Consider the following 71159-nt stretch of genomic DNA (forward strand, 5'->3'; position numbering starts at 1 on the left):
TGCTTGTAATAACGACAACCTTCACACTCCTTGTCAGGCATGTCAATTGGGGAAACAAATAAAACTTCCATTTTCTAAGTCTGAATCTTACACTTCTAAACCTTTAGAACTTGTTCATTCATACGTATAGACGTCCCCAATACCGAGCATAAGTGATCTCAAATATTATGTTTTATATCTCGACGACTACACTCACTTTCTATGAATTTTCCCATTACGCCGTAAGAGCGAGGTATTCGCAAAGTTTTTAATATTCTCAGCCTACGTTCAAAATCGATTCAGGACTCAAATTCAGGCTTTTCAGTGCGATAACGGGAGAGAATATAACAACTCTGTTTTTCTGGACCATTTTTTTATCAAAAGGGATTCAAATTCGATTTTCTTGTCCACATACTTCTCAACAAAATGGTAAATCCGAACGTATGATACAAACAGTTAATAATGCCATTTGTTTTCTTTTTTTCAAGCTCATCTCTCTGTTGGGTATTGGGTTGAGGCTCTCAATGTTGCGGTCCACATTTTAAACATTCTCCTTTCTGTCTCCATACAAAACCTCATACCTTTTACTATGCTCTTTCATAAAGCTCCTAAATATGATCATCTCAAGGTTTTTGGGTGTCTCTGCTTTCCTAATCTCAACCACTCTAACCTTCATAAGCTTTCACCTCGCTCTACGCCCTGTTATTTCTTGGATACCCATCTCTTCATCGAGGGTATAGATGTTAGGATCTTAAAACATGAAAAATAATCATCTTTCGTCCTGTTTACTTTGATGAGTCAGAGTTTCCAGCGGCTGAAAAACAATCTTCCACCACTTACTATCAGTTTCTTCAGTCGCAAGATGAGCCTTCTCCTCTCTTCAAACAGATTCTTCAAACGGCTCAGCCTTCAAACATCACTCTTCCTGCTCTTACACCAAATCCTACTTCGCCTCCAAACACTTCTTCTACAGGTACCACCTCCCACGATCTAGTCCCTGCACCTGACATACCTCGTCACACAATGCAAACTAGAAGTAAAACTGGTATGAAAAAGCCAAAGAAGCAGTTCACCTTACTTTCAACTGTTTCAACTGTTCCAACTAGCCACACACAAGCCCTATCGGATCCAAACTTTAAGCCAGCAATGGACGATGAAATGGATGCCTTTCACGAGACTCAGACTTGGGATCTTGTACCAAGACCGAGCAATACTAACATTGTGCGATGTATTTGGCTTTATAAGCACAAACTCAATGCAGATGGAACTATCAAGCGTCCCAAAGCTCGGCTTGTTGCTAACGGCAAGTCACAAGAAGAGGGTATAGACTACACTGAGACATTCAGTTTTGTTGTAAAACCTGCAACAATAAGGACGGTGTTAGATGTTAGTCTCGCGCACAATTGGCCCATACATCAACTGGACGTAAAGAATGCGTTCCTCCATGGGGTTCTTGATGAAACCATATACATGCATCAACCACCAGGATACAAAAGCAAGGAATTTCCAGACCATGTTTGCAAACTAAACAAGGCTATCTATGGCCTCAAACAGGCACCAAGAGCCTGGAATTCTGGGTTTGCATCGTTCGTCCTTAATCTTGATTTTTCCTGCAGTAAAAGTGATGCCTCTCTGTTCATTTTCAACAAAAACGGCCGCGCTGCATACCTCCTACTCTATGTCGACGACATAATATTAACAGCTTCGGACACAACCTTCTACAACAAATTGTGTCGCAACTTCAGAAGGAATTCCCTATGTCTGATTTGGGAAAGCTGCACTACTTCCTTGGCGTGAAAGCTTATTTCATCAACGGAGGTATTTTCTTAAGCCAATAGCTCAAGACATCATCAAGCGTGCTGGAATGATTTATTGTAAACCCCTTGCAACTCCTGTTGACTTGCACTCCAAGCTTTCTGTTGATGATGGTGATCCGATCGTAGACCCTACTCAATATCGTCGCCTAGCAGGAGCACTGCAGTATCTGACATTTACAAGACCCGCCATTGCGTATGCGGTTCACCAAATCTGATTATACATGCACGATCCTCGCTTGCCTCATCTTCATGCTCTAAAACGAATTGTTCGTTATCTAAAAGGTACTATCTCTTATGGCCTCCAACTTCAAAAAGGATCCATATCAGACTTGGTGGCTTACTCGGATGCTGATTGGGCTGGATGTCCGGATACTCGAAGATCGACATCTGGTTACTGCGTGTATCTCAGACCTAATCTCATCTCCTGGTCATCTAAACGGCAACCTACAATCTCGCGATCGAGTTCAGAAGCAGAGTATAAAGGTGTAGCCAACACAGTGGCAAATCTTACGTGGATTAGAAACCTATTACTTGAGCTAGGGGTTCCTATAACGAAGGCCTCCATAGTCTACTGTGACAACATCATCTCAATATATATGTCTCGCAATCCAGGTCGACATCAGAGAACTAAGCATGTGGAAATTGATATCCACTTTGTACTTGAAAAGGTGAAACTTGGTGAAGTCAAAGTTCTCTTCGTCCCTTCTTCACTGCAATTCGCTGATATTTTTACCAAAGGGCTTCTGACAGCGCTGTTCCAACAATTCAGGACCAGTCTTACCATTCGACCACCCGATGATGTGACTGCGGGAGGGTGATAGAATAAGAATATTCTTGTAACAACTTAGTTAAGATATTCCTGTACATATGAGATTGTGTAGATAAGATCTCTCCTGGTTTTGTTTAACTGATCTGGCTATTTAAAAGCCTATGAATACAACGTAAAACTAAAACTCAGAGGAGTAGAATTAACTTTCAAAGAAGACCCCTGTCCTGCTCAAAGAAAAGAGACTTTCTTTAATTATACCCTTTTCCTTTTTTCTTCCGAATTCATGTTGGGACTCGTGCTTTTTGCTCGACCGAAATAGTACCTCCACAGCAAATTTTCGGGTGGTGTGAAGATCAGGACGTCACTTCTTAAAGGTTATACGGAGCACCCCGGCCTGGACCATTCGGGGATCCAGCAGGAAATGCTTCATTTCGAAAGCGTAGGAAGAAACCAGGATCTCTTATATTGCTTGGCACGGAGCCTTTTAATCTAGAATCTTGTTAAACATGAAATAGATACATTGACAATCCTCCTCCGTACCATATTTACGGTGATCTAGAATCCAAACTTTGTACAACCTCATAACTATTAAACGTGAAGGGCCCAAGTTTTGCAAACACTTTTCGTATAATCTTGCTCCCCTCTATTCCTGAGACTCTGAACAACCAACATATATGTCTGGCACGCATTGCGCATATTCCTGAGACCTTTAAAGTTTGTGATGGACCTGTGCAAACAGAGATAGTAAGATTAAGTCAATGTGATTATGTGAAAACTGAACATGACGCAATTTAAAACTTTGCATGCTTTTGTCTCATAAGATTTCCTTTGTTTTTAGGATGACTCCAAACCATACGGTACAAAGATAGAAGACCAGATTATAGTAACCTACTAACCTTATAAACTCTTAATAACCTTACAATCCACCAAGCCCAGTAACTAGATAGAGCTAAGTATAACATCCCTTATCGTCAACAAGATATCGGAAAACCATTTACGAGAACCCTTGTATCCGTTACTTTTGAAAGCATAAGAAAACCTGAGAAAATGCAATAACCGTGTAGCAACAGGTGGTACCAAGTTGTTATGTAACCTCAAAACTACAAGATATAGATTGACCTGTTAAGTAGTAAACCCTTTCACCGTGAGGGTCAGACAACTAGCCGCATCTGATTCAGGTTAGGAGCTCTCTACTTCCCACGAAAATTAAAAATAACCTCACCTAAATAGTTTATGCTATGAAGCCACTTAGAAATGATTCAAGGTTAGAATATTTGTAATATCATGTGCAACACTCCATATCCTCAATACCAATGACCAGAAAGAATATAGAGACAAATGACTGGAGATAAAACCTCAACATGAATTCATTATTCAGGGACCTTGTAAAGAAACAATGCAATTTGATAAACAAAGAAAAGCCAATGAACTTTATTCCTAACTAGGTTTTATCTTATTTATGAAATTAAAAAAAAAACTTTTAAGCCACTTCCACTTCTCTATTCCTGACTAGGTTTTTATCTTGGAAGTAGCCTTCTTTGGAGGTAATGGTCCCTTTTCACCATTCTTGTTTGGCTGCTTGGACATGAGTTTTTCCACCAGTCACCTTTTTCTTGTATTTCCCACCATTAAAAATTTCTTCCTAGTCACCTGGTCCTCCTGTGCTTCCTGGTTTGTGTTAATATCATCCAGCTGATCATCCTCCATATCAAAACCTCTTCTGCATCCCCAATCTAATTGAGCAGGAAGCCGAAGCATTCTTTTGCCACCAAAATATAACCTTTTGAAAATCTTGGAATACTGAAAACCCAATTTTCATTACAACGGTCTCCCAAGTAAGAGAAACTCTGATCTTACTAAATTATTCTAAAGATACAAAAAAAAATCACAATAACAATCATTTTACTGTTAAACGAAACTTTGCTCATGCCCGTATGGGAAAACCCCTTAAACGTTAAGCGAAGTCGGACAAATCACAATAAAATCAAGGAATCGGAAATTTTTGTCAGAAACAAAAAGAATAATTTAAATATCTAAAGACAAGAGAGGACTCCTGTTAGCATTGTTACCTCTTGCGGATATCCAGTAAGGTAGTTTTCTGCCTTTTGCGTATTCAATATAAGCCCAAACAAGATTTACAGCATATTCCTCCATTTACAAGGATTGAACAAATTTGTATATTAATCGAACTTTTTTCTTGATTACAAAAAAAAATAACAAGTAAAAACACTTGTAACGCAAACTTCTGAGTAAAGAATAATGAGATGAAAAAGAAAGCCCATGAAAAAAAAACTCTAAATGGAAAAAAAAAAATAGGAGGTTAAGATTTTGTGATTTAAGAATCGATGAGAAAAGAACTGAAGCTTATGTTATTTACTCAGTTTGTTGTTCGGAATCGATGTGACCAAAGATATCTGGACAGTCTTCCCATGATCTGCTCTCGCGGGCTTCCCAGTACCCTCCTTTGTATCGGTAAGCCTCGCTCCCTTCCTCTTTCGTGAACCACTTCGGCTTCCATCCTCTCTCCTGCATCTTCCTAGCCTGTGACACACACGGGCCAGATGTGAGTTTTGATGTGATTATAAAAACTGAATGAAATACGGACAAAATAGTGCAACCGTATGAACATCATTTTAAAAGTTAAGACTATAAGTATATACAAAACCCAGATTTTAATTATTACTAGGTGTTCGCCCGCGTGTGCGGGCATAGAGATTTTATAATTACTTATTAATACATGTATTACTAATTAAAAAATTACAATTTCAAATTATTATTTATGTTTTCATTGAAAATTCTTATCTATTAGAAAATTTTAAAATTCATTTGTACACTAAATTCATTATTAATAAATAATATTTAAATCTTAGATATTCTCTTTCAATTATATAGAATTAATAAGTTTACTTAATATTTAGTTATGTATTTTTTGTTTTTAAACTTTTAACCATTTTATTAAAATATATATTTTTGCATAACAACACAATATTGTTAAAAAAAAAGGATAACAACACAATATATATATGAATTATCTTTTTATTTTAAATATATTTTTAAATTATGGATAATTTATTAATAGTAAGAACTTATCTAATCAAATAAACACTAAATTTGTTTTTATTTTATCTAATTTATTTAATATATTCATTAAGGATATAAACGATATTAACCGTGATAACTTTTAACGGGAGAGCTTCGTTGTGAAAATTTACTTATCTTAGAGATCACTTGATATTCTCTTTCAATTATATATAATTAATAATTTTACTTAATATTTAGTTATGTATTTTTTGTTTTTAAACTTTTAACCATTTTATTAAAATATATATTTTTGCATAACAACACAATATTGTTCCAAAAAAAAGGATAACAACACAATATATATAGGAATTATCTTTTTATTTTAAATTATGGATAATTTTTATTTTTATTAATTGTAAGAACTTATCTAATCAAATAAACACTAAATTTGTTTTTATTTTATCTAATTTATTTAATATATTCATTAAGGATATAAACGATATTAACCGTGATAACTTTTAACGGGAGAGCTTCGTTGTGAAAATTTACTTATCTTAGAGATCACTTGATATTCTCTTTCAATTATATATAATTAATAATTTTACTTAATATTTAGTTATGTATTTTTTGTTTTTAAACTTTTAACCATTTTATTAAAATATATATTTTTGCATAACAACACAATATTGTTCCAAAAAAAAGGATAACAACACAATATATATAGGAATTATCTTTTTATTTTAAATTATGGATAATTTTTATTTTTATTAATTGTAAGAACTTATCTAATCAAATAAACACTAAATTCGTTTTTTATTTTATCTAATTTATTTAATTTATTCATTAAAAGTATAAACGATATTAACCGTGCTAACTTTTAACGTGAGAGCTTCGTTGTAAAAATTTACTTCGCAAAATATAGTATAGATCTTAAAAATATAAGATGGGCATATTTTATACGAATTAACATAATAGTATATATTATTATAAATTAACAGATAGTCTGTAAAATATAGAACTTAAATATGAAAATGGTGTATCTTATTATTATTTTTTTAAAGAACTAGCCTTTAAAAATAAACTTCAAACATTTTAGCCTTTCTTCTTAATTCTCCAAAACATACTAATTCAAATTAACGAAGAAATTAATTTTGTTTTTATTACTTTCCTTGTATTCAAAACCGAACTGAAAACCAAACCGCACTTGTTATATTTGGTATCCGTAGTGAGAGACTTGTATTACCTGACGTTGTCGCTGTTCGAGTCGCAACTTCTCTTCGTTGGCCATTTCAAACTCTCCATTCTCCAGATACCTCTGGTCCGGTCGCAGCCTTGAATCTGTTGGTGGCAGCTTCTCCTACATCCATATCTCATTCATGGTCTCAATGTCTCACTACAAGAAACAATTTATGAAAATAACAAACATAATTCTCTGCGCCATTCACCTTAAGCCCAGGCGTAAGCTCATTCAGCGTCATTGCGAAACGTGTCAGATTATACTTTGTTGGGCTTCCAGGAGGCTTGCTCCGTTTCCACAGAAGTTGAGCTCCTGACATATCTTCGCTCAATTTCCCTTTCCCAGAACAATCACCAGTGACATAGTGCATGCTCTCATCCCATTTCCCAAACATCGTTGCCACTGTCTTCCCACTCTTATCTTGAACTATACCATGAACCTGTGAAAATGAACAACCGAATGCTCACTCCTAAACATAACACGTGAATTCATTCGTCAAGTGGTAACATGTTGAAAGTAGGTAGGTACCTGGTGAGGATTCCGGTCTATGATGGACTGTTCTTTGAATTTAAGTTTACAAGAGTATTCAGCACTGCCCTCAATACGCATTGTACCGTAGTGATCACAGTACAGTTTACCAAGTATAAGATTGTATATTGATGTAGTTACCTAAAAGTTCAAATCGTTATATTAATGAACAAAGAACATATTAAAATGGATATTTGATTGGTACCTTACTCCACTGAAGGATTTCTCCATCATCAAATTGCAAAGTCAATACACCAACGGGATCAAGCTGAATTGACCGACCCCAAAATTTACTCTTCAGATTGCTGTCTGCCCAGAATTTCCATCCCGTGCCATCGCAATGGCATGCCACAACCATAGGGTGGTGACTGACCTGAAAACAAAACAAATAAGAGGTCTGAATAGCAATAGCTAATGAGTAATTACAAGTTGTGAACTGAAACCTTTTCGGAGAAAAATCGAAGGCCTTTGTCTGGATAGTCTGCCTCGTATGTTTCACCTAGCAATGGGTTAAATGGTTTGCAGATTCTTCCTTCGGTTGATGCGTACCCAGATACAGCAAAAGCAGCTACGTTAAGAATCCTCATGAGGCTATTTCCCTGTAAAGTTTTCACGTAATGAGCAATATTCAAGAAGCTACCCATAAGGGTCTTTAAATGGTACAAAGCTTTTACCCTTTTGCCCCATTCAAATGCTCGGTCAAGAAGGTATGAATATTCCAAATCCTCAAAACACTTTTGTAGAGAAGATAGCGGCTCGTTGAAGTAAACAGGTAGACAAACTTTTGTGAGATCCTTGCCTATATTGTCTTTGATCATTGACCAAAGGCTCACACTTTTCTCCTTTTCAACCGGCTCAGGTAAGCTTTTCCTCCTTTTAACGTGTGGATAGTCGCATCCAATAGACTTGATGGAAGGATCGATATCGTCTTCTGATGACCCAAAGCCATCACCATCAGAAGAAAACGACGATGTACGAAAGTCAGAACCGCTACTTTTGAAAGAACTTGAAGAGAGGAAGTCACGTGTATCAAAAAAGGTGTTGTCTTCCTCATCAGTTTCTGCATCACCTCGTTCATGATCATCATCAGATTCAGTGGCAGTCCCTTCTGAGGTAAAACGAACCAAGTCAATTGCAAACTCGAATAAAAAAAATACTAAGATAAAAGAATAGTAAACTCGGCGACTAACCACTGCACTTCTCATGTCTTAAATCAATGGAACCTCCATTTACAGCCTGCCTTTGACTCTCATCTACAAGTGTATTCTCCAGATCTACCTTTTCTGTCTAGAGAATCATGCAGGAAGAGCAATTTCTTAGCAGCATAAAGCAGGAAGAGATAACAAAGAAACATTGAAACTGAGGAGTTGAGTAGCACAAAACACAACTAAAACAATCAATCTAAATTCAAATAAACCATACCTCTAATTGCCTAAGGGTATCAATGAGAAGCCACTGCTTCTGCTTGAGAAGCACCAACTGGCTCTGAAGAGCAGAGAACTCAGACCTCATAATCTGCTCACAGTCCTGAATAGCTAACTCACAAACTCCTTCATCAGTCAAGCGTTGACGAAGCTTCTCAGTGGACATGGCCAAATTGTTGGTAGGGGCCATCAACTCACTGTTGGACATCCTTGGAAACATATCTTTAACAGCTTGCAGTGCCTCAACCCAAGTTGCTCGGTCCTCACGCGTATCTGCTCGCAAGTGGAGCCTCTTGGTGCCAGTGAAAATGGAAAACCTCTTATCATCTGATCTGCTCTCCCGCACCGAAGAAACCTGCACACATCAGACATCAAACCTTCAATTATTCCACTCCTAGATTGTATCAATTTATGATGAGGGAATCGAACCTTGAGATGGACTTCTCCGAAAGGCTTGCGATGATGGAGATGGCTGGCACCGTGCTTGTAGTGGTGGTGGCTAGAGATCATACGAGCAGACTCCTCTCCGATAACTTTTGATCCCTTTTCGGATTCAGGACTGAGGAAGATCTTATCAGGTCCATGGATTTTATAATACGAAAGAACGCCATCCTGCAATACGAACCACCTTGATCTCCATCCCCTACCGTAATTCACCCACTTATGCAATATCCCGGCGATTCCATTCCCAACGATGTCGTTAATCTTCACATCAACCGGCGGAGGTTGGCTCTGGTGGTTGAAGGAGAGACTATGGAGATGGAGGGGATGGTGGTTGGATTGATGATGATGATTATGATTATAACTCTGGGAATGGGAAGCAGATCGAGTCATGATCGGTTCGGATCGTGTCACACCGGGTTGCTCCGGCAACGGCATCGGGAGAGAGTGATCGGAGACAGTAGAGACGCAACAGAAGGAAAGCATGTGGAAGGAGGTCTTATGGTTGGAGATCGTTGGATACGATTGATGCGCGGCGGACGGCGGCGGAGACAGGAGGAGGAAATGAAGAAATTACGGTTCGTGAAGGGATTAAAAAGGAAGGGGAAAGAATCGAGAGGTGGTTGTCGGAAATGGGTCAGAGAATAAGCGGAAAGTTCGGTAGAAGAAGAAAGAAAGAGTCACCGAAGAAGAGGAGGTGATGCTTTTTTTCTTTCTTTCATTGTTTTTTTTTTTATTCCACTGACTTGCGAGGAAAATCGGAGAGGGGGACTTGCATTTTCTTTTTTCTTTACTTTGATATATTTTATTGGAATTAGAATGGAGTAAGACAAAAAACAAATATACCAAAAAAAGAAAGAAAAATCTTTTTTTTCTATTTGAAAGAGAAGGAATGGTAAATGATTCCGGACCAGCTCTATCACACTTGAGAATATGCTCAAGTGAAAACATTGTAATTTAATTGGTTCTTAAATACGATATGGTGAATGTGAGGTGTATTAATTATTCAAATGTTTTTTTTTTTGGTAAAATATTAAATACTAGGTGATAATCCGCGCCCTGCGCAGAATTATGGATTAAAAAAATTATAACTTTAAAACTACACTTCTTAATTTATCGGTGTAATTTAAATATATTTGAATTAAAAAAAAAAGAGAAAATGACTAAGATAGCACTAAAAAAAGTTTTTGTCACAAATATAACATCTAAGAATAAAAATGACCAAAATAGCATTTAATGTTTTATCAAAAGAGATAAATATACACTTATACCTCAATGGTAAATTAATTTAGACATTAGGATTTAGAGTTAAGGGTGGAGTTTAGGATTTAGGGTTTAGGTTTTAGGATTTAGAGTTTAGGGTTTAGAGTTTAGGGGTGGGGTTTAGGGTTTAGGGTTTATAGTTAAGTGGTGGGGTTTAAGATTTAGGGTTTAGGGTTTAAAGTTTAGGGTTTAGGGTTTAGAGTTTAGGTTTTAGGGTTTAGAGTTGGGGAGTGGGGTTTTGGGATAAGATTTCAAATTTTGAAAAATAAAAAAATTTAAATTTTTCAAAAGATAAAATGCTATTTTGGTCATTTTAGTTTTTGAGTACTATTTTTGTGACGTAAACATAGCAATGTGCTATTTTGGAGATTTGCCCTTAAAAAAACTGTGAAAGTAAGCAAAGACTTATATAAATTTATTATGAGTTTAAGATAAAACAAAACATAATCAATAAAATTATTGTCTTCATAATATAAATTTTGAATATAAAATAAGAAAAACATAGACAATAAAACAATAAAATACTAAAGAAACAAATTATAAAAAAGAAATTAAATTCATAATTTTGAGAAGGAGACGGTGGTGAGGACTTTGTTTTGAGAAAGAGACGGCCTAGTATTTATATATGCAATGCGCTGGTCTAGGGTATGTTTGCATAACTAATCGTCCTCATAATTTTCGAAATTCAAATTAATATTAAATTTTGAGAACTTACCTTATTCTCTGCTCGTCAAATGGAATATTAAAAGAAACAAAGAGTTAATATGGTCAACTAAATTAAATTTTAAATCAATCAATTTTGATCAAAAATACGTATTTTTATATCTTTTATTTTAGGAAAGCTTGTATATATATTGCTACCACTTTAACAAAATGAAATAGGACGGTATTGAGCCTATATGGCAATTCTCTGAATTTGATTCCTAAATTGGAATTCTATGACCAGAATCAATTATATTCAAAGACGTATATTGTGGCTAATATTAATGGCATGATTATGCTGTTATGATAATAATTATTGTGATGAGTGATTGTCAAAGTAAATATATGCCTATGGCTGGCGGATGTTTTGCAGTTTCCTGTTCGGACAATATTTATATTAATGAGTTATTGTCAATCAATATTTATGCAAATTACTGGTATCTTTTTTTAATATATATTTATTAATATATTCATCCGTTAGATCTCGTTTTGATATACATGTATTATGCGTGAGTATATCTTATGTGATTATATGATATAATATATAATAACTGGTTTTGATATAGTGTAATAAAAAGTATTCACGAAAGTAACATTAAAATAAATGTTCTTTACGTATTCTCAGAAAACGTTCTTGTTCGAACCGGTTTTAAATAACATCTTCGTTTAGATCGCTAATTACCAATTAGTATGATTAAAATATTATGTTAAGCTCTACTATTTATATCAACACAGAGCGTAGGTTTTTACTCTCCACGCCAAATTCAATCGAAGAAACCAATATTAATGTTATAAGATCCGTGTTGGTCACGCCAAAAATATATCAGAAATATTCCCCTATCGATTAAGGTAAATATTTTGATTCTTTGAATTTTGTTTCCTTTTATATGTTAACAATATTATTGTGTTTCCTTAATATTTTGACCAATTAAGCGTAGGTTATAATTTGGAATATCGAGTTTGCATCGAGTATATTGAAATTCAATTGTGTTTCCTTTTTATTTTGACCAAATAACCAAAATATATCTGATATCCGTAACGTATAATTTTTTTTTTCAACGTTGACAAAAATGTTGCCTTTTACAAAAGAGTTAATATTGCATTATAATTAACGTTGACAAAAATGTTCATAAAACGTTCGATTATAATACGTGTTCATAAAATAAGCATAAAATTATTCATAAAATTATTCCCGTTTCTTTGGTTGCATTATAAAGAAATTTGATATTAGTTTAAAATGTTCATAAAATGTTGCATAAAAATGTTCATAAAATGTTGACTCGGTTTTAAAAAGGTTCATAAAACGTTGCATTATAATATGATTTGATATTAGTTTAAAAATGTTCATAAAATGTTGTATTATAATTAACGTAAACAAAAATGTTCATAAAACGATTTGATAGATGTCCAACTTATTTTGTTGCCTTTTACAAAAAAAGTTAATATTCTGCCTGTCATAAATTCCCGTTTTTTTTTTCAAATCGGATTGTAATCATATAGTATAATGTATATGACCAATGACATTTGGTTGTAATTATTCTACTTCACAGATGGTTTTTTTTTTAAGTTAGTGAGAGTGCATGAGGTGATGACACATAGGAAATGACACTCATGTAATAAACACATGAGGCCAAGGTTTATTTCTATGAATGTTCCTCCTTTAATAAGAAAGGGTTTATTCCATTTTTTCAATTTTGACAGACGTTACAATAGACGACTAGTAACGGAAAATAAACGATAAAATGACACATAACAAACTACGGACAACAACAAAGACCGAACCTAAGAGCAATACAACATAAGCGATAAAATCGAGTGATAACGAGACAGCCTCAGACCAAACTACTCTAGAACTAAATGAAGAAACGGACCGGTTACCGTGAGCTACCGAGAGAAGGGCGCCCTCAAACCATGACTGCAACGGCTCCTACAGCTTCAAACTGATACTCCATCGCGAACTAAAGCAAAGAATCCAAGCTCGAGCCCCAAAGTAGGCCTGGTAAAAGAGACCACCGGCGGTACGAAGAGAGGCCGAAGTCCGACGATGCCGTCGTTCGATGGTTTGCGCCGAAGAATACCGCCTCCATTGCATTCCACCAAGACCGTATACACCCATCTAACCGGACTCCATATAGAAGTAATGGATCGGAAGACGGACAACCCTCCGGAAGAGACAAAACCAAAGCCATACTTGGTGCCTGTAGTCGAATCATCGCACCAAAAAACCTACTCGAGCTGATGAGGCCCTCAAGTCACAGAGACAATGATGTTGCGATTATTGGAGAAGAGAAAGCAGCAGAGCAGGCCACTTCGCCGACACCACACCATCTGAGGAGAGGAATTAGCAGCAATCGGCAGCAAGAGCCACAAAACTAGAGCGAACCAGAGCCACCAAAGACCATCCACGCACAGCCACAGAGAGTCACTGACAGAGAGCCAAAGCACCACTACCAATGAAACCATGTGTGCCACCACCACTAGAGAACGCAGCAGAGGTTCCTCAAAGAAGCAGAGGAAACCAGCAAGAAACCAGATCCCCAACACCACACGCAGATTCGCCCACCACCGGACGAACCAGAAGAAGAACGAAGCCGACTTGGTGCTTGAAGGCGCAGCACCACTACCACGCTCGGAGAAACAAGTCTACGTCACGGGAAAACTTCCGAGAACACCAAAACCAGACCAGGAGCAACAGCGATGCCGGAAAAGCCGTCCTCAAGCGAGTCCGTACACCGAGAGCCTAGATCTGAGAAGCGGAGCACCAGATCTGAGACGAGGCAAGCGACTCCCTCCACCGAAAACAACGAAGAAGACGGGAGAGAGACAGAAACAGAGAAAAACAGGAAGACGGAGATTAGTTTAAAATGTTCTAGGCGGAGTTGATTAACATTTGAATAATTACCATATTGTCAGGTCCATGTTAAATCGTTTGGTTCTCCTCATCATAATTTGCTAGATTTGTGTGCTTTCAAATTCATTTGATTTACATATCATATTATAAAGTTTGATGCATGTTCTAGTCATATACGTATAATTTGGTTCTTTTGAGTTTACTTTTTATTGAATCAAATTCAGATGGTTGCCCAGTTATATAATATGATGTTTTGAATTCATACATTAAGTCCATAACCTAATAATGGTTTATTGTTTAAGATTTTTTGCAGACATAAAAAGTATATTTTTTAGTGTGTATGGTGTAAGTTTCAAGATAAAAGTATGATACATGATTTTTTTTTTTGTGGATTGTATAATTAAGCCTTCTAGGCAAAGAATTCTAAACAACGAGAACTATCAAAACAAATATAGAAAATTGATACACCAATAGAGATCTAAGTATAAAAGCTTCATATTTGCTTCCGAAATAGTTGAATCTCAAGGGAGATAATCTTTGTATTAATCCAAAAAACACCACGATTCAAACTGAATTGGAAACGATTGCCACTCTCTTTTTAAAACTCCAGTAGGAGTCACCGAGACAAGACAACTCTTTATATCGTCCTATTGAAAATAATAGAGTCAAAGAAATTACCATTTCATAGACTTTAGAAGTAACCATAGTTTGCAGCAAGAACTCCATCACCATCAAATGAAGAACCATCAACGATTGAAGCTGGTAAGACCCGTCGCCACCATCCGCAGTAGATCTGTCAATTATCTTTTCTAAACGGTTCAATTGAACCGAAATTTTTGTCTTACCAAATCCATTGGAAAAAACATACAAAAGAACAATATTTTTTGTCATATTTAAAATAAATTGGCGATCAAACAAACCAAGTGATAGAAAATAAAGCAAATAAAAAAAAGAAGCAAAACGAATCAAACAAACCGATGCCGGAGCTAAAGAAGCCTCCGACCATCGGCTTGAAACTAAAAAAAAAAACTCTTTCTTACTTTTTTGACGGCTAGGGTTTTTTCAACCAAAGATATAGTAATGATAGTTTGATACATGATATATTATGTTGTATGATTTTTTAATAATATGATTTGATATATTCATAATCTTGCAAAACGTGATATTCAGTTTTGATATTGTTCCAAAAATATACTAATTCCACTAGTGATCATTCTAGAAACAAGAGAAACAAATAGAAAATGAACGTAAAGAAATAAAATTGCAGGAATAAAAATGGATGGTTGTTTCTTCTCAAATTTAATAAGGAATATTTTTGTTCTTTATTTCTCTAGAAAAAGGAATGATAGGGAACGAGAAAAAAAATTATTCTTTATGAATGGTGGTATTTTTTAGGAACATTAGGGAATGTATTATTCATCGCCCTTCTTTGGTCACCATTCATACCCTTGCTATATTTTTAAATCACTGAAATTCTCTCATTCTTTCTATGGTATCGCTTTGTAAAAGAGAATATGCCAAATATATACTATAATTGATCATTAATTTACACATCACATGTTATGGTAGGTAATATATTATATTTGAACCATATCTTTTAAACATGGTAATACCAATATATTTAGGAATATCTTTATGATGCTTAGGTTAGCCAGTCAAATATTTATATACATATACATATTCTTCTCACCTAGATTCCAATTGCGAAACTCTCTCCTATACGCAACAATTTCGATTGTTCCAATAAATATTCCAAACTATGTTCCGGTGAACATGCTAGAACACCCAATGAAACTAAAAAATTTAAGAAAATTTTCATGTTTACCACTTTTTTGGTACCATTATGGATGTTTACCACAACTAAATAGACATTTTCAAAAATACATTCTTAATTAAGAGGAAAAAAACTTTTATACATTTGTTCTATATATGTATATAATAACTAGTTATTTAAATACAAAATAAATAAATAAAATAAAATATTTTTTATGTTTTTGAATTATACTTTTACAAATTCGGACTTTTTATAATTTTTTTTATTATTTTTCGATTTTTTTTATAAATTTGTTTTTTCAAAATTGAAAATTATTTTTGAAACTATTTTTAATTTTTTTAAGTATTTATTTATATATTTATTAGAATCTTAATTTTTGTGAAATGTTAAATTTATATTATGAAGAAAAAAAAATTATGTACAAAAAGAATAATATGTATGTAACTAGCTACTGAGATCGTTGCTGTAAACTAGCAGCCCCTAAACTATCTTTGGAGTAGTCCCAAAAGCTTGGGTTTCTCGAAGTAGCGAGTGGAACTGATCCTATTTCTGACTGTCTTCTCAATAAGCGTTGACAGCTGAGCCACTGACTTGAGCTTTCCATTGTGTCTCCTATTGTTTCGTTCCTTCCATATGTAGTATATTGTAGTTTGAAATACCAACCTCAGCAATATAAAGGAAACCTTTTGTATATGTACTCCACAAGCCGAGAGATAGTTGCCTCCCAATCTGGATCAGCATTAACTTCCAATAGATCACCAACTACTGCTAGCCATACAGTGAAAGTGTAAGGGCAAGTGAAGAAGAGATGATCCATGGACTCGTTTGGTTCCCCACATAACGCACAACCTTGTACTACACCCCACTGTATCATTTGCGTACCTGTTGCTAGCCTGTCAACTCTAGAGAGAATAAATTAGTTACCCTAGGGTTATAAATGTTTTTTCTTGGTACTCTTAAATTTCACATTCCAAAAATCCTACTCCACCCGTCAATTCTAAACCTTAATTCTAGATTATTTAACCCTAGGGTTATAAATGTTTTTTTTCCTTCTTTAAAAGTAAGGGTAAAAATGGTTAGTATAAACATGAAAAATAGTACTATGAATATGATATTTTTGGCAATTTCCCAAAAAATTTGTGTAAAGATTATCTATACTATTATTTGAGAAGTGATTTCGCTTATTTGTCATCTTTCCATAATTTTATGATAAATCGTTAGTACAATAATACTTCAGATAATTATTTAATGAACAGATCATCAACTCATTATATCTCAAAACCCGGGGTTTTCAGAGAATCAGTAGGTCAACCGTCACAGAAAAAAAGAGATTTTGTGACCTTGCGCCAGTGGCTTTCTGAGCACCGGCGCTGAGATTTATTTTCTAATAGTCTTTTCTTCTTTGTTCTCGAGTATTATGGCTTTATCTTTTTTCCTAAATTTTCAGGGATATTTTCGTTTTCCGCCGGCTTTTGTAGTCAGAGTTATGCTCGTTTTGCTCTGTTTTATTGTTGTAATGATTATCGAAGATTTTTCGACGGGTTCAAAAGTAAATTTCTCGGAAGGGATTTCCTCTGGAACAGCTTTAACCAATGAAAAAGATCTATCTTTATCTAGAGAAATTTTCTCGTGTAGGCAACACAAGACGTTGTGATGCGGGAAAGCACTTCGATTGTTAACAAGCGCGAAACAAGATCAACTTGATATCAATGTATTATCATCATCCAACTAATCTTCGGTCTGGTTTTCATCATTGATTTCTCTTGTAATCGTAATTGTCAGATCACATTTTGTGTCGGGTTAGATTGTTTTCTCAAGAGCTTGTTTAGACTTTCTTGATGCGATGTACCATATCAATTGTTATGTTATTGTCTTTGATAGACAATATTGAATAAAAGAAGTTTTAGACGAAAAAGTTAATTAATTACTGAACAGATATTGAAAAATTCTACCGATATATATATACTATTATTTAAAATATTTTTGGAGTATATATATTTATCATGGTATTTGGAGTTATTAATTAAATAAATAAATTAACAATAGATATTAATGAATTTTACTGATAATATCATAATTTATCTTATATTTAATTTATGATTTTAACAGTTAATATTATAGTCTTGTTTTAGAGAAATTTCCTAGGATAGACCTAAAAAAGTTTGTATCACAAATATAGGCTTTAAAAATAAAAATGACCAAAATAGACTTAAATGTTTTATCAAAATAAGTAAATATACACTTATACTCCTAGGGTTAATTAATCTAGACATTAGGGTTTAGAGTTAAGGGGTAGGGTTTAGAGTTAAGGGGTGGGGTTTAGGGTTTAAGGTTTAGGGTTTAGGGTTTAGGGTTTAGAGTTTAGGGTTTAGAGTTGAGGAGCGGAGTTTAAGGGATAAGATTTCAAATTTTAAAAAAATTAAAAAAAATTAAAATTTTCAAAATAAAAAATGTTATTTTGGTCATTTTAGTTTTTGAGGTCTATTTTTGTGACAAAAACATAAATATGTTTATTTGAGAGAATTGCCCATTGTTTTATTATCATCATATTTGGGATTATTAATTAATAAATATATACTAACAATATATATTAATAAATTCTACTTATAATATCATAATTAGATTTATCTTATATTTAGTTTATGATTTTAGTGGCTAATATTATAGCCATGTTTTCTGATTCTTATCGAAAATATTGATTCAAATTCAGATTATTACAACATTAATATTATAATTAGGTTTATATTATATTTAATTTATGATTTTAGTGGTTACTATTATAGTCTGGTTCTCTGATTCTTATTAAAATATTGATTTAAAAATAGATTATTTCAATATTAAATTTAATATTAAAGTTAAAGCATCATTGAAATATGTGTTGTAGACTATAAATTGAATACTTATGGTAAATATTATATATATATATATATATATATATAAAATCATATTCTTAAATAAATTAATTTATATTTATACATGACGAACATCAATTAGAGCATCTCAATTAGAGAATCCCAAACAAACAAACTGATTCAATTAGAGCATCCCAATTAGAGAACCCCAGTCATATTTATTTACACTATTTTTAAGTTGAAAAATACAATTTTTTATTATATAGTTTTAGAGAAATCTTATTTTTAAAAATATTGGATTGGTGTTTTGACTTTTAAAATACCTAACAATATATAATATATTTGATTTTATTATTTTTAGGATATTTCATGAGGACTTTAGAAGGGTTGCTCTAATAGTTTAACATATTAACGTATGATTAATAAAATAGGATTGTACTCTTTTTCGTATGAAACAAAAATAGACCACAGACGAAAAAGACACAAAAGTGTATTCACTTCTTTATTGCACCAATCAAAAACTTTCATAAACTAGCAGAAAAACATAATAAAATATAAGTTGCAAAAAAAAAAAAAAACATAATAAAATATAAAATAGTACAACACACGGTCATTGTTCCCATGGGTCGTTGAATCAGTTCAGACAATGCTGAGGAACCATCGTGCCACGTGCAGAACCGTCAACATTCTCACATACCGCAGTGGAAGGACCACCCTCGACTCCCTTATGCTCTATGTTAATGTCAATTAGCTCAACCATCTTGCATGGAAAGCTCTTGCTACATTGTAGATTCACCGCCACTTTGTTCATCGATGTTCCATATATGTTCTTTAATTTAAGGTCTTGGATTTGAACGTGTGATTGTCCCTGAAAAAATTAATTAAAACACAACTTTTATTTTATTTTTTCTTTTGCTGTAATAAGAGAAAAGAAATATTTAAGTTTGTATCTTTCGTAGAGAGTTCACCTTCTTTTCACAAGGTGGGTGAGGACAATACTTCTGGTCGATGTTGATAGGGTTTCCAACATTAATCATTTGAATATTCTCGTACACAAAGTTAGAAACCAATATCTTCGAAGCTGAAGATTCCCAAGTCTTGATCCGAATACCATCGCTAGTGCCGTTAAAGACTATGTCTCTTACGGTTAAGCCATTAACGTCCTTCTCTTCTTTGTTCTTCCCTAAGCTTCCGACACTGATCCCATGTCCGGGACCACAATTGACATTAGAGATATCCATGTTGGTGGTTCCGGAAAGGATGGCTATACAGTCGTCTCCTGTACCAATGTGTGTCTTGGAGATGTTAATGTTGCTACAGAACCCGAACTTTAGCCCATCAGTGTTTGGGCTGTCGCCGGGAGCTGTTATAGTGACGTCAGTGATGTTGAAGTGATGGACAGAGAAGAAGTTGAAGTGTCCCATTTTGCTGTTGAGTGACGTTATCCCATTGATTCTTGAGTTGTTCACGAATGCAAATCCCATGGTCTGTGAGAATAATCAAGTTTAGTAACTCGTAAGACACTAGCTGACTAGAATATAAGATATAGACATATTATTATGTGGATATTGCCTCCTTCAAAACTATACATACTCGTTTTAGTGACATTTTGTAACTAGATAATTATATCTATAAAGAAAATAATTGAATAGTATAATTTTCATTGTAAAGCCTTATAATAAAACATGTAAAAAGGATTAAGAATTGGTATACCATAGCTAGCTTAGGACAACTGGGGTTTTTGTGGCAGTCATTTAGTGGCCAAGACTCTTTTCCTTGGCCGTCGAGTGTACCGGCACCGGAGATAATAAGATTGTTAATGTACCTGAACTGGATCCATGTGTCATTCTTAATGTCCCTGGGGTTTGAAGGAGCCAATAAAGTTCCATCGATAACGAATTCAATCTGATTCGCACATGGCCCTACGAACTCTACACCACCGAGATAAAACGTTCCTTTCGGTACGTAGATTTTACTATTACCACCTTTCCTTGTGCATGCGCTTTTCCATATGTTTGTGAACGCCTAATTTTGGACAAGTTAAATAAAACAAAATCGATAAAATGCTTATTTCTGTGTGTTTCTATATATATATATTGGTTATGTACATACCTTGGTGTTATCAGCTTTTCCGCCAGCTTTGGCACCATAGCGTTGGACGTTAAAAACCTTTGGCCTATTGGTCGGACGACTTGCAACGGCGTCGACGAACAAGAGAGACAAACACAAAGCCTTAAACGCATAAGCAATGCAAGTCATCTTCTTATTATGTTTAGGCTATATTCAAATAAGAATTTTGTGTTATTAATAAATGTCTTTAAGACACAATGAGAAGTGTTTATCTAATGTATTTGCTTATATAGAGTTAATTGTTTCCATGAACTGTTAGAATAAATCTATTTTTTAAACACAAGAACTTGATTTTTGTTACTAATTAGTAACCATCAGCTAAAATTGGGCTGTTTCTTTTGTATTGCTTTTGGTTGATTATTTATGGTTATGGAAATGTAATATATGGTTATCTGATTTCTCTTTGCTCTCTCATTTAAAACAGAATCTTAATTTTGTTGAAAATTCAATTAGGTATTTACCAGTAAATTGTTTCGGTTAATGCTTGGTTTTAAAATAATTCCACTACATATATTTTGTAAACAACGCTAAATCATCACCAAGAAACTAAATCTATATACACTATTATTTGAAAAGTAATTTCGCGTATTTGTCACTTTCTCCATAATTATAGGATAAATCATTAGTCCAATTTATTTATATCATAAAATTTATTTTAATATATCTTATTTATCATAATATTTAAGACAATTAATTAATAAACATATTGACAAATTCTACCGATCTATATATACTATTATCTAAAAATATTATTTAGGTATATAAATTTATGATGGTATTTGGCGTTATTATTTAAATAAAAAAATTAACAATAGATATTACCAAATTTTACTGATAATATCATAATTAGGTTTATCCTATATTTAGTGGATTGCGAAAAATGACTCAAAACTTGATTTTAAACCCAAAAGTATACTCAAACTTCAATCAAATGCAAAAATAACCCAAAAGTCTTGTGAAATTACAACTATCTCCTTATGACCAAAAAACAAAATTTATTTTTACGAATATAACTCTGGGAAGTCTTCTGAGGTTCTATAATTCTTTTCATATAGTAGATTTAAAAATAATTTATAAATTTTATAAAAACTATTATGATAGGGGGAAAACTGAAGTCATATGATTATAAACATTTGTAAATGATATAAATTATGATATAGTAAAATTAAATTGTTTTCAACATAGCTGAGTGAATGTAGTGTGTCATGTTATTCTTTGGTTTAAGGTTTGGTAACATATGTTGTAGTATTGTTTGTATTCTTAGGGTTATATTTTGGAAACTTAATTTTTTTTGGAAAAATTAAATTTTGACTTATATGTGTTTAGTTTTGTGTATATTAGACACTTTTAAAGTTGATTTTAATTTTTATGAAGTGTTTGTTTCTACTTAGTTCGTTATTTTGAGTTTGGGGTTTAGGTGACCTAAGTCTTCTAACAAATAATGCACTAGAAGACTTATGCGGAAGTCTTCTGGGCGAATAGTAAATTTAGGGTCTAGAAGACTTTCAAGTAAGTCTTTTAAGAAGTTTTCTATTAGAAGACTTATTTGAAAGTCTTATGAATCGAAAATATTTAACCTTATTGGAATTTTTCTCTCCCTATATAAAGAAAATTTACACATTCTCTCTTTTCTCTCAAATTGTTGCAACAAAAATGTAATATTTCTCATCTAAAACTCTCCAACATTTCTCTAATCTTTTTGAACTTAAAAACACCAAAATTTATATCAATTTCTCATTTTTATCTCATGTCATTCTCACTGATTTATTTTGTTTTTGCAGGTTTTTCATTACATGGTTCTCATCTTCACTCTTTTAAAGGTAGATCTATAAATCTTTCTTTTTTTTTTCATTTGATAACCTCTTGTTGCTTAAAGTTTTTACCTTTCGAAAACTCTTTTTGTTTTTGTAAGCTCTTACCTTATTTTTGAAGATTTTCTATGCTTTGAAGCCATTTGAATGCTTTTGGATATGTTTGTTTTTCAGATTTGAAACCGACTTGGAAAACTTCTAGGGAAGTCTTCTCGGAAGTCTTCTAACATTTCTGGCGGAGTCTTCTCCCATGTTTCATCTTTCATAAAAGATCTGAGCGTTTTGGTAATTAATCTCCATGTCTGATTTTTCTCCATTTGGTAACTTTTTGTTGCTTAAAGCTCTTACCTTTTGAAAACTCATTTTGTTGCTTAAAGTTCTTATCTTATTTGAATTTTTATCTCTATTTTGAAGCCATTTGAATGCTTTTGAATATGCATGTTTTCAGATATGAGCCAAACCATGAAATACTTCAAGGGAAGACTTCTAACATATAATGCACTAGAAGACAATGGAGTTTTCTCCAATGTCTCCTCTTTTAACAGATCTGAGCGTTTTAGTAAGTCTCCATGTCTGACTTTTCTTCATTTGGTAACTTCTTGTTGCTTAAAACTCTTACTTTTTTTTCCAAATCTGGAGCTATCAAAGTGGAGGAGTTGTTAGATCATCTAGTATACAGATCTGAATGTGTTGAAGTTGATGGAAGTTCAAGTTTGAGGTAGACTTCATGGAAGACTTCATGGAAGACTTCCCGGAAGACTTCCACGAAATCTTCTAGGAAGAATTCATGCATGCGAAGTCTTCCTGGAAGACTGAACATGAGAACTATCAAAGTTTATGATGTGTACAACAAGTGGAGTCCAGACTTATCTATGTGGAGGAATGATCTCTAACTCCAAGTGTAATAGTTTGTTCTGCGATTTGTAAGTGTACTCTTTTAGTAGTGAATTCTTTTGTAAATTTGAAGAGATGTTAATGAAAAGTTGGTAAATATGTTCATGTGTACAATATTATCGTGCCAAAAATACTTGACATTATTGAAGTTATATACAAATTCAATAGCAAAACACAATAACACAAAAATTTAGTCAAATTTACTAAAACTAAGGGAGAAGACTTCTCAAAAAACATAATTAAATTCACAAAAGATCAAAAATTACAAAAGTGAAGAACATATAACACTTTTACTAGAAGTCTTCTAGGAAGTTTTCAGAAGACTTCTAGGAAGCCTTAGAAGACTTCTGGGAAGCCTCAAAAGACTTATGGGAAGTCATCTCCGAAAACTTAAATTTTAAGCGGGGATTTTCAATACAAGCGAAAAATTTAAGCGAAAAATTAAAATTTAAGCGGAAAACACAAATTTTAAATGGAAATTGAAATTTTAAATTTCATGAAAGTTAAAAAGTATATCTTATGATCTAAAAAGACACACTAAACCATATGATTTGATATTCTTGAAGTTATTTAACAGTTTGAAAGTTAAAAAAACATATCTTAAAGTTACTTAACAAGTTTAAAAAAACTAACGTAGAAGACTTCCACGGAAGTCTTCCCAAGAAGACTTCCATGAAGTCTTCCATTTAGGTCATTTTTGCAATTGAAAATTTATAAATGAAGACTTGAGTAGACTTCAAAATGTAAATATTGGCTTACTTTTGTTTTTGAAAAACTCTCAAAATTACCAGAGAAGACTTCTCGGTAAGTCGTCTACGATAAACATGTTAGTTTTGCAATTGGCCTAATTGTGTCAGAAATTTGATTTTTTGTAGAAGACTTACAAAGAAATCTTCCGGCAGAAGACTTCCAAGAAATCTTCCAATCTCTCGGTTGATGTCTTCTCACTGTCGCTGAAAGTCGTCTCAGGTTACTCTTTGCAATTCAAAAATGAAACTTAAATATTTAATTTAACTAGAAGACTTACACGGAAGTTTTCTGGGATAACCAAAAGTTTGACCACAATCTCGGAATTAAATTCTGGAAGACTTTTGTGTAAGTCTTCTGTCGGAAGACTTATATGAAAGTCGTCTAATTAAAATTAAAATTAAATATTTGAGTTTTATTTTTCAACTGCAAAGGTAACCTGAGACGACTTTCACTGACAGTGAGAAGACTTCCACCGACAGTGAGAAGACTTTCACCGACAGCTGAGAAGACTTTCTTGGAAGTCTTCTGTTGAAAAACTTCTCGGGAAGTCTTATGGAAAATGTCAAATTTCTGACACAATTCGATCAATTGCGAAAATAACTTGTTTATCCGATAAGAATTCCTGGTAAGTCTTCTCTGGAATATTTGAATTTTGTTTGTTAACAAAGAAAAGTTAGAAGACTTTGAGAAGTTGTCTCTAAAAATCACACAATAAGTCAATTGCAAAACTAAACTTTGCATTGACCAAAGTCTTCTCGTTGGAAAAGACTTATATAAAAGTCTTCTAGCAAACAGATCTGAAAAAAATAAAAAATCATTCTTAGATCTAATGAGGTTCATGTTTAACTTTTCCAATTACACATGAGTTTTTAATGAAAGTTACCCACCGTTCTTGACCAATAATCATGAATTTGAGTAACTCTAAAAAGCCTATAAATTTTGAAATAAAAAAGTTGGAATTTTAGGATTAAATAAGAGAGGAAGTGGAAGGAAAATGGTTTGTGTGTGTAATAAATAAGAATATGAAGATGTAGATGTTGATTTTAGGTGCATTTAGAGCTTGAAATTGGTTGTTCATGGTGGTTGGTGTATTGATGACAATGACAATATTGTAAATAATAGAGAAAGATGAGGTTGATTGAGTAAAACAAACATTTTTGAAAAAAAAATGTAATGGTATTTTCGTGAATAATCCGAACATCTGGGGTGAATAGAACAAATGAAAATTCCAAAAAAAAATCATGGGTTATTTTGTGTTTGACTTTGAGTTTTGATTCATATTTGCCAAAATACCATATTTAGTTTATGATTTTAATGATTAATATTATATTCATGTTTAGTATTATGATCTTTTTGGATTGTTAATAATTATATACTAACAATAGATATTAAAAAATTCTACTTATAATTTATCTTATAATTAGTTTATGATTCTAATGGTTAATATTATAGCTATGTTTTCTGATTCTTATCAGAAATATTGATCCAAATTCAGATCATTAAAACATTAATATTATAATTTGGCTTATCTTATATTTAATTTATGATTCTAATGGTTAATGTTATATTCAGGTTCTCTGATTCTTACTAAAAATATTGATTTTAAAACAGATTATTTTAATATTAGATTTAATATTAAAGTTAAAGCATCATTGAAATATATGTCGGAGACTATAAATTGAATACTTATGCTAAATATTTTATATATTTTAAATATAAATAATCATATTCGTAAATAAGTTAAGTTGTATTTATACGTGAAAAACATCAAATTAGTTTTTAATCCAAAAATCACAAATATTTAAAATAATACATTTCAACCAAAATAGTAAATAATATATAAACAACAAATTAAAAGTTAACCTAAACTATTTAAAAAATATTAAATAACATAAAAATCTTCTACTTGACTTGTTCTTCCACGTGCACTTCTTCTTTACTTTTCCTCGACTCTTCTTGTCGACATTTTCTTCTTCGTTCTTTTTTGGCTTCCGTGCTTCTTCCTTTTTGGTACTTCTCTTGATTCCACTCTTTACGTGGTAGGTTTTAATAGAGGTGGCAAAAAAAACCGAACCGAACCAGGTCAAACCGAACCAACCTAACCGAAACCGACTCAAACCGAACCAAAGTCTATTTCAAACTATTCGGTTGAAGATTTTCTCAACCCGAATAGTTCAGTTTTAAACCGAACCGAACAAAGAAACCGATGTGTTTTTGTAATTATTTAAATTAAAAATATTAGTAATACCAATATACTAAATTATAATACCATACCACATATTTTTCATTTTCATTTATTAACATATATTCTTTTAACCGAATATGTAATCATTAAATATTTTATTTAAAAAATAGAAAAGTCGGGTATCTTTATATTCTTATATATGTAAACATGGATGTTAAATTTAAACCTAAAATCTAAAATTTAAAGCAAATTTATTAAAAACAAAAGTTCTTCTCCACAACATCACATGGAAGAGGATTCATTGCAAGTTTTTTAATAATGATATAAGAGACATTACTAATGATGTTGATTTTTATTTTTTTTAGTTAACTTTCATTTGTTTTAATTCTTATATATCTTTTGTGACTTTTTAAAGGTTTTTGTTTCATTTTGATATTGAATTTAGTTCACATAGTTTATGTTTATATAATTTATGCTTTAAAACATAATTTCTCTTAAAAAAATTAAACTAAGAAAAACCTAAATAAACTGATCTAAAAAATAAATCCAACCGAACCGAATACAAACCGAACCGAATACAAACCGAACCGAATACAAACCGAACCAAATATAAACCGAACCGAACACAAACCTAACTGAACCAAACCAAACCAAACTAACAATGGTTTATTTCAATTGGAAAAATACTAGAACCGAACTAACCGAACCGAACCGAACCCGAATCGAACCGAGAAAATAACCAAAGTGCCCACCCCTAGGTTTTAATTAAGTAAATAATATATAACCAACAATGGTTTCCATCGGTCAGCTTCATGGTCTTAAGCAACCCATTGGTTCTTAACACATTCAGTAAGAACAAACAACCAACTCCCTGATCATCCATTTCTGCGGTAGCAAAAATCAATTTAATCACTACTATTCCCTGAAGATAACAAAACTGTTCACTGCAAAGCAAACTTGAGTATTAATTATATCTAAATAGGAACCTACATGCTCTAACTTTTTTTTTTTTTTGTCATCAACGTATACAGACTCTGTAAACTAAACCGGGAGATATTCATCTATGTGAACGACGAAAAATAACTGCTTCCTGACACTACGTGCTAGGCTATCCGCCTTTGTATTTTGCGTTCTTGGTACATGGGCGATTTCTGATCGGAGGAAAATTTTTTTCATGGCTTTAATATCTTCCAAATAACTTGCAAAAGCTGGTCATTCTTCTGGTTCCGAAACCATCTTCACCAATTGAGAACAATCCGTTGCAAACGTAACTTGAAATTGACGTAAATTCCTCATACATTCTATTGCCCAGAGTAGTGCTTCCATCTCCGCATGGAGAAGAGAGAGACTAGCCCGAACATTCCTCGCCTCCATCAGCTCATCAAAACCTTCTAAAATACTGAACCAACCCTGTCCGGAAAAAATATCATTCTCTTTCCAGGAACCATATGTGAAACACCATTTACCTGGAATTAACAGTAATGACGTAACCTCTACCTGTAATACTGTCCTCTGTTCATTTGCTATCGCTTCGGTCCAAAGTGTTGTTTCTGTTTCATTTGCTACCTACATGCTCTAACTTAAGAAAGTAATATAGAGGGATCAAGACACCTCCAGACATGTAGCGATCTTAGAAATACCTAAACTCGGTTAACTTATTAATATACAAACGTTGGCAAACAAAAAATATTAGTAGACAAACTGACTTCACACTATGAAAGAAGTTCTAGACTTATACTACCTGACCTATTTAGGTTTCTTACACAGTGACTAAAAGGTCCATAGAAAACATCTCTTATATATATTTTGAAAAGCATTACAACTTATAAGTTATAACATGTTCACTAAAATGATTCTATTCTTAGAGAAATTGATGGTTCATCTAAACATATAATATACTTTCATTAAGTAGTCATTAAATTAATTATTAATATGTAAAAAAATATTCTTCATTTTATTTTTTAAATACAAGCTGCAAAATTATCTAATGTTACTAAAATATATGAAACTAATCATTATGAACAATAAAGAGATAACAATTTGTATTTTTCTATCATTTTTGTTTAATTTTATATTATTCAAATAAATTAAACAATTACACTAACTATAGAATAAAATTTTATATTTTTTCGTATATGTTACATTTAAAATTTGTAAAACGACTATAAATTACTAAAATTGTTATAACTATCACTTTGAAAAAAATTTGATCAGTGGTTTAAACTTTTATTATAGGAAAATACATGTAACATTAAAACCATATGAGTATGAAGTGTATATATATATATATATATATATATATATATATTTAATATTGTTTTAATTAAACTATATACCATATAAAATATATAAAATATTTTAATTTCAAAGTTTTAGAAATATTTATTATATTTGAAGTGATAAAATTTGAATATTTTTACAATTTTAATTTGATCAAATCAATAAAATATATTCTATATATCTTTTGTTATTATTTAAAAAAATATTTTAATAAGAATTTAGGTATTTAAAAAATATTTTATGAAATATTTCAAGTGTAATCCGCAACGGTATTTTCAATTGTCATTATCATGTCCAAACACATACACGTACATAAGATGAAGCTCCCTGTGGATAATAAATGAAACATCAATTCACACATTGCTTCAGGCAATATCAATCCAGCTCAAGCCAGATTCTTTTGTCCCTAACTTCTTAGCAGCTTCTCTCACTTCACCTAACCGATCCCACATTCCCATAGCTGCATAAACGTTCGAAATACATGTATAAACCGACGGATCTTCTGAAAAACTATTAAGCAGTTTCTCAGCTATTACAGTGACCAGTTCAGCATTCTTGTGAGTTCCACAAGCAGTGAGCAGAGACATCCATATCGTTTTATCCGGCTCAAACGGCATTCCCTTTATGATCTCCTCTGCCTCTTGGAACCTCCCCGCTTGACCAAGAAGATCAACCACGCAATAATAATGCTCTACGCACGGTTCAAGACCATACTCAGATCTCATCGATTCGAGTATGAATCTCGCTTCTTCAAGCATCCCAGAATGTCGACAAGCAGAGACAACCCCGTAAAAAGTTACCTCATTTGGTTCAACTCCAGAATCAATCATCTCGCGGAAATACCGAATCGCTTCTTTGGCTCGTCCGTTTTGTCCGCAACCAACAATTATCCCTGTCCAAGACACGACATCTCTTTCCAACATACCGTCAAACAACACAACACCATTGTCTATCTCGCCACATTTCACATACATATCTATTAGTCCTGTCGCTGTGACTGGTTCTGACTCGTAACCTTTCTTTACACACAGCCCATGAACCTGTTTTCCCCATCCAAGAGACGCTAAACTTGAACAGGCTTTGAGAATACTCGAGATGACGAACTGGTCAGCATCGAGTCCCAGTTTGATTAACTCTCCAAACAGATCAAACGCTAAAGAGTAGAAACCTGCTTTCACACAGCCTCTTATCAGGCCAGAGAAAGCAATGATATCTTTATTTGAAAGCCTATGAAACAGTCTATGCGCATCTTGGACATTCCCTACGTTTGCGTGTAGATCAACAAGAATGCTTCCTACTATGTAATCCAACTCATAACCACTGATTACAACTAAACCATGCACCTGAAGCCCGAGTCTCAAGTTGATTAGGTTGGTGCATATCTTTAACGCACCACTTAGAGTGTAGGAATCAAAACTCAACCCTGATTGATACATCTGCAAAAGCATCCTTAACGCCGCTTCATTCTCGTCGTTAATCAAAAATCCAGAGAGCATAGAGTTCGAAACAGCAACAGTATTATGAAGTTTTGCCTGACGAAATAGATCAACTGCATCACTTAGAGAACAGCAGTTCGAGTACATATCGATAAGGGCAGAGCGTACGAAGGAGCTAGACTGCAAACCCGACTTTAGGACACAACAATGCAGCTGTTTCCCCATTGTTAATAAGCCACCAAAGCTGCAAGCTTTAAGACCACATGGTAAAGCAAAACCATCTAGCTTGAGTCCTTCTCTGTGCATCATAACTAGAAACTCCAACGCACGAGGACTACCTTTATCGACAAACCCAGAGATTAAACAGTTCCAAGACACAGCATTTGGCTGCGGAATCCGATGAAACAAACGAACCGCTTCGTCAACCAAACCTTCTTTACAGTAACCAGAAAGGAGAGTGTTCCACGAAGTTAAATTAGGCTGTGAAATCTCAGAAAAAGCTTTATTAGCTTCCCTAAGTCTCCTGTTCTTAACATACATATCCAAAACACCATTCATCAAAACAACATCACCTTTCATGTTCTCTTCACCAATTCTTTCGTGGATCAAACGGCCCAGCTGAAGATCACCCACTAACCCACAAGCTTTCAAAACTGCAGAAAACAAAAACTCGTTGGGAGCTTCTGATTCCGAATCTAACATGCTTCTGTATAGTTCGATAGCCTTGTTTGGTTTGCCATCGCTTGTATACCCAGAGACCATCGTCGTCCAAGTGACGATGTTTCTCTCAGTCATTTCATCGAACACTTTATGTGCATCAACGAACGACTTACATTCCAGATGCATCGAGATCAGGTTGTTTGCAAGGAAAACGTTATTGGAGATACCTTGTTTAATTAGCTGAGCTTGAATATATTCCCCACGCTTAAAAGCTTGCAGCTTCCCGCAATGGCGTAACCTTGCTGCTATAAGCTTCAAGTCCATTGCCATTTTTAGTAAATGACTCAGCTAATAGTACGAATCTCTCTTATTATTTTGTTACGAATTCCATAAACGTATTAAACTTGGACAAAGCTTATAGGAAGTGATAACTGCTCTTGTCAGAAGTTGCAAGACTGGGCGGGCAGCAACATTACGCTATGATGTAAACGGAAGGTGGTTCATTTGGGAAAATTAGAACGGAAGGAAGACAAACATCTCTGTAACGTATTATTTTCTTAGAGCAATCTGTTAATCTAATTTTTTTTTTTTTTATCTCAGTTTCAACTTTTCATGAGCCAACAAGGGAATGCATGATTTTCACCACTCAAGTAATTCAACCACAATTATAAACTGAATAATCTAGTATCACCTAGAATCACACATTTGGATCGTACGCTACCCAACATGAAACTCAGATGTAATTCCACCCCACTGAAATCATAGTTTCCTTACGACTGAAGAAAAGCAACCTCTTAACCTCCTAATTAGACCAAACAAGATCGCAGCATTGAGAGCCCGAGAGTGACGGATTGTAAGACCAGTTCCTCGAACAGCCATTGCATTGGGCTCCAAATGTTTGGATTGACAAATCCAGTCAATGCATCCTCACCTTGCGGCGCAACACTGGTGAAAGACCATCACTTCTGGGATCAAGTGTCTGCTCCTTAGCCAAAATGACGGAATGAGCCTGTACTGAAAAGTCAGACATTGGTGACCACACTGCAACCAGAACAGCAAACCTAATTTCTAATGGCGTGAAACTACACCGCCGGCTCCGCCCTTTACACCATCGCCAGCACTGGGATATGGAGAGCCACCATGTACCCGCTGCAGGTTTCACCCCTCCATCTTCCACCGATGTGTGTGCACAATTACTTGCTACTCGGCTTGTATTTGCTACTTGATTTGTGCTTGTTTCTTAAATTCAAGTACTCGTCTTGATCAAGTCGTTTATCTCAATTACTTGCAAAGACATGACAAGTATCAAGTACTAAAATAAAATAAAAAACTTATTGGTGTTGTTTGTTTGTTACTCGTAACTTATTACCGTAGCTTATTATATCTTTTTACTTTTGTACCAAATCAATCTCTAAATTATAGTCGAATAATTTTTTTATAAGATAAATAAATTAAAAGTGATATATTTGTAGAAACATTTTAGAGATTTTATTTTATATTTATCATATATAGAGTTAAAGCATATGAAAAGTAAGAAAATACTTTTTTATTAAAACAAAATTTTGTTTAGCTTAAAATTATAACTAAATTTTTTTTTGAAACTCATATGCAAAGTTTAGTAGGTACAAATAAATAAATAATTTACAAATAATTATTAAATAATTTGTAAACTAGTTCAGAAATAAATAGTAATAAACCGGGGCAAGTAATTTGCAAGTATACCATTTTTAGCAAGTACTCGTTTTTAGTAAATCAAGTATAAGTCCAAATTTTTCTTACCGGAACAAGCCAAGTACCAAGTATACCAAAAATGGTAAGTAGTTGGTTTGTGCTCACCCAACCCACGACACACAACTCCTCTGTTTGTCATACCGTCACTCCCGGCGGTAGATCCATGGTGGATGAGGTCCCCCACTAATTCACGTGCCGCTGCCGTGAGAAAAGCACTAGAGATCTAGAAAAGGAAAATTGACACGGCGAGTCACATCAGCCCTAAAAGCCGATCTCCCTTGTTTAAGCCTCGCTAAGACTCACTCATTTAATACATAAGGGATAATGTGGTTTCTTTTCAAAAAAAGAATAAAAACATTGTTTGCAAGTTATTATAAGCATGCATAATTTCCGTGTATATACCAACATAGAATTGGGTACTATGATATAATAAATATATATATACTAGTTGGTATACTAAGATAGTTAGACCATAATTAACTCAGGTTTTTAGGATGATGTTCTTAGTTTTGGCTTTTAATTAAGAAAAGTTAATAACCAACTCTTAAATAAAAGATATAAGACAATGATTAACCCGGAGTTCTTGGAATGGAGTTCTTAGCGGAAGTTAAAAAATTGTTTCTTAACTTTTAACTAAAAAGATTAAAAACCAGTTTTTAAAGTCTTTATTTAAGAACCGGTTCTTAGTTTTTTTAGTTAAAAGTTAAGAAACAGTTTCTCAACTTCCGCTAAGAACTTCATCATAAGAACTCCGGATTAATCATGCTCGGTTCTTAGCCTAAAAATATTAAAAAAAACAAAAACAAAAAATATCAAATCATGAACTAAGAACCTCAAATTAAAAACCCGGATTAATCACGCTCTTAAATGACAAATTATTACATTACTTCTTAGATAACAGTATATATATATATATATATATAATTAAACGAGTTAATACATAAACTTTTCAATGGTTTCATCCCAATATGTAATTATGTTGCATGAAAAGTACGAACTAGTTAAGGCAAATTTCCAACTTTAAATGTTCCCAGTGACTAGATACAAAAAGCTTGATAAGATCACGGTATGTTGCTTTCTCAAACTCCAGAGCACCATTTCAACACTATATAAGTATATATATAGATCCCCTCATTTATTCTTGGGCGCTCTGTACAAACAAAGTCTCAGCCGCAGCACGAGCCACACGCCGGTAGAGAATCTGAAAAACAACAAATCAAAGTACCTCAGTTTTCAACATGAAGATCAAACTATCATCGCATTATAAACTACTAACCCATGATTCATGTGCAGTGTTTTCCATCAGTAAAAGAAGTAAATATCAAACTTGTTTCAGGTTACTTACTGTGGTCAGCTCCACGGATATCATTCAAGCCACGCACATTGTCGAGGCCCCCACGAGGAGGTCCAGGGCGTCCACCTCCACCTCCGCCACCACCACCTCCCCCTCCACCACCACCAGGTCGGCCACCATCCCACTTCTTGTTAGCTCCAGAGCCTTTCCTGTAGGAATCTGATTTCTCCATCTGGCCAACGTTTTGCTCTCGGGTAAGTCATAGCTTATTTAAAGGCAAGTAAAGGCAGAGTCTTACCGAGAACATGGTTATAAAGAAGACTTGTATCAGGTTGATGATTGACAAGAAGAAATCTTTGATCGTCCTTAGTCTCCATATTGATCGCTTAGCTTTAACAACACCTATAAATTATTCAAACTCAGACACAATTAATACTTTGACTATTGATATGTAGTATTGTAATACATCTCGGGTTAGTACAAATGTCAAAGGGATAAAAAAAATATAATTGCCATCTTCCATGAACCTATAAAGATGATGGATACACAAATCAACAAAGGCAATTAGAAGCCCTTTCAAAATTCATGATCAACCCAAGGACATGTAAGATATTATCCAAATTAGGATATATATAAAACAATTCCCACAGATATCAAAAAATCTACAGAAATCAAAGATCAATAAGGTTATTGATCAAGAATCGGTTCTTAGGGATAGGATTGAAACTTGTGATTTGGGATCAAAGACGAACAATCGGGCCTTATTAGTTTCCAAAAAAAAGAAGCGGAAACGAATCAGAGAGATCTGAAGTTCCCTACCTCCTTCGACGTATGCCATTGCTGTAATCTTCTGGCTTCTTCTTCTTCTTCTTCTTCTTCTTCCTCTTCCTCGACCGATATAAGAGCAATTTCAGGGAGGCGATTGGATTGTCTTTGCATCCTTACGCGTTCATTAGAAGTTTCGCGACGTCTACGTGGATGTGTCACGTGGCGAATCGTGATTGGAAGCTATGAATTGTTGATTGCATATATAATTAATTAATTATGAAAAAATCGCTTAAACCACTACATTTTTAATACTTACTTTAATAACATTTAAGTTAAATAAATAGACATTTGTAACTAATTTATACTTAGAGTTTAGATTTGAAAGATGAGAGTTCGGAAAATAAAATTTAAAATTAAATAAATATATAAATAAATACTTAAAAATTAAAATTAAAATTTTAAAATAGTTTCAAAAAGATTTTTCGAATTACAAAAGGAAATTTTGAACAAAAATAAATAAAAAAAACAAAAAAACTTTATAAAAAGTTCAAATTTTAAATTTTATGATTCAAAAACCATATAATATTTTTATTATTTATTTAAATAGTTTTTATATTTTTATATATATATATATAAGCAAAGTTAGAAGAGTCTTTTGCCTCTTTAATGAAAAACGTATTTGTAAAAATGTCACTTTGATGAAGGTGAATATGAATTATAGTACACTAAATAGGGTAAACTTGAAATTCTCCTATCATTTTGCAGTTTTTTTTTTTTTTTGTCATGAGACACTTCTTTTCTTAATTACACAAAAATATCATTTTAAAATTTCATTATAGTTTAAATCTTTTTTTTAAGTATCCTAAAATAGCATTAAAATGTTTTATCACAAATATAGCACATATATTCAAAATGACCAAAATAAGGTTCAATAAAAGAGTAATAAATATTTATACCTCTAGAGTTAACTAATCATAGACTTATAATTCATATTTGTGGGTGGGTTTGGGGGAGCTAGGGTGAGGTATAGGATTTAAAAATATATAACTAAAATTTAAATTTTAAAATAATGGTTTTCAAATATTTCTTTTTTTTAAATAATTTTTTTATTTCAAAATAAAAATTCAAAAAGAAAACAAAAATTTTGAAAAACAACATCGAAATAAAAAGTTTCCAATTAAATAAAGTTTTCTTCAAAAATATAATAAAATTTTATTTTTATTATTTATATTAACATATCTATAGAGTAAGAATATAATTGTTATTTATCTTTTTATGAAAATCCTATTAATTATTTTCCCCTTTATGTGTTCTTTTTGACAAAAAAAAATTATTTAGAGTCTTTTGGAGGATTTTTCCTTTTTGAAAATTAATATTAACTAATTATGAATTGATCTCATAAATAATTTTATTTATCTTAAATTTCATTGGTTACATATATTTAATTAATAAAAATATGAATGCATTTAATTCATTTTATTAATCAGTTAGAAAAGTGTCAAAGTGCCTGTCTTTACGAAACGAAGAAAATTTACTTTGAAGAATCCTGAAATCTAATTATTGAGTATTTAAAAATTCTACAAATTAATGCTCAATAAATTTATAGAAGCTAAATACTTGAATTGCTTCGAATTAGATATATTTAGAATAGGGATTTTTCAAAAATGACCCTAATCATGAATACACCAACTACCATAAACAACTCAATTCAAGCTCTAAATACCCTTAAAATCGACATCTACATCTTCTTATTCTCATTTTAATTATTATAAATATGAATTCATGATGGAGGATCACCAGTTCGCATGGATAATGTGGTAAATATGGAAAGAGAGAGATAATAAAATTTTCAGTAACTTGGATATGGATCCACGAGACACCTTTAAATTGGTTGAAACTGAATCAACCCTGTGGGGCGAGGCACAACTGTTGAATATACAGAGGGCAACACCAACTACACAGGTAGCAATGTTTTACATATGGCTTATGGAAGGAACATGATTGTCTATCCGGACAAGGTTGGTATATTACTTTGGAAAGCTTTGATGGACTGATGGGCGCACGAAACATCCGTGCTTGTCTTTTCTCTCTTCGTGCAGAGGTGAAAGCTTTAGTTTGGGCAATGGAGTGCATGCGGAATTTACGTCAAACATTTATCACATTTGCAACAGATTGTTCTCAATTGGTGAAGATGGTTTCGAAACCAGAAGAATGATCAGTTTTTACAAGTTATTTGGAAGATATCAAGATTCCTAGGGAAAGTTTTATAAGCTCAGAGATCATTCATGTATCAAAGACGCAAAATACTAAGGCGGACAGCCTCGCACGCAGTGCTAGGAGACAACCGTTTTTTGTTGTTCACATGGATACAGAGCATCCGACTTGGTTTACATAGTCTGTTTGAGTCTGTTTAAATTAACAACAAAAAAGTAAATAAATATGAATTCATGCGCTTTCAAAATTTTATCAGTTATTTTCTTTTATGCAACTTTCTACTGATCATCATTTATATTTTTTTAATATTTCTTTAAAAATCAACTATATAAGATTATTAGAATTATTACAAAAATATACATTTACATCTAAGATAAAAAAAAATGAACTAATGTGGTAAACAAAACCAACATGATTTGGTTTCATAAGAATAAAAATAACTATATTTGGATTCGAAGAAATATATGTCACTCAATATAACCACAAAATGAGTAACTGGACTAATCAAGTTTTTTTCAAATCCAAAATCAAAAGGAAAATAAAAATATTATTTTTTGTAGTAATGTTTTATTTATTTTTATACAAATAAATTACAATATTCTACAAATCATACTAATAAATAAAAATAAAATATTAGCTAATTGTTACCATTTATTTATTTTGTAAATATATATGCATGAAATTTTAAAACTTTATTGTTATATTTATTTATGTAGTTCTGAATCGATCAATACTTTAATTTATTTTTGTTTTTGATTTTTGAAACAATATATATAACATTATACATAATTTTACTAAAATATATTTACATATCTAAGAGAATAATCCATCTAAATGTAAAATAATAAAATTAATCAAAAGTTAATCTATTTAGAACAAAAAAAAATATGGTTGAATTTGGAAAAGTTAAAATATCTAATATAGTCAAATGAATTAGAAAGTACATATCTAATTAAAATAATATAATATCATTAATATAAAGTATACATATAAGTTATAAATAGTTTAAAACCGAAATCAAACTATCAATCAATTATTATTATATATTTATTTTGTAAGTAATTATATATTTATATTTATATCTGTGCACCAGTACTAAAGAATCACCTCGTATATGTATAAGGTACAAGAGTCTTCTGCTATATTTGTGAAAATATTAGTTTTTAGTGAAAGTAAATATGAACAATGGTACAATGCTGTAAACATGAAAATCTGCATTTTGATAATATAACGTTGATCTTGACAAAAAAAATATAAAAATAATAATAATATAACGTTGATACACACCGCATTGGAGTCGAACAATCCTAAAATGCCAAATAACCCTAAATCAGAAACCTCGAAGGCAAATTGAGAGTAACATTCGTGGTACGAAGATTCGCAAAATTCGAATTAAGAGGCTTTGCGATTTAATCTCGGAAGGGATGAAAGGAGTGGGAGGACCATTGCTTTCAATCGGAGATCTTCTTGCCGATCTCGTTGAAGAACCTGTTGTCTCAGCTCCACCAAATCCTGAGAATGCTTCCAAATTAGAGACTGATGCCATCTCTGAACCACTGGATCTAACCGGCCTCTTTCAGGTCATTCCTCTAATCGCTTATCGATTTAATGGTCTTTGTGAATCTCATTACTGCATCTTCATTGAGTTATGCTGCGATCTATAATGTTCTTTCATTGTTAGGGAAGAAGAGCTGTACTGTAATTATAGCCTAATCTATAAAACTGATGTATTCTTGAAATTGTACCGATTTGTTTTGTTGTTCTTATCGATGATAATGCTTTCAAGCCTCTTTTCTGCCGCAGATTATTTTTTAAAACAGCTGTTTTGTGTTTCAGGACAACTATGATAAACTCAACAGAGCGTTTGCTGGTTCTGATCACTCATGGACCTCTCTTACTCTGGAGGTGATTTATAAGGATTTACAATCAACATATTGACGTCTAGCGGTCTAGGTTAATTTCGATTACCATGTCTGTCCTTTTGTTTTCTAATAGTTTGGTATGGGAATCATCTTGCCTTTACAACTATCTCTTGTCTGATGTGATGGGAACATATATAATTTTTTCTGGTTATTGTCAATTCCAGTCTTTTGATGATATTGTCTTTAAAGATGGTTCTACCTTCCTATGGGTGTTTCCAATGTCTCATACATGGTTATGAGATTCTCTAGATACATTGTTTTTTTAGAATAGACAGATGAAATGTTTCCGTGTCGCTGGCTTGTATCTAAACTAATCGTTTGCTTGCTTGCCCTTCAATTTTCAGCTTTGCACTTCCTTAGAAACTGCAAACAAGTTGGTCCACGCCACCACCACAAATGCTAGATTCTTGACAGAGAAAGTGAGAGAACTCGAGAAAATAGTGAAACAGGGAGATTCAGCAGTGGCAGCTGCCAGATCAGCTCACGCTACGGTTAATCAGAAAGGTTTACCCTCTTAGGACAACATAACAGCATAAATTAGTGCTTTACCAAAGAACAAATCAACCTATTGGGTTTTGTTTAATCCTTTTACAAAATGTTATTTGCCTTGTGTCTAGAAGTATCCTGAATGATTTAACGATATGAATATACAATCTTATAACATTGTATGGAATTGCACGCATATAGTCAATGGGATTATTGGCAAAAGAAACCTATCACAGAGGTCGGGGGAATAAGTTCAGCTCTCTGTTTTAGTTTGCAATTTGTTAAGACTAATCAAAGTGGTCTGGAAATGGTGAAGGACGGCTGGGAGTTATTAAAATTTGTTTTTTTAAATGTTTTAAAATCATTGATCCTAACGCAAATCTCAATAATTCTTGGCGATATGCGCTTTCATAATGCATATAATATATATCATGCAGATTTTGAAAGATTCCATATTTTCAAGATCTAAAAAAAATAACCGAAATAATGGAACATTGAATAATAGAGGGTATGGTATCTATTCTTTAGTACGCAAATAAAAAACGAATAGTTAGATAAGTTTATAACATATTACTAAAATAAGATAGATCATATAATTGAAGTTATAACATGTATTTATGAGAAAAGGTATACCGACGAGTTTGGTCAATAAATAGAAAAATGAATTATAGCACAAATAGAATTTATAAGAAATCACTGATACATATTCTATAGTATATAGACTATATTAAGATATGCGCCTTGTACGGAATGAACATCGTATATAAATTATTTTTACATATTATATATTATTTTACATATTATAAAATATTAAATATATATTAAATATAAAAATTCAACAACTATTACGTATATTAACAAATTGATGTGAACACGTAAATAAATTGTATTAATCCAAACAAACACTTTTTTATTTTATATGGTCTATAATTAAATTTAAATGATATTAATATAGATGTAAACTATATTTTAATATGATATTTATTAAATAATTGTTTCTACTCATATTTTTTTGATCATTTGTATCTTTTTAAAACAAAGACTTTGAATCACTGATAACAAAAAAAATTCATTGTGTGATGTTTAATAATTTTTGTAATTTATAATATTTTAAAATTTTAAAACATACAAATACAAATACTATTATTTGTGTTAATAGTTTGAAATTTTAAATATTTATAAAAGATACATTTCATTTATAAAATAGAAGACATTTTAATATAGCTAAAAAATAAAAATAAAATCTGTTGGAATGATTGAAAATTACATGTGTTCTATTTTGAAAATTTTCTCTTTTTTTTTTAAAAAAAAGAAAATATTTAGTAAGGGTTTATTTGCTAAATAGCTAAAAAAAGTGAAATTAGATTTTTAGAAAGAGAGTAGAAAGAGATAGAAAGAGAAAGTAGGAGAGAGAGAGTGTTTTTAGTTAGCGAGTTTTTTTTTTTTTTTATGTCTATTGGAATTTCCCATTTAGTAATCTATTGTGTTTTTTTTTTGTTAAATTTTGGGTCTACCACTCAAAACTTTGTGGGTTTACTAGATCCAATAAACCAGAGATTTAGGCCCAATAAACTAGATCCAAATGCGAACGATCTCAAATTTGACTAAATTACCTGGTATGGTATTAAACCGTGATTCCGGTCCAGGTGTGTCGGAAACAAGACAAGACCAACCTCTACGATCTTTTCTCTCACTCCTGGAGACAAATCTAGGGTTCTCTCTAAACAAACGAAGAAGGAACAAGGTAAAAAAGCCGCAGTAGACAGAGCGATTCTAGGCTTGGGGATTCCACATCAGAAACCCTAATTCTCGTTACCAAAGATGCCGCGTCACCGAGGGGAAGAGGATGATGTAGACGAAGACTACGATGGAATGGAATTAGAGGAGGAGGAAGAGGAGGACGAAGGAAGGAGCCGCGGCGGCGGCTCGAGGCAGAAGAGAGGAAGATCGAGTTTTTTCGATGATTACGCGGAGGAGGATTCGGAGGAAGAGGAAGACGATGACGATGATGAAGATTACGGCAGCCGCCGAGGAAAAGGAGGTGGAGGTGGAGGTGGAGCTAAGAGAAAAAAGTCATCGGCTGCTATGTTCGTAGACGACATAGCGGACCAGGTTGATGATGATGATGAAGAAGGAGAAGACGAAGATGGAGAAGATGGTTTAACTTCCGAATTTGGATTCCATTTTTCTAACATAAATGTTTTTTTTTTGTTATTGATGATTTGAAGCTTTTTTTTTTTTTAATTATGATGATGCAGGTTTCATTGTGGATACTGGAACGGATCTTCCGGATGAGCGTGTTGATAGACGGAGGTATCACGACCGCGGATTTGACGAAAACGATGAGGATGTGGACGATCTGGAGAGGAGAATTCAAGAGAGGTTCTCTAGGCCTCAAGAGGATTATGATGAAGAAGCTACAGATGTGGAGCAGCAAGCTCTTTTGCCTTCTGTCCGTGATCCAAAGCTCTGGATGGTCAAATGTGCGGTAAGGGGTTCTTACTTTGATGTCTTTTTATGATATATTGAATTGAATCTCCCTGATTTTTTCACATTGCAAATGTCAGATTGGCCGTGAAAGGGAGGTTGCGGTGTGTCTTATGCAAAAATACATAGACCGAGGATCGGATTTGCAGATCAGATCTGTTGTTGCACTTGACCATCTTAAAAACTATATATATGTTGAAGCAGACAAGGAAGCTCACGTCAAAGAGGTATTTTTTTTGTTGCTCTCTGTGTTCATTAATGTTATGAAGGGTGTGAAGTCATTATGTGCGTTGTTTCTTTTTACATGTGCTAGGCAATCAAGGGAATGAGGAATATATATGCTAATCAGAAGATCTTACTTGTCCCCATAAGAGAAATGACAGATGTCCTCTCTGTTGAAAGCAAAGCAATTGATCTGTCTCGGGATACCTGGGTTAGAATGAAAATCGGAACGTACAAAGGTGATCTTGCTAAGGTATGATCCATTTCAATGTCTTTCCATTGACAACAACACTATAGACTGCTAAAATGGAAGTTCTTTGCAGGTGGTTGATGTTGATAATGTGCGTCAGAGGGTCACAGTCAAGTTAATTCCAAGAATTGATCTGCAGGCTCTAGCTTCTAAGCTGGTATAGATTCTGTCCATCATTAAGGGGGAAAATTGTTTTATTTTTGTCTAATAGAGTAATAGTTCAATGGATCTTTCCTTGGACAATACTAAGGTTTTGAAGTGTTACCTGACTAATTTGCAGGACGGAAGAGAAGTTGCGAAGAAAAAAGCCTTTGTTCCACCTCCACGTTTCATGAACATTGATGAAGCTAGGTACTCTTTTTAGAATCCGTTCAGTTGTACGTTAATTATAATGCCTGTTATGGAGAAGGTTATGAACCTTTTAAAATTTGTTACATGCGTATAGGGAATTGCACATACGTGTTGAGCGTCGGCGTGATCCCATGACCGGCGATTACTTTGAAAATATTGGTGGTATGCTTTTCAAAGATGGCTTCATGTACAAAACAGTATCGTTGAAGTCCATCATTGCTCAGAACGTTACACCGACTTTTGACGAGCTTGAAAAATTCAACAAACCAAGTGAAAATGGGGAGAGCGGCGACTTTGGTGGTCTGTCGACTTTATTTGCAAACAGAAAGAAAGGTCATTTCATGAAGGGTGATGCAGTTATCGTTATCAAGGGGGATCTCAAAAACTTGAAAGGTTGGGTTGAGAAAGTAGATGAAGACAACGTTCTTATCAGATCAGGATTGAAAGGTCTCCCTGTAAGCAATCCACTCTTTGTCTTTTCTTAACTGGTTGCTGCATGTTTTCTGAGATCATCCACCCCCATGGAAAAGGGCTGATCATTACTCTTGCGTTGCAGGATCCTCTCGCTGTAAATGAGAAAGAGCTCTGCAAATACTTCGAGCCTGGAAATCACGTGAAGGTTGTTTCTGGGACACATGAAGGAGCAACAGGCATGGTGGTCAAAGTTGATCAACATGTGCTTATCCTTCTGTCTGACACGACCAAAGAACATGTAAGTCAACTTTTTGTATTTTAATTGAGTCTATTTCTGACTAAATGCCAATGGGATATACTCGTAGGTCCGCGTGTTTGCTGATCATGTTGTTGAGAGCTCAGAAGTGACGACTGGTGTTACCAAAATTGGGCAATATGAACTTCATGATCTTGTGCTTCTGGAGTAAGTGGAATAACTTGAAGTGATGCATCTTTCCCATTTACACGCATTTTTTAAGCTTTATTGTTTTGATGCAGTAACCTAACTTTCGGAGTAACTATACGGCTAGAGAATGAAGCTTTTCAGGTAAATCGCCAACTTTCTGAGAATACAACTATTATCAAGTCATACGCGTACCAATGGAGCTATAGGAAATAACAACTCTGTTTTAATGTCTTAGGTTCTTAAAGGGAATCCTGACAGACCAGAGGTTGCTCTTGTCAAACTCAGAGAAATCAAATGCAAGCTTGATAGGAAAATTAGTGTTCAAGATCGCTACAAAAATGTCATTTCTGTGAGTGATGATGTCAGAATCGTCGAGGGTCCTAGCAAAGTGAGTATTTTTGCATATTGGTTGACGTGCTCAACGTTACTGATCTCATATTTAACAAATTTACATATAAATAGGGTAAACAAGGTCCCGTGAGGCATATTTACAAAGGGGTCTTGTTTATATATGATCGGCATCACCTTGAGCATGCCGGATTCATCTGCGCTAAATGCACATCATGCGTTGTTGTTGGTGGATCACGTTCTGGTGCTAATAGAAATGTAAGCCTTCTTTTCGTTATATGGCCATGTTTTTTTTTTTTTTTTTTTTTTTTTTTTTTTTTTTTTTTTTTTTTTTTTTTTTTTTTTTTTTTTTTTTTTTTTTTTTTTTTTTTTTTTTTTTTTTTTTTTTTTTTTTTTTTTTTTTTTTTTTTTTTTTTTTTTTTTTTTTTTTTTTTTTTTTTTTTTTTTTTTTTTTTTTTTTTTTTTTTTTTTTTTTTTTTTTTTTTTTTTTTTTTTTTTTTTTTTTTTTTTTTTTTTTTTTTTAAGTTTGCTGCATCAATATATGTATTGTAGCCTCACTTTGTCTAGCAACTTTTCTATTCTAGGGTGGTGATTCCTTATCAAGATTTAGCAATTTCAAGGCTCCTGCCCCAGTGCCTCCATCTCCAAGACGATTTCAACGCGGAGGCATGGGATATAATGGTATGTTCAGATTTCTCCTCTCTATTTTGGTCACGAGTACTACATACAGTTGCACATAATCTAATTTGTATCATTAAAATGCAGCAAGAGGAAGGGGCAGGGGTGGAAGAGGAGGGAGAGACGATTCTTTGTTGGGCACTACTGTTAAAATCCGTCTAGGACCTTTCAAGGGATATAGGGGACCTGTAGTAGAAGTGAAAGGAGATACAGTGCGTGTTGAACTTGAGATGAAGATTGTGACAGGCAAGCCCTTGTATTTACTTCTTGATACTTGTTGAATGGACTCTAACAATAGTTGTATAATGCAGTTGATCGAAATGCAATATCAGATAATGTGGCTGTGACAACACCGTCTCGGTAATCTACTAATTTATCTTCTTAGTTATTTAGACTTCAGTAAAGAACATTGATTATAATCATCTGAATTTCTTCTACACAGAGATACATCCCGGTATAGCATGGGAAGCGAAACACCTATGCATCCTTCACGGACTCCACTTCATCCTTATATGACTCCTATGCGGGACGCTGGAGGTTTGTTTTCTAGCTCGTGTACCTCTGTAATATGTTCATTTGATATGTTATGCTCTTTGGTAAACTTAATCTAAATTTCAGCTACACCGATCCATGATGGAATGAGGACACCCATGCGCGATAGAGCGTGGAATCCTTACACGCCTATGAGTCCACCTAGGTATGTTTTTTTTATTGCGTTTGTATTGCACCAATGTTGCCCCTTATGTTACACAAACATGGTCTATGTTTCAATTTTATAACGGTGAGTCTTGTTCGAAGAAAAAACTTTGATATCCCTCATATTATGGTTGTGATTGGCATCAGGGATAACTGGGAAGAAGGGAACCCAGGATCTTGGGGAACGAGTCCTAACTATCAAGTAAGAGTTATCCATCTAATGTTTTGCATTCAACCTTATTATTGGCGAATGGTGAGTTAAAATTGTTTGATTGGCACTTGTTTGCAGCCGGGAAGTCCTCCTTCACGGGCATATGAAGCGCCAACTCCTGGGTCAGGATGGGCTAGTACACCCGGTGGTAGTTACTCAGATGCGGGGACACCTAGAGATAGTGGTTCAGCCTATGGTAAGATCCAATCTAATCATTTTCAAAAAGCGTCGACTGTTCTCTCACATACCTTGTCATGCAGTTAATGCCCCAAGTCCTTACCTTCCATCTACACCTGGACAACCTATGACGCCAAGCTCGGCTTCATACTTACCTGGAACTCCTGGAGGACAACCAATGACTCCTGGAACTGGCCTCGATGTCATGTCTCCTGTTATAGGTAACCTTCTTTTGTTAAAAGGATAAACCATAAAAAGTTTATAAACTCAAAAAGTTTCCATTTCTTTTATTGTAAATGTCACAGGTGGAGACGCTGAAGCATGGTTCATGCCTGATATATTGGTTGAGATACACAAGGCTGGAGAAGACAGCGATGTGGGCGTCATCCGAGATGTCTCGGTTAGTCTTTTCCCTTTCACCAACTCCATTTTTGTTACACATCAGTCTCAGTCATGTGAATGACATTGTTATGATGTGCTGCTGCTTTTTTGTTAGGATGGAACGTGTAAAGTGTCTCTCGGGTCGAGCGGTGAAGGTGACACTATAATGGCTCTCCCGGGCGAACTGGAGATAGTTCCTCCGAGGAAGAATGATCGTGTGAAAATCGTTGGCGGCCAATATCGCGGTTCTATAGGTAAGCTGATCGGAATCGACGGATCAGATGGTATTGTTAAGATTGAGGATAATCTCGACGTCAAGATTCTGGATCTGGCCATATTAGCCAAGTTTGTTCAACCGTGAGATTTGCTCTGATGAACGTTTGAGTTTCCATCTTGTGCCCGTTTATTGTATTTTTGAATTTCTCGATAGTTTATAAAGAAACTTCGAATCGTATTTCAAGATGATGGTGTTCTCTTTCCTACCTATCATGAATTAAATAAATCTTACGAATGATTGGAATTGTATAAAGTACATTTATAGTTAAAACAAAATATTGATCTACCGGCCAAGAGTAGTCGATATTGACGATTAATAGGTTGACAAAAAAATAAAGTCGATATTGACGATTTATTATTGTTATTTATAGCTCACCTAACTAACAGTAAAACGACAAAGATACAGCACAGTACTAACGACAACCTTGCCCTTGAGAGATTGGGTTCAAATTTGCCAATGGTGCTAAATGAAACCACGTTAGTTATCATCCAAAAAGAATATTACAAATTTTGATTTTCCATTGCAAACATATACGTAAAACTTCTATAAATTAATAATATCGGGAGTACACCAAAACTATAATTTTTTTATTAATTTATAAAGATATTAATTTATCGATATATTAATTGAATCAAAAACTCGATTTGAGATTATAAAATTATATTATTTTATAAAAATTTTTAGTGTATATTAATTTATAGAGTATTAATTTAAAGAAGCAGTAAAATCTCATCGATAGACAGCAATCATAAAGCATCCATGTAGGCTTATAAATGCATCTCACTATTCTCTTCACTCTTCACTCCAGTGAGGAAAAAAGGATGAAGTGTCACTACAGAAACACTATCTCTCTCTTGCTTTGTCTCTTCATCACATATGCGTCTTCCCATTCTGTAATACAACAAATCACCAATGACTTCAACACAAATCCGCAGCGTATATATGTCCTCTCAATAATATTCAAGTATCTACGTCTTTTATATACTATACTAGTGTTTGGGCCCGTAGTAGTACTACGTACAGGCAAACAATTTTTTGAATCCCTTAATATTAATATGTATGAAAACTACATTTTTTGGTTAAAAATGTAAACACTATCTCCTACTATTCTCAAAAAATGCTGAAGAGTGTTAATTTGTATGTACATAAAGCCACAAATTGTGGATATTATATCTAAAATTTTATAATACTTTAAAAAAATATATATTTTATTCGTTCATTCTTTTCCCAAAAGGGACATCTTTTACAAAAGTAGGCAGGCCTGAGATTTATTATCCGAGATCCGGATTCGATCCGAGATCCGCTCCGGATCCGCTCCGAAAATAGGATATCCGGGGTGCCCGGATCCGAATCCGGATAGTAAAATCTTGGATCCGTCCAAACCGGATCCGGATCCGGATATCTTAATTTTTAGGTCCGGATATCCGGATCCGGATCCGTACTTTTAAAACACATTAACTTTTTAAATTTCATTAATATTTATACTTTATATAATAATATTTATACATAAATTAATTTTGTAATATTATATTTTAGTTTTTACAATATTATAGACATATATATATATATATATATTTATAAATCTTGTATAAATATTTCATTTATGTATTATTTTTAAAATTTTAGTTTTTTTTTTAAAAAAATATTATTTTTAATTATTTTTGCGGATCCGGATCCGGATATCCGCGGATAATAGAATATAGAGACGGATATCTGAAATCCGGAAACCACGAATCCGGATCCGGATATTAAATCCACGGATCCGTCGGATCCGGATCCGGATCCGGATACCCTAAATTTCCCGGATGCAGACACACGTGATGCAGACCAACACACGTAATCTATTCTACAAAGTAATATCGATTATATAGAACTATAGAAGAGACCCGTTTGAATTTGTGCCATGAAAGTAATCGTGGAGTTCTGTGTGGTAAGGGGCAGTTGTATTTTGTTGTTCAATAAAAAAGGAGAAATTATTTTTTACAATTGATTAACTTTTTTTTTAATTGATTAACTTTGTAATTGGCTCAGATTTTTAACCACTATGTCAACAATTAATTAAATTTTTATTTTTTTCAGAAAAACATTTTCCACTTGTCTGGCTGTATTTGATTAGCTAGACGATTTGAGCTTTAGTATATAAGAGATTTGGATGCAAATCCTCTCTCTTGTTTTGTCTTGCAAAGATGCTCTGTTTTTTTTTAAGCAGATGAGGAAGGTGCAGAACCAAACCCAAACGTGGAAGAAGAAATGCATTACTTACAAAAACATCAAGAGATCTCATCGCGTGATTATAAACTCTCTTCTTCAAACACACTGAAGGGTCTGAGAGAACGTCCTCCATCGACGTACTCTTTGAAGATGGAGGCTTTCCACAGAGTCCTTAATTCAACAGAATATTATGAAACTCGTCCTTTTTCGGCTGGTGGATTTAACTGGTAAGTTATCATAATTTGATCATTTATTCGCCTTTATCAAATATTTATGTATACGAAACATTTCATTTGATTGTATCATCATACTATGTATATAGGACTCTTCGTGTGTACCCTAACGGGAACAACAAGGATGGTGGTTCAGGCTACCTTTCCCTTTATGTAGCCATTGACAAGTCGAGTCTCGACGCTTCTGCACATCAAGAGGTTTATGCGGATCTCAGGTTTTACATCTTCAACAGGAACGGTTCCAGAGGAAGTACTTCACCATCCAAGGTTTTCTTTGCTAAACTTTTTTTTTTTGGTAAAAACCCTCCCAAAAATTGTAAATAATCCTTCCCAACAAACCCATTTTCAATCAAAAATGAAAAAAAAAACAAGAAAGATGCTGCTATGTGTAAAGTAATGATAATGTGATTAATCTATATTTGTTGTGTTAAACTGTAGATACCGATGTATTCCGATTCAATGCCTTCAAAACGATGTGGGGATTCTCTCAGGTTCTCCCTCTTGATACGTTCAAAGACCTACCTTTATGATGGAGACCACTCCGAGTTTGGTGTAGATGTAACCGTTCCTAAGCCTTTTGAGAAATCAGAACTTTTATCTTTTAGTAAGCGTTCAGACAGATTCACCTGGACAATTAGGGGATTCTCCACGCTGACCCAATATACTTATTCAGATGTCATCTCCTTCGCAGGAAGAAAATGGTGGGTCCACATTAATTCAAAATATAAAACGTTTTGTTTCATGATTTAACATAGTAACTTTATTCTTGTCACCATTTGGATTCAAACCTGGCATACTTAATGCATACTGCTGACAAAAAAGGTTCTTGGTTTAGAGTTACCAAAATGTGTACCACATGATGACCAGGCAATTAGGAATAAATCCAAGTGGTAGTGGCAGCGGAAGTGGAAAAGCGGTGTCATTGTTTTTTCACCTTCTTGCGAACCAGAGAACCGGAGCCTATGAGGCGGTTTATGTTCTAGCCAAGTTTCAAGTTCTTAACCAACTAAAACTCGGTAACATCCGGATGGAACGTAAGCACATACTATATATTCTTCGCAGTGAAAACATTTTACATACGATTAATGAGTGCTCTCCTGTGATTTTCCATTTTTTTCCTGACAGTGGAGAATTGGTACGGAATAACATCCTTTGGATGGGGTTTCAGTGAGTTCGTCTCTTTTGATGATCTCAGAGATTCATCAAAGGTTTCCTTGTGGATGATACACTGATGGTTCAAGTCGAACTGGAGGCCATTTCTACTACCAAGTACTTCCCGAGTTAGATGATTTTTCCAAATAAAGGAATATGCTTTATATCAAGTATCAACAACCACTCTGTGTTTTTTATCGGCTATATTTAACCAGTTAATAATAAAAATCCATGTTTGTTTTTAAAGAAAGGAAAATTTCATAAAAACACGTCTGCTATTTTTTTTTTTAATAACTCATGAATTACTCTCTAAACAGCATTTCCAACATCATGCAAACAAAACTGGATAAAAATCCAGATAATATCATTACATTTCTAATTGTTTCTCATTGTTATGATTTGTGCATTTATCTCATAATGGCGCTGTCAGAACAAAAAACTCATAATGGCTGAGACAAATCTGGATACCTTTGTTTCAAGAAAATGAGAAAAAAACTGCTTTCTCAGACTAAACATGGCTCTTGTCTGATATCTTTGTAACTGACATTAAATATTTCACCATATTCTGTAAAATTCTGATTTGCTAATTGAAGTGATGATCATGTTCTGATACGATAGTGAGACGATCTAATAGTTTTTTTTTTTGACAATTCTATTACTACTTAGTAATCAAACCGGAATAGAATAACCAATAAAACAAAAAGACCTATAGAAAGACTAAGCAATTCTAGCTAAAAAAGTCAGCATTCTAATTTTGTCCTCTGAGAATGTATGATAGCTTGAAATTATGGAATCTTCTCTTCAGTTCTTGTATTTCCTTCAGCTCTGTTGAAAAAGTCGGCCATGCCTGAGTTTTCTTTATCATCTTGATCGAATCTTTACAATCTGTCCCAAAATGATGACATGTCGAATGATGCAACATATTGTCCATTACCCAATCTAGCGCTTCTAGCTCCAAATTCATGCCTGAGATTCTCTTCTAAACCGAATAAAATAACCAACATGTTGGCCACTCTTCTCTAACATACCTTGTCATGCAACTAATGCCCCAAGTCCTTAACTTTCATCTACGCCGGGACAACATATGACACCAAGCTCGGCATCATACTTACCTGGAACTCCTGGAGGACAACCAATGACTCCTGGAACTGGCCTCGATGTCATGTCTTCCTGTTATATATAGGTAACCCTCTATTGTTAAAAGGATAAATGTTTAGTTTTTTTTTCTGTGCTTAGTCCAACTATAAGAAGTGTATATACTCAAAAGTTTCCATTTCTTTTATTGTAACGTGTAAAGTGTCACTATAATGGCTCTCCCAAGCGAACTGGAGATAGTTACCCTTTTCTAAATCCGCCACTACGTACCAATGGTTAATTAAACTTGTCTTAGTTGGATCCCCTATTCTCCAATAGTCAAAAATCCCTTAAATGACTTTTTAACGCTTTATTAATCATTTCAATATAAAGTTCAAGATCAAACTGGTCGTACATAGAAGCAAAAAGCATACTGTAAAAAGTACACCAATACAAAGAAAGAAGAAAAAAAAATAACTATTATAGACTATATCGATACTAGTAGGCACCATTCAAATTGAAGAAAGTAATAACCTCAATTTTTCCTGACTTTTCCAAGGTGAAATACAGTCGAATTGAGAACCACTACGGTGTTAGCTTACCCTTTCCACTCTTTCCAATCGACCAACGAACTAGAGATTTCTGCAAGTCTCTTTAAAAAGGTTCCAATCTATTGAAGCTACGAGAATTGAGAACCACATCAAAACCACTATAATCTAAGCCTGGTTTTCCAAACGCAAGCAAGAATTAAAATTCAAGAACAAAACCAATCATGACTACCAAACTCGAAGGGAAAAGACGGTAGCCAAAACAAAATAAACATCTTAAAGGACTAAGGACTGAAACCCAAAATCGATGAAGAGTAAACCAAACTAGCTCGGTTGCAATAGATAGCAGTCGATGTAGAACTATATCAATATCCAAATAAGATACGCCATTGGACTACGAATGGACTCTCCATGAGCTTCCGGTGAGACTCCACACCTCGAACATGCTAAAAGAAGCACCACTTCTCAGGTAGCAGAGCCACCAATGTGAATGCTCTCTTCGCGCCTCTGATGCACTCCACACCACGAACATGCCAAACCAAACCCCACCAACTCGATCCATCATAGTACAACCAGAATCCATTAACAAACCACCACAAACAGTAGATCTGAAAGATCACAACAGTCGCCATGAGATCCCAACAGAGTAGAAATTGTCTTGTATAAAATCCAAAAACAAAGGCAAAGGAGAGAGAGAAGAAAGGGAATAACAGGAGAGAACCTCCCCGGTGATGGCGAGGAGTACCAGTCACCGGGGAAGCCATGAAGTGCAAAAAAAGATGCCGCCAAAGACTTTTTGGGGCTCAGTGAATATGACGGTTACTAAACATAAGCCATAATCATTTCAAGAGGTCAAAGAACAGCCAACACTTTGTCAAAATACAGTTTATGCATTCAAACTTTCAACAACTACAAGTATTTAAAAAAAAAAAAAATACAAGTTTTTTAATACTTTAAAATTAACTCCTTTGCAAAAAAATCTCTGTCAATCCTTTTGTTATAAAATAGAAAAACACTACAGAAGTGTGTTGTTATAGTTTTTCTAAGAAGGCCAAAACATGGCCAAAGTCGGACGTTAGATTTTGGGGCCATATTCAAAATAAAATACAATAATCATATTTATTATAAGTAGTTGTAGAATTTTTTTAACATCTAAACGATTGAAAATGTTAAGACTCATTTATCTTATTAAAATAGAAACATTATGTTAAACCCAACCTTTACTATGTCATTAATGATTGATGAAAGCACTAAAACTATATTAATGTAATTATGAAAACAATATTATACTACTATGTTTTCAAATAAAATAATAATTAATCTTGCGTCCAAACAATATAAATATTAGGTCACATTTTTAATAAAGCAAAATATTTATTAATCATTTTAAAATTATTTTATAAATAAAATTATTGATTAAAAGACTCAAATATTTATATATATATTTTAAGGTTTAGATACTAGGAAATAATTTCATTTAATATGAAAATTAAGTGAATAAAATATTTTATTTATCTTTTCAAAAATATAAACCTACAATCATTTAAACTTAATAAACTTTCATACTAAATTAAATACTGTATATAAATAAAATGTTAGAGTCAAAATTGACATCAAATATATTTTATAATTAGAAATTCATCAAAAAAATATATCACACAATTAATCAAATAAATTATAGAGATTTATTAAAAATTCATAACAAAAAATGACTGAAATAATTAAAAATAAAATTAAGTAATATCTTATCTACTTTTCATAATTAATATAAATATAAAATAATTTAATTGTTTATTTTTGAAATACACTAATTGAATTTTGTTAAAAGATATTTTCGCACTTTAAAATATTTCATAAAGTAATATCTTATGTAAAATAAAATCGCAGATCAAAATCTAAATAAGGTATTGTTAAAATCATATGTTTCTAAGGAGAATAACTAAGAAGTCATCTAGAAAATGCAAGTTACTATGAGCCCGACTTGTTCAAACGCAGCGGTTGCGGATGTGGGAGTTTGCGGATGCGGGTGGTTGCGGTTTCAAGTATTATTAAGCATTTTGTATTACTGGCATAACGTTTGAAAAAATTATATATGTTCTACGACTTTACTCTTGCCAATAGTTCCTACAAATTTAATTATGTTACACGTTTACTATTTTGATTATGTTACAGATTTTAAATATTTATTCATTTATTGGTTTCTATACTTGTTTTATACGTATATTTCACAAAATCTTTCAAAATTTATTGGTATTATATATTTTGCGGTGTTGAATGAATCTGTATCTTTGGTCTTTATAGCTATAATTTATATATTTTAACCAACACTGATATGAACTTTTTAAGGTTATTATAAAAACATGTAAACAATCTTAATAAACAAAATTCATGTCAAATAATTATATTTATGTTTACATACTAATTTTTGTTTACTTCACATTTAAATCATATATTTTAGACATGAAAAATATTAAAAAGATTTTTTCATTATTTTGAATATAGTTTATATAAATCATATTTTACATGATAAATTTTATTTAAATTAAGGCCCCAATTTTTAAATTTGCCTTAAGCCCCACAAAGGCTAGGCACGACACTGATGATCGTACCTATAAAAACAAGATAATATTGTGAGAATGACATAACATAAAAATACAAATTTAAAATCTATAGATCTAAAACTTACACTTTTAGAGAAGATGAAAACTATGAAGGATAATACCTACAAAAATAAGATAATATTGTGAGAAAGACATAGCATAAAAACACACATTTAAAATCTATAGATATAAAACTTACATTTTTAAAGGAGAAGATGAAAACCATGAATCATAATACCTAAACTAATAAGATAATATTGTGAGAAAGACATGAAAGAGTTATAGAGATAAAAAGAGAGAAATAAGAGAGTTTTAGAGAGAAGAGAAAGAGTTTTAGAGAGAAGTGAGAGAAGTTTAGAAACTTGTGCAGCCATTTTAGAGAGATTGTGTAAATTTCATTTATATAGGAAGACAAAAGTTATAACTAGGTTAAAATTTACGACACTGTAAACTTCTTTTGAAGTCTACTAAAATTAAATTTGGTTAAAAATAACTTTGTTGAATCCGGTTATGTTAAATTCGGTGGAAGTATACTTCTTTGTCAGTCTGCACCGGTAAGGTTGGTTTAAATTTGATTAGGTTACAATTTTGTTAGTTACGTCCAGTTAGGTTAAATTCGTTGAGAGTAGACTTCTTTATTAGTCTACACATGTTTTTATTTTCCTACTTCCTTTATTGTTTTAGCAATTTATATCTGAATTAATAATTTTTTTTCTTTATTTTTTAATATTTATAATATATAATTTCATATTTTAAATTTTTTAAAAACTAATATTTTTTTAAACACTAATTCCAGTAGACTAAATTGTAAGTCTACGAAATCCTAAACTACAAAACTCAAACCCTAAATGTTTGCTTGATAATAAAAAAAATCTCAATTATTGTATCAAATATCCACATATACAAAATATAAACTAGTCAACACTAATATGCAAATTTTAATCAATAAAACAAAAAGAAAATATCAATCTAAAATCTAACCCTAAGATCTAACCTTAAAACACATAACATGCTACAACCTTTTGTTCTAAACCATAAACATTGTCTAACACATGTACCAAATCAATATGTATTCTTTTAAATTGTTCAATTATATAAAATTTTCATTTCTAAATTTCATATTAACCGTTATATTAATGATTGATTTAAGTTTCACAATTTTTTTTAAAAAAATTAATTTATAAGATCAAATTATGATGTAGACTTGTGTTGACGTCTAAAGATATGTAGACTTTTATTTTTATGTGTAGACTTACGAATGACAGAATTGTAAAATAACTTCTTAATTTTTTGTTTGGTCATAAGAGATATATACTACTTTTACTACTCATTTAGGTTGGTTTTGCATTTGATTAAATCTGAGATATACTTTTATGGGTTTTTTTTTTGTTTAAAAGATATACTTTTATGGTTAGAATCAATATTTGGGTTGGGTTGGGTTTGGCTTTGGCAAAAAACCCCTTAAATATCAAAGACGATTATTTTTTGTTTTTGTTACACAATAATAAAGACGATTAAAATTGGACAATTCTTTAGCATTATAAAATATCTACAAAATATATTACAAGGGAGGAAATATTTAGGACAATGAAGATGATATACAGCTATAAGTCTTGAAATATTACACAATGATTTTACGCATTGTTTCTGCTATGAAATTAACAAAATCATTTACTTGGTAACTGAAAAGTTACTGGTCTTAGATCCATAATCGCATTGGGAAAGTGTGACCAGAGCAAGGTAAAGTGGTCCCATTAGCCTACTGGTAGGATTTGAACCCAAAAATTATATGATCAATGAACAGACTTTTCTTTCTCATTTTCTCTCCTTGACAACAATCTCTAATGGAGCTGCTAATGCCGTCCTTTGCTCTTCATGTTTCTCCTTTTGGTTATAAATCTTCTAAGCGATAATCTCCCGATTTACGTCAAACTTTTCCATCCGATGAAAAAGAGCTCTGTATGGAATTAGTATTTCGGGAAGAAGTCGAAGATGATTTGCTGATAGAATTGGTGCCTTTGGAAGGAGAAGAAGAGGGAAGTGGAAGCTTCTTTGGGAGCATTTGTTCCCAGTGGACTTGAGGGAATCTTGAAGCATCTGAGACAAGTAGAAGAACTGAGACAAGAGCCAAAAACATGCACTTTTGTCTGCACAAAACAAACGACGCCATCTTAACCGTACGTGTGAATGTGAATAAAAATGATCAAGTGATTAGAGAGAGAGAGAAGGAAAGATGATATATGTATAAGAGAAGACAGACGAGCGGTATCATGAAGAAACTGCCTAGGTGTTTGGTCTAGGAAAGATGATGTCAATTGGCCGACAAGAGAGACCGTTTTTCATTTCTTTGTTCTAGTTTTAAAGTTTCGTGCATGTATGGCCTATAAAGTATGTTTATTTTTACACTAAGAATAGTGTCTTTTGAAGGCTGAAGAGAGCTGATAATATTATTCTAGCCAAGCAATCATGACAGCACGAGTGTTGTTTTTTCTAATACAAAGCTAAATAAATTCTCGGAGAGAGAAGAAAAAGTTTTTTGAGAACTGAACGAAAGGTCTTAGAAATAGCACCTTTGACACTTTTGTACCCTCTTCCGCCAACACTGGCGCAATTGATAATTCCTCATATTCGTTATATATGGGTGATTAAAAATACATATATACCTGTGATGTTTATGCCCTACAATAAGTTTATGTGTACCGTATGTTGTACATAGCGTAATTGTTGACAACTAACATTGCCCCCTGCCCCCTTCTTTTATTTATTTTTGAATGAACAACTAACATCGCCTTTGTTAATTAACTAGAAATTTAGGCAACTCCTTAGGACGATCAAAAGACATCTCATGCACCACATTATTATACCCTAAATCACTAAAATATAACCATGAACTACACAGAACCTAAACCCTGACATTCATACAAACCCTAAGTTTGATCTTAGGCTTATACCAATTAATTTCCAAAAAAAAAAATAAGGAGAGGGTGGTTATATGAAACATACAAATAATATGATTTAAAAAACATATATCAATTCGTGGAGATTTTAAATTAGTGCTATATGAAAATTAACAATATGAACTTTAACTTACGGTTAAATATATATATTACGTTCCTACAAAAATATAATTTAATATAACTTACGATAATCTAATTATATTGCCTGATATTATCTACTTAATATTTTTAAAATCATTTTGATCATTATTATGCTACATATAGAATATTCTAGATTTTTAAAACTTATTCACTCTTCACTAAGCAAAATTATTCAATACTAAAATCTTAAAAGTTATATATATAAGCTTTAGAAATAAGCATTATACGATTCTCCTAAAATATAGTAACTGAATTTAATCTCATTATTAAATGCAACCATAAAATTAGGCATATGCCATATTCACCAAGAAAAATAATTCAATAATAAAATATTAAACAATATATATATACATATTATTGACTTAAAATACGTTAACGAATTAAACCTCATCATTAATTTAAAAGCAACAATAAAATTAGGCATATGCCATATTTTAGATTTGGTTAGCTACGATTTGCATATTTCTTCACGGCATAAATCAAAAACCCTCACCCTACCTCATGGTTATTAGAAATATAGAGGATACTCCTATCGACAACAAAACCATTCACTTTTTTTTTTCAAACTAAACCTTTTAAGTATATGGGCTTTAAATTAATCATTTCAATATTAAAATTTTGAGGTTATCAAAAATATAAAACATTGCAACTGATATTATATTTAAAAAATCACATTTACAATTAATAAACATAAACATACATTTACAATATGGTTTTACATTATATTGCTAGATATTATTAATTTCTGTTATATTACAAGTCATTTTTAATTTCAATATGACAAGTCATTCTAAAATTAAATTATATTGCACATAATTTATAATTTAATTTCTTATTGAAGTTTACCACAACAAAATAATTATTTTCATAAAATAACATTTTGTATAGATAAAAATGAACATGAACATATAAAAGCAAATGCTAAACAAAATCAGAAAACACACACATGATATAATTTTTAATTAGAAACACGTATGTTATAATAATAAATATGTAATAAGAAATCATCTCACGCTTTGAAAGCTCATATCAAAATATAGTTTGCAATTTAAAGTAGGGAAAATTGTTTTTAGGCCAAAAAATAGTAACTATATCTCATTATACTAATTTCTATTTTGTATCATTTTTTTTATCTCTAATGCCCTTTAGTATTTTGAAAATAAATTAAAATAAATAATTTTACAAACAAAAAAAAGTGGAAAAATATTAACTAATGATGAAATACCTATATGAACTTAGTAGTATTTTTTACCAGTTCAAAAACTGTTTAAATCATAATTTTATATTATGTTCTACATAAAGTAGAATGCATTCTATGAAGTAGAAAATAAAATTCATTTTTTCACTGAATCTACTATGATTAGAATATGTGATCTACAAAAATAATAGTACTATAAAAAATATTTATAATACACATTCCGCGCTTAACCTATCGCTCTAAAATCTGAAGAAATCGAAATCTACAGGCTACTATAAATCTAAAACATGTAGAAATCAAAATCTACACATTACAATAAATCTAAAAACCTGTATAAAACGAGTTCTACAAATTTACTGTAAATCTAAAACATGTAGAAATCAAAACCTACACATTACTATAAATTTCAAAACCTGTAGAAACCGAGTTCTACAGATTTACTATATTCTACAAATAAGAATAATCAGTTCCGAAAAATATGGGAAGAAAATATTTGAAAATATTCAGTTTCCATAAATGAAAAAATCGATTTTTCAGAAGAAAACAAATCGTGGGACATAAAGTATAGATTTAGTTTTTTTATTTGAGGATTTTTAATATTTTCTTTTATTTTAATTATTTATTATATTTTAATATTTAACAATTGTTTTGTTAATTGTAATTTCGAATTTATAATTGAAATTAAGGGTATTATTGATATTTTGAAAATAATTAGTCTAATGAGACATAAAGTATATAAGATTAGTCTAATGGGACATAGCTACCATTTTTTGGCCTAAAAAAACAAATTCCTCTTTAAAGTATAACATACCTGTAATCCTTTGCAGCCTCAAAAATATATTTCCTCCATCAATTTTAATTTTACGGAATATCTTTCTATTCATCTCCTGAGAGAAGAGACACTTGGTTGTGATGTTCAATATATATGGATGTATCGTCTTGGCATATGTTCTTAACGAATATTAGTTTTCTTACATTTTATAACTTTAAATTTTATTTTTTATTTTCTAAAACCTTTTATGTATTTAAATTTTGTTTTTAATTTGAATTTTTAGTTATTAATGCAATTTTTAATTTTTAATTATTTAATAATAAAATATTTTTATAATAAATAATTTTTGTACTCCTTCCGTTTCATAAAAATACATTTTTGGATTTTGTTTTTGAAAATGATATGGTTTTTATATTTTAATGCATTTTTATCAACTACTGATGATTAGTTGTAAATTTCAAAACAAAATTGCATTTATTAAATTATTATTGGTTTAAAATTATAATAAATATATGATTACAAAAGGTATGCATTTATAAATAAAATTATTATATTTTATTAATATGTGTGAAAAATCTAAAACATATATCATTTTGAAAAAGTGAGAGTAATAAATTTATCAAAAAATATTTTAACTATAATTACTGACGGAGTGATTGATTACTAACGAATTACCAACGATAAAATCATGTTTTGACATGCATGTTCATGAAGATAAATTCTAGAGGAAACAAATTCGTCAATTTTTTTTACCGAAGAAACATATTTCATCAGAACTTATTACCTACGAAAAATCTCCCAACGAATTATCGATCGTTACTTTTTACGGGATAATTCTTTTGAAAAGCATCTGCCATAATTCATCAAAAATCTGTCGATATTCCCTCCCAATAGATTTTTCTCCAAATTCAGATTCAATTGATACTTTTAATGAAACATACACCTTAGTTTCCAACAACTTGATCATGTCATGCTCACTTACCTTGTGAACAATGCAATACACTTTCGTTTTATTCTTCTGTCCTAACCCACTGGTGGGAGAAAAAAACACATCATGTCGCATGGTAAAACGCTTGCTCTATCATTGCTATTTTCTATGTTATTGTTACATTAGCCAATCCCTTCTTTCCAGCATCATTCTATTGTTACAGCTATCAGATTTTCTGATTAAAGTTATCTTGAAAGACCGAGGCTCCCAATGAGAAAGGCGTATTAAGCTCTGAAGATCAAGCGGTTTGATCGGATCGAGCAGATCAAACATATCTAGTGGTACAAGTGTGGATCAAACATATATAGTGGTCTCAAACATATGTTTGAATGGTTGGATAAAAAGCACTCCAAAATATTGTACAACTTTTAAAAAAATTATATAAATTTTATATTACTATTTGTTTTCATAAATAGAAATACTTTTGTATAAAATGATTTATAAATGGAATTAATATAATTTTTAATTTAAAATATAATATAAAATTACTTTACATATATATTATTTTGAACTTCAAAATTAATACTGATTTAGATTATTTAAAAGTAATTATAGTTTTTGATTAAATAATATAATAGTTTTGAGCTTTAATATTAACTAGCACATCAATTTTAAAATATTTTAAAGTGCTCTTTAAATAGAAAAACATACTGTTTAAAAAATAAAACATACGTGTTCCATCCGTTTTTGGTCCGAGTTCCATTTAGTACCTGAATTCATCGTGTGTGAATAATTTTTTTTTTTAAAATATATGTTAGTTAACCATAAATTTATGAATAAAAATTCTTTTTCAAAAATATTGTTATAATTATTATTTTAAATTTTATATTCTTTTTAATTTTATATTTTAAATTTTAAATCTTAAAATTCAACTCTCCCACGTAACTTTCCGCGTATGAGTCCTCAGCTTTTTAGGTCTAAATCTAAGTCCTCGAATCTTTGGGTCATTATTCTCGCATGTGTGACCAAGTTTCGGATTCTAGGTCGTCAGCTATTCGTCAATGTAAGTTATCGAGACAAAAGACTTCGAGTTTGTAGGTTAAAAAGGTAGAATTGTTTTCAAATGTTTCTCTCACCTAGAAAGTGTGCAATTTGCAAATTCATATTTGTGGTAACCCAATCACACAATAACAATTTTAACGTGATCCATTCTTATAAACAACTCTTCAAAACATCTCCGCTCAAATCCAAGGTCAGACAGAATGCATCGCGTATGGGGGCACGTGCCCCCAGCTAATTTTTAAATTTTCCTAATAAAATGCCGTAAGTATATATAATTGTCCCCAGGTGAAAGAAAAAATACAATGAAATTGTTGCGCTCCCTATTAAATCTACTTCTGCATCCGCCTCTGCTCAAATCTAAACTTTAAATATATGTTAGTTAACCATAAATTTATAAATATTTGTAAAGAAATTTATTTTGGTCATTCAAATATTTAGAAACTATTTTATGATAAAACATTATATTGTTTATTTATTTTGTAATAATTTATTTACCAAGAATGACTAATAAGCGTATTTGTATTCGAGCAATTTAAATTTTTTTTTTTATAAATAAAAAAAATGGAAAATAGGGAAAAGAGAGATATATTTTTTGAATGATTTCGAATATAACCTTTTTAATTTAATGTTTAATTATTTTTATTTTTTTGGTCAAATAATTTAATGTTTATTTAATACTAAAAATATGTTAAGAAACTCGATAAGTGGTTTTCGTATAATTGAATGGTTTTCTAACTCAGAAAGACAGGAACAAAAATCCGAAGAGAGAGCAAAATCGCCGTCGTGTAAGATGAGGAGAACCGACCACCGATGCGTCATCCAATCCGAGAGCAGCGAGAGCGGATCCGAATCCGATTCGGACACGTCGATGCGCTGCATATCGTGCCGGGAAGAGTACCTCCCTCGCGACGCAGGCACCTGCAAGGAATGCTACGTAGAGGCCGGCGAGACAGAGGAAGAGCTCAAACGCGAGATCGAAGACCTTAAGGCCAAAGTTACTTTCCTTCGCTTATCATCTTCTCTCGACCACGGTAACAGCTCTTCAAGGTCCTTCACTGATGTTGTTCTCATCGCCTCCGAAGACTCCGCCAGCTCACCTCCTGTTCCCGCTCATAAAGCCCTTCTGGTTTGTTCTCTCAACCTAATTTTTGGGGGCAATTAGGTTTTCTACGATGAATTTGATTGTTGTTTTTATACCAAATGTTCAGTTTATGCATATTAGGATGAAATAGAAGTTAATTGTGTTCAGTAGTGTATGTTTTAACAAAGACCATTCTCTTCCCTTTCCTTCAATTGTTTGTCTTTTCCCAATGTTCCAGTTTTATCTGTGTTTGATAGTTCTTTAACCAATTGAAACAGTGAGTATATACGTACACTGGACAAAACATATGCATATTAGTCAACTTTAGATGAAGCCTGTGGCACTTGCTGAAAAAAAAAATGGAATAGTTAGTTCATAATCATTTGAAAATTTCCAGAATTGTCTTTTTTGTTTTTTTCTCTGTTTGAAGTTCAGATATGAATTTATTCAACTCTTAACCATGAGGAAGAAGTAGAAGTTGCAATCATATGATACAGTGTTAAGTTAGTAGTCTTTTGCTATTGCAGGAACTATGTTTTAAGAATAGCATTCTCCATCTTTCCACGAAAACATGACAAAAGAAACTGGAATCTTGGTTTTATTGTCTAATGGTTTTTCATATGTGCACTAAAAAAAAGTTGAATATTGCTGCCAGGTGAGTCGTTCCCCAGTCTTCAGAGCAATGCTTGAGAACGAGATGGAAGAGAGCCGTAGCGGCACAATCAAGATAAGCGACATATCTTATGACACTCTTCGAACGTTCGTCTATTATCTCTACACAGCTGAAGCATGTCTTGATGAGCAAATGGCATGTGATCTTTTGGTCATGTCAGAGAAATACCAAGTCAAACATCTCAAGAGTTACTGCGAGAAGTTTTTGGTAACCAAACTCAATCCGGACAACTCTCTCATGACCTATGCCTTTGCCCACCAGCACAACGCAAAACACGTGCGTGATGCTGCATTGTTACAGATCATTGAAAACATGGAGAATGTTACCAAAAGAGAGGAATACATGGAGCTTGTGGAAAAGGAGCCTCGTCTTATCGTTGAAATCTATGAAGCTTATCTCTCGAAACAGGTTAACACAGCTGCTGGAGGAACTAGCACAAGCAAAACATGTTGAAAATGCCCATCAACAAAAAGCAAGTTCTAGTTTCCTTTATTATGTATGTTAGGTATAGCATGAGTCAGGTCAGCAGAACACCGCCCTGTGAAGCACTAGAAATTTGATGTATTAAATACTCAAAATTGTTGCAGGAAGCATCTTTATTTCATTTCATCTCTTTGTCCCTGATCCTGGTCTTATTAAGGAAGATGGATCCATGGTTGGGTAGTTCATGCATGATCTTGTCAGCTTATCTTACAGCTCATAATATCATAACTAAGTATAAAGTATAACATTCTTCAAACGATCTGTAGCTCTTGTAACACAGTACCGAATATATAGATTCTCATAAAATTAATGTACCAAGATTTCCATCTCCAAGAGTTGTTCGCAAAAAGGAACCTTTCCTGTCCCCATCCATTTCAGATTAAGATGTGAAACTGCCTTTCTCTCAATATGAGTGTTGCGTTCCAAAGATAGATACTAATCAAAATGTTACCAGCGGTGTCAGATCAACTACCCCAGCCCAGCAACCATAAACAAATCTAAGCCCACACAAGAGAAGGAAGAAAAGGAAATTTAATCAACACTTTGTTAATTCTAAAAGTATATTAAATCTTTGTACACCAGTAAAAAAAATCTGTATTCGTTGGATAATTATTTTTTCTATGATAAATATGTTTTTGTAAAGGGAAAGGAAAAATGGATTATGAGGCTGCTATATATACATGTCTAAAGAATTGTAAATTATTCATTCACATAATCAATATACAAATCCTAAACAAAAATATTTGCCTCAATCATTTTTGCTCTTAAATTTCTTTGATTTCCTTGAGTTGATTCGCGTTTATTCACACTATCAGAGCTTTAGGTTGTCAAAACCTATTGTAAGTTTTACTTTGGACCAACATGTTATTATTAAATCCATGACAATATTAATACACTTGTCTTTTCCAAGAAAATGTTAAACATATTTAGGAACCAATGAGGAGTACACTACTCAAAAGGAAGAGTCTTCCGAAGAGATGATCTTGCATGGAATATGACCGCTGGCGCTGGAAGTGATTTGCTTGGCCAAAAAAGAAAAACTTTAGTCTTCTTGAACCTGTTTTAAGGGATATATAAGCTTCCTGGGAATCTTCTTGATGGCTTGATATATACTGATATCATGCACAATTAGTTTAGGAAGAAGCTGTTAGATACTAATATATGTTGGCCCCATATAAGAGGATTCTCTTAATCCACTAGATGCTGGCACATGTTACGACATTTAGGATGGCTTCTACATGATATTCAGACTCTCCTCGCTTTCATAAATAAGTTTCGGTCCAATAAACTTTTGAAGAGTTTGTAGACTTTCTGTAAATGATGTCGGCTTGTCCTACTTTAGTAAATCAAATGGATCTTCTTGTTTGATCAGGCTCTGGGTTTGGTTCCTCGTTTTTTGGATTCTTAAGAGGCTCTCCTGGATGAGACAAGTGTCTTTGGTTGAAGCCACTCATGGACGGATTTGCGTGGACTGAAATGTAAAAGGCATGGTCCATTGGGTGCTGAAAAAATGGTTCAACTTGTAAAATCTATATTTTCTTCGTCCATGAATCCTTTCTGGTATTTCTACTTCCTGTGGTTGCATTGATGAGTTTGCTGTTTCTGGCAAGTGGTTTCATGGCAAAATTCCATCTAGTTGTTGACATATGTACTCTGGACTGAACATACGTAGCTAGTAGCTCATAAGTGGCTGGTGTGGGCAATTTGGTGAGGTTTTGGTCGAGCTATGGTTTTTATAATCAAACTGTGGTAACCTAATCGTTTGATTAGGGGCACGACTTAAACCCGTATGCTCTGTAGCGGTAAATGCATTTTCCCGTAAATTTCCAAATTAGCCGATAACACATATAAAAAACAGGGAATTTGTCATTTACATACAAATTATCTCAAATATCTTAATATCTTGGTAAGAGAGCTCATCGGAAGTCTTAATGTCTGATATTGAGTTTGCTAATCAAATTTGTAATCGTTTTCTATTTTGTTGGTTTAAATGTGTTCTGCCCAAAATACATATATTTTTAAATCTGATAGTTAAGAAAATGAAAGTGCTAAAGACGCAAACAACTAGGATATTTTCAAATGAAAGCAAGCATATGAAAGTATGAAACGTTTCTTTAAAATCAAAGGTCGAGGGAACAAACAACACAACTCAGTCTTCAAACCTGGAACCCAAAACTGCTAACAATAAACGCCAACCCTTTGTTATGTTCCCCACTTCAAAGCTTCCCTTCAAAGCTTCATAAAGCTCAAAGCTTTTATTTTTGGTCATACCTTTCAAACATCAAATCATCAATCTTGCATTTTACCGCCTTCTGTTCCCACCTCTGCTTCGGTGTCGGGGGTTGCTCATCCAGTGATTGCGAAGTCCCCTACTCGTGATGGCTGTAGCAGAACGCCGGCTTATGCCAAATGCTCCTAGCGATCCCAGATCCAAGAACCCATCTTCCAGAGAATCATCCGAGTCAAGGTCATCATCATCATAATCATCATTGTAAGGCTCAATAACATAGTCTCCAAAAACCATAGCTCCGGGTGTTGACGACATCAGTGTGCTAATTACATCACTCCTCTCCCTCTCAACTTCAAGCTTCTTCCATTTCTCCTCCATCACAGGATCAATGGCTCTTGGTTTAGCTCTCGGGTGAACCTCCTTAACATGTTTCTTGAGCTGTCTATAGCTTCCGGAAAACAAACAACTGTCTTTCATGCATGCCCTTTTCTTCGAATTCAGATACTTCCGCGCATCTTTCACCACAGTCCAACCTTTCACCTGGCCCCGACAAAGCGGGCACAGCAGCTCTGCAGGCTTACCGCTCTTCTCATCCTTGGCATAGGCTTTTTTGTACTGCTCTAGACAGTTTGAGAACCGGCTTCCAGTGGCACACATGTAAGGACGGCAACCTTTGTGGTAAGATGAGCAGAGGAGGACAACCGAGTGGTGAGGGATCTCAAGACAGACAGGGCATGTTACGCCCTTCCAGGCTTTTCCTTTCAGTGCCTTTTCCTGGTTTTCTTTGCTTATAGCCTTTTTAATATTCTTCAGAGCGTGTGGTCTTTCCCCAGATCGATAGTGGAGACCATCTGCATTAACTCTCCCCATCTGCCGAACAAATCAGCAACATAAGATATTATTAATACATTTCACAAAACTATTCCAAAGCAAAGCAATCAACAATTCTATACAAAGTTACAAGAGTACAGTTTGTTTCTCAAATCATTCAAAGCTACCAACAATACTAAAAGGAAAAAACACAATCTAAGAGGTTGAACATATCTTTGATGATCAAAACTACCTTTTTACAACCTCAGAATATGATGATCAAATACCAAAACAAGGCAAGAATTGTTATGTTTCAAGAATGCTTTTAATCCAGAGATCAAAGGAGAGAGACTATCCTACAACCTCATAGTTCTATATGATTATTTTGATAAGTGAAGTATCCTTACCTTTTCCTACAAACCATCCTACCAAAAACCCAGCCCATCTGATAATGCCAGCAGAGCTTTATCGGCGGGAGAAAAACCACAACTTTCGAGGTTCTCACCGACAGCACTGGGCTCAGAATGCAAAACAAGTATCACAGTTATATGAAACACAGAAAGTCAAAGCTCCGATAAAAGTATGAATACCCTAAAACTCAGAGCAAAGATCGAGCGAAAGAGTAACCGTTTCGGATTCAAAAGAAAGCATAAGAGATCAAATAGCCTAGAGATCGAGAGCATACCCCAGACAATCGGGAACGACAGATTCCGGCGGAAGAAGGGTTGTTTCGTTTACTGGGATTGCGGAGGAGACGCCCTAGGCGGCGGTCTCAACGTTGGATATTGTTTTCCAATCTGACTCCCAGAGATTTCAGTTGTTTGTTTATAAGGCCGAACTTTTTGGGATTAGTTCTCTGTAGGCCCATTCCTAATTCCTTAGGTCCGGTAGGCCCAATACTTATGATGGTACACTATTCTATTGAGAAGTATAATAGTAGGATACTAGGGCTCAGACTTTTATCCGAGATCCGGATTCGATCCGAAATCCGATCCGAAAATCTGAATATCCGGAGATGCCGAATCCGGATCCGGATAGTAAAATGTTGGATCGGGATATCTTGATTTTTCAGTCCGGATATCCGGATCCGTAAGTTTTATTAAAAATTATTTCAAAAATAGTAATATCTATATATAAAACTAATTTTATTTAATATATTTTCATTTTTATAATAGTATATATAAATATTATGTAAATTTTGTAATACTATACATATAAATAATTAAAACATTATATATATTTTTATTTTTAAATTATTGTTAATATTTTATATATATTAATATTATTTTTTATTTATTTTAAGGATCCATATCCGGATCCGAATATCCGCCGGATATTACAATTTTTAGAAGGATATCCGAGAATCTCGGATCCGGATAAGGATAGTAAAATTATGGATCCGCCGGATAAGAATCCGGATCCAAATATCTTAAAATTATCCGAATACCCGATCCGTCCCAGACCTATAGGATACAACTCGTATTTAACGCAGGTTATATTTTATTTTTTTAATACAAAATAACGAAAACAAATCATGTTTACCAAACAATATCGTATTATTGGAATAAATGGGATAAACTTTGATTACCAAAAGATGAGAGAGATATTGGGTTTCGTATAATCCATAAGTTTAATTTGACACTGATAACAAAACAACTATGGCGATTAGTGTAATTTTAAGACTCTACTAGTTCGGATTCTTCGTGGAAATATTATATACTTAATTCTCTGTTTCAAGTAAGTACTACATTATTCCATTTTACGTATGGACTAGTTTTTTTCTGCTGCAAGATAGTTATAATCGTTGGTGATTATGCAGAAGATTCACTAGCACTATAAGGTTAAGGCATGGGAGAATCCTTGGATTACGAGTACACCAGGGAAGTCTGCTCGTCCTAATGTCCTGATAGTCCATCCGAGAATGACAATCAGTGATTTTATTATAGATAACCCAAAGGAATGGAATGCAGAGATGCTTGAACATTTTGTTGTTCGAGAGGACATATTGTTGATCCATACCTTGGCCATTAGCATTAGCCGAAACACTCATCAACATCGCAAAATCAGGTTTTTAGTCAAAATCGCAAAATGAAAATTTTCTGCCAAAACTATAAAATAAGATTTTCCGTCTAAACTGCAAATTCATGCTTTTCGCCAAAATCATGTTTTCCATCGAAATCATGAAATCATTTTTTTTTGTCAAAAGAACAAAATCATATTTTCCAAACAACATGAAAAAACTGTTTTTCCCCGCCAAAACTGCAATATAACTTTTTTACCGTCAACACCGCAAAATCACATTTTCTACGAAACCGTAATATCACGATTTCCTCGAATTGTTTTGACAAAAAGGTTCAATATTGCGATTTTTCAGAGAAAACGTAGTTTTGTAGTTTTTCGCGAAAATATGACAATGGAAAACGTAATTTTTCGGTTTTTGTGAAAAAACATAATTTTGTTGTTTTGATAAAAAAACTGATTTTGCGGTTTCACTGAAAATGTGATTTTGCAATTTTGGCACGAAAACATAATTTTTCGTTTTGTTTGGAAAACGTGATTTCGTTGATTTGAAGGAAAACATGATTTTTTTTGGTTTTGACGGGAAAACGCGATTTTGAAGTCTTGGTGGAAAAATGTGAACTTATGGTTTAGGCGGAAAAATATAATTATGTGATTTTGGTGGAAAACGTAATTTTGCGGCTTGATGAAAAAATTATGATTTTCGTTTTTAGCAAAAAAGACATGACTTTGCGGTTTGACGGTCAAACATAAATTTGCTATTGACAAGTACATTGTTTGTAAAATTCATATGTACATCTTTTATCATGTACACTTGAAACCATTCTTCTCAAACCTAGAACCTCTTATGTCTACACATATATGCAAGTCACGCTGGTGTTAAATAGTATTTATTACATCAATGTATAAACAACATTTTTTAAAATGTACACAAGATTAAATTCATTTTGTATGGAAAAGTTGACAAAAGATAATTGTCCACATGTGGACATCCCTTATTTTGACAAACATGATAATTTGTAATGGTTCGGTGTACATGAGTACATTATAACCTCCTGAAATATTATCAAACTTCTTAAATCTTTTTATCTCCTATAAACTCTAACACATTTGAATTGATATTAAACCATATAATATCTTTCCAGAATCAAAGACATAAACATACAACTTACAAAACCTAACTCGATATAAAGAAACATAAACCAAAACAAATCATTATCTTTTATGTGCATGTATATATATCTCTTTTGGTTTCAGAATATACTAGGTTTTTTTCTGCACTATGTGATTTAAGATAAAATATTTAAATTTAATTATTTTATTTCTAATATTTTAATATATATTTTGATTTAATTATACATAAAATTAAGTAAAATAAATTTTATTTTTTTTAACTTGCATTTACTAATAGATATGTATATATTTAAATTTATAGTTTTAGATAGATTTTTATCTATTTCTTTTGTTTTTTTTGTCATCAACAATACAAACTCATACTGACTCTGATATATTTCTTTTGGTTAAGTATATTAAATCAACTTGTATAAAATAATAATTTTATACAAAACCATGTATAATTTGATAGAAAAATCAACTTGTAAGTAGCATAAATTAATGTGTATATATATATGTAAAATTTATGCTAATGATGTAAATTTTCAGAATCAACTTGTAAGTAGCATAAATTAATGTGTATAAATATTCTCATAATTTTATACTTTAAATTAATTTTATCAAATTTTACTGTTACTTTTGTAGATAAATAATAATCATGTATATTAAATCAACTTGTATAAATCTGATAGAGAATTGTATAATTATCAAAAAGTAAAACTAATTAGTATTTCTAAAATTTATAGATATCAACAGGAAACTAATTGTATTAGAATTAAAAAACATTTAAAAACAAATTGCATACAATTTTTGAGAAGTTTTTAGTAGTAAATTTATTTTTAATTATAAGTAGTATTAAACAATATTTCAAAATTCTTAAAATGTTGTTATATTGGTATTATTATATTATTTATTGTTATATTTAAATATATTTACTTATGATATATTCGTTATTACTATATTCTAAAAAAATTACTAAAAATATAAATCAACATTAAATGTGATTGTCCATGTCACAATTAGCTATAAGCCATGTTATAATTGTTAGTGTGCCATGTCGTCTTTTTTAGTGAAAATGTATGTAGAAATGACACATAAAAAAAATTTGAAAATTGTTTTTCAAATAATGTATAGGGGATCTTAGAGAGATTTGTGTATTAGAATTTTGGAATCAGAGTATTAATTGAGTAGATAACGTGATTTTGCTGTTTGTAGAGAGAAAATTAACTTTACGGTTTTGATGAGAAAAAGTGATTGCAGATTTGGCTAAACGTGATTTTGCGGTTTTTACTAGAAAACTTGATTTTGTGGGTTTGAAGAAAAAAATGATTTTGCGGCTTTGACAAAAATGTTATTCACGGGTTTGGCGAGTAAAATGTAATTTTACATTTTGACGATAAAACATGATTTTGATGTTTTGACGAAAACAAGATTTTGTTGTTTTGACGAGAAAATGTGATTTTGCTATTTTACCCAAAAAAATATGATTTTATGGTTTTGCTGGGAAAATTTAATTTTGCGGTTTTGATGTCAAAACAAAATTTTGCGGTTTTGACGAGAAACCCCAATGATGAGGTTTGGTGGGAAAAACTCAAATTTTTATTTTTAGTGAGAAAATTTGATTTACAGTTTTGACTGAAAAATGATATTGTGTTTTGGCGGAAAAACGTGGTTTTGCAGTTTTGCCATAAAATTTTGATTTTGGGATTATGTCAGGA

The 71159-nt window shown here is 32.7% G+C and overlaps 8 protein-coding genes and 1 pseudogene across 10 annotated transcripts; 4 read left to right on the forward strand and 5 right to left on the reverse strand.

Annotated features, from left to right (window-relative positions):
* Positions 1-4728: 4728 nt before the first annotated feature.
* On the reverse strand, positions 4729-9994 carry LOC106335956 (oxysterol-binding protein-related protein 1C). 2 transcript variants are annotated; one of them, XM_013774654.1, is made up of 10 exons: positions 9205-9994; positions 8774-9130; positions 8542-8638; positions 8026-8456; positions 7795-7950; positions 7557-7724; positions 7352-7492; positions 7032-7262; positions 6830-6943; positions 4729-5106 (listed from the first exon to the last, which is right to left on the reverse strand). In XM_013774654.1, exons 1-10 carry the CDS (start codon positions 9700-9702, stop codon positions 4939-4941), a joined length of 2361 nt encoding a protein of 786 aa, XP_013630108.1. In that variant the 5' UTR covers positions 9703-9994; the 3' UTR covers positions 4729-4938. The 2 variants fall into 2 exon arrangements, with proteins under 2 accessions (XP_013630108.1, XP_013630107.1); XM_013774653.1 differs by having other exon boundaries at positions 8026-8459; positions 9205-9702.
* Positions 9995-19292: 9298 nt separating this feature from the next.
* LOC106333742 (exopolygalacturonase-like) lies at positions 19293-20917 on the reverse strand. The gene is made up of 4 exons (XM_013772157.1): positions 20771-20917; positions 20372-20683; positions 19627-20145; positions 19293-19526 (listed from the first exon to the last, which is right to left on the reverse strand). The coding sequence occupies exons 1-4, from the start codon at positions 20915-20917 to the stop codon at positions 19293-19295; spliced, it is 1212 nt and encodes a 403-aa protein (XP_013627611.1).
* An 8059-nt stretch (positions 20918-28976) lies between these two features.
* Positions 28977-32220, reverse strand: LOC106329557 (pentatricopeptide repeat-containing protein At4g08210). Its single transcript, XM_013768243.1, has one exon. It carries the CDS (start codon positions 31132-31134, stop codon positions 29074-29076), a length of 2061 nt encoding a protein of 686 aa, XP_013623697.1. The 5' UTR covers positions 31135-32220; the 3' UTR covers positions 28977-29073.
* Positions 32221-33461: 1241 nt separating this feature from the next.
* On the reverse strand, positions 33462-34758 carry LOC106332152 (glycine-rich selenoprotein). Its single transcript, XM_013770620.1, has 4 exons — positions 34649-34758; positions 34128-34231; positions 33881-34061; positions 33462-33736 (listed from the first exon to the last, which is right to left on the reverse strand). Exons 1-4 carry the CDS (start codon positions 34665-34667, stop codon positions 33702-33704), a joined length of 339 nt encoding a protein of 112 aa, XP_013626074.1. The 5' UTR covers positions 34668-34758; the 3' UTR covers positions 33462-33701.
* Positions 34759-38093: 3335 nt separating this feature from the next.
* LOC106332234 lies at positions 38094-39386 on the forward strand. Its single transcript, XM_013770710.1, has 3 exons — positions 38094-38391; positions 38648-38716; positions 39078-39386. The coding sequence occupies exons 1-3, from the start codon at positions 38236-38238 to the stop codon at positions 39249-39251; spliced, it is 399 nt and encodes a 132-aa protein (XP_013626164.1). The 5' UTR covers positions 38094-38235; the 3' UTR covers positions 39252-39386.
* Positions 39387-40869: 1483 nt separating this feature from the next.
* Positions 40870-46399, forward strand: LOC106335288 (putative transcription elongation factor SPT5 homolog 1). The gene is made up of 22 exons (XM_013773768.1): positions 40870-41377; positions 41478-41707; positions 41787-41933; positions 42020-42181; positions 42252-42335; positions 42459-42529; positions 42624-42984; positions 43086-43241; positions 43309-43406; positions 43481-43529; positions 43624-43776; positions 43851-43994; positions 44321-44417; positions 44502-44660; positions 44726-44774; positions 44857-44951; positions 45033-45111; positions 45258-45312; positions 45400-45517; positions 45582-45719; positions 45804-45898; positions 45995-46399. Exons 1-22 carry the CDS (start codon positions 41041-41043, stop codon positions 46238-46240), a joined length of 3123 nt encoding a protein of 1040 aa, XP_013629222.1. The 5' UTR covers positions 40870-41040; the 3' UTR covers positions 46241-46399.
* A 534-nt stretch (positions 46400-46933) lies between these two features.
* Positions 46934-50021, forward strand: LOC106332879 (annotated as a pseudogene).
* An 11730-nt stretch (positions 50022-61751) lies between these two features.
* LOC106329166 (BTB/POZ domain-containing protein At4g08455) lies at positions 61752-63454 on the forward strand. The gene is made up of 2 exons (XM_013767777.1): positions 61752-62158; positions 62769-63454. Exons 1-2 carry the CDS (start codon positions 61823-61825, stop codon positions 63237-63239), a joined length of 807 nt encoding a protein of 268 aa, XP_013623231.1. The 5' UTR covers positions 61752-61822; the 3' UTR covers positions 63240-63454.
* A 1909-nt stretch (positions 63455-65363) lies between these two features.
* On the reverse strand, positions 65364-67108 carry LOC106328188. 2 transcript variants are annotated; one of them, XM_013766575.1, is made up of 3 exons: positions 66995-67108; positions 66717-66822; positions 65364-66369 (listed from the first exon to the last, which is right to left on the reverse strand). In XM_013766575.1, the coding sequence occupies exon 3, from the start codon at positions 66367-66369 to the stop codon at positions 65572-65574; it is 798 nt and encodes a 265-aa protein (XP_013622029.1). In that variant the 5' UTR covers positions 66717-66822; positions 66995-67108; the 3' UTR covers positions 65364-65571. The 2 variants fall into 2 exon arrangements, with proteins under 2 accessions (XP_013622029.1, XP_013622028.1); XM_013766574.1 differs by lacking the exon at positions 66717-66822.
* Between the last annotated feature and the right edge of the window lie 4051 nt (positions 67109-71159).

The sequence above is a fragment of the Brassica oleracea genome, chromosome C3 (assembly GCF_000695525.1).
Source record: "Brassica oleracea var. oleracea cultivar TO1000 chromosome C3, BOL, whole genome shotgun sequence".
NCBI classification, from domain to species: Eukaryota; Viridiplantae; Streptophyta; class Magnoliopsida; order Brassicales; family Brassicaceae; genus Brassica; species Brassica oleracea.

What these genes read in the sequence shown, in the direction of transcription:
- LOC106333742 (XM_013772157.1), bottom strand. Translation starts at nt 20,917, where the DNA reads ATGACTTGCATTGCTTATGCGTTTAAGGCTTTGTGTTTGTCTCTCTTG. An exon ending in GAAAAGCTGATAACACCAAG is followed by an intron (nt 20,684 to 20,770) that starts GTATGTACATAA and finishes GTCCAAAATTAG; the next exon opens with GCGTTCACAAACATATGGAA. An exon ending in ACCCACCTTGTGAAAAGAAG is followed by an intron (nt 19,527 to 19,626) that starts GTGAACTCTCTA and finishes TAATTTTTTCAG; the next exon opens with GGACAATCACACGTTCAAAT.
- LOC106329166 (XM_013767777.1), top strand. Translation starts at nt 61,823, where the DNA reads ATGAGGAGAACCGACCACCGATGCGTCATCCAATCCGAGAGCAGCGAG. An exon ending in CCGCTCATAAAGCCCTTCTG is followed by an intron (nt 62,159 to 62,768) that starts GTTTGTTCTCTC and finishes TATTGCTGCCAG; the next exon opens with GTGAGTCGTTCCCCAGTCTT.
- LOC106328188 (XM_013766574.1), bottom strand. Translation starts at nt 66,369, where the DNA reads ATGGGGAGAGTTAATGCAGATGGTCTCCACTATCGATCTGGGGAAAGA.
- LOC106329557 (XM_013768243.1), bottom strand. Translation starts at nt 31,134, where the DNA reads ATGGCAATGGACTTGAAGCTTATAGCAGCAAGGTTACGCCATTGCGGG.
- LOC106335956 (XM_013774653.1), bottom strand. Translation starts at nt 9,702, where the DNA reads ATGCTTTCCTTCTGTTGCGTCTCTACTGTCTCCGATCACTCTCTCCCG. An exon ending in TAGACCGGAATCCTCACCAG is followed by an intron (nt 7,263 to 7,351) that starts GTACCTACCTAC and finishes TCATTTTCACAG; the next exon opens with GTTCATGGTATAGTTCAAGA. An exon ending in AGCTTACGCCTGGGCTTAAG is followed by an intron (nt 6,944 to 7,031) that starts GTGAATGGCGCA and finishes ATATGGATGTAG; the next exon opens with GAGAAGCTGCCACCAACAGA.
- LOC106332234 (XM_013770710.1), top strand. Translation starts at nt 38,236, where the DNA reads ATGAAAGGAGTGGGAGGACCATTGCTTTCAATCGGAGATCTTCTTGCC. An exon ending in ATCTAACCGGCCTCTTTCAG is followed by an intron (nt 38,392 to 38,647) that starts GTCATTCCTCTA and finishes TTTGTGTTTCAG; the next exon opens with GACAACTATGATAAACTCAA. An exon ending in GGACCTCTCTTACTCTGGAG is followed by an intron (nt 38,717 to 39,077) that starts GTGATTTATAAG and finishes TTCAATTTTCAG; the next exon opens with CTTTGCACTTCCTTAGAAAC.
- LOC106335288 (XM_013773768.1), top strand. Translation starts at nt 41,041, where the DNA reads ATGCCGCGTCACCGAGGGGAAGAGGATGATGTAGACGAAGACTACGAT. An exon ending in GCTGTGACAACACCGTCTCG is followed by an intron (nt 44,775 to 44,856) that starts GTAATCTACTAA and finishes TCTTCTACACAG; the next exon opens with AGATACATCCCGGTATAGCA. An exon ending in ACGCCTATGAGTCCACCTAG is followed by an intron (nt 45,112 to 45,257) that starts GTATGTTTTTTT and finishes GATTGGCATCAG; the next exon opens with GGATAACTGGGAAGAAGGGA.
- LOC106332152 (XM_013770620.1), bottom strand. An exon ending in TCTTTATAACCATGTTCTCG is followed by an intron (nt 34,062 to 34,127) that starts GTAAGACTCTGC and finishes AACGTTGGCCAG; the next exon opens with ATGGAGAAATCAGATTCCTA. An exon ending in TATCCGTGGAGCTGACCACA is followed by an intron (nt 33,737 to 33,880) that starts GTAAGTAACCTG and finishes GTTGTTTTTCAG; the next exon opens with ATTCTCTACCGGCGTGTGGC.